Raw genomic sequence first — 72,089 nt, 5'->3', positions numbered from 1 at the left:
ACATGATCAAAAGTGGATTTTGGAGAAGAATCTTACAGTAGATCTTCTGAAGTGGAGGAGTGTGCCATAGCAACCAATCAGCTTTGAAGTAACCATTTATCAAGTGCAGTCTATAGCATTATGGTGGTCATTCCGAGTTGATCGCAGCAGGAACTTTGTTAGCAGTTGGGCAAAACCATGTGCACTGCAGGGGGGGCCAGATATAACATGTGCAGAGAGATTTAGATTTGGGTGTGGTGTGTTCAATCTGCAATATAAATTGCAGTGTAAAAATAAAGCAGACGGTATTTACCCTGTACAGAAACAAAATAACCCACCCAAATCAAACTCTCTCTGCACATGTTATATCTGCCTCCCCTGCAGTGCACATGGTTTTACCCAACTCCTAACAAAGTTCCTGCTGCGATCAACTCAGAATTTCCCCCTATATGTAGTACCTGATTGGTTGCCATGGCACACTTCTCCACTGGCAGACTTCTTCACTCTTATCACTGCTTCATACATCTACCTCATTGTGTATTGTGGCACTGTAAATGCTCTGTAGCTGGCCACATGCACTGGCCAAGTACAGTACACAGCTCAGCCACTTTCAGTTGACTGGGTGTGACTGGGGGATAACATTTTTGCAGATTTCAGCAGAAGTGTAATTATGTCTGTTTACAGATGGAAAGTATACTGTAGGGCTTGCAAGCACAGTACTTACTGACTATGATGACAGCATTGAAACCAAGTATATGAATAGGAGTGGTCTGACTACAGATATCAGTAAATCTCGGGTAAATACTGTACATACAGTTTTCCTGTTCATGTTGGAAGCAAATACTGCCGACCTGCGTTAATCTTTGCATCAGCCCCACGGTTTAGATGGAAATGTTTTACCTACTGTGAATGTACTTATGCTTGGATAATAATACCACTTTTACACTCGCACTCCCGGGTCACTCCCGGGATGCTTCCCGGGATGCGTCCCGGGATGCCTTCCCGGGACTGACCCCTTTCACACTGCACTAAGACCTGGGATCGACCCGGGACAGCCCCATTTACACTGATCCCGGGATATCCCTGCAAATGCACATGTATGTCATTAGAAATGGCCTTTTCTGGCTCACATTGATGAGGTCACACTAGTCAACAAAGGGAGGGGTGGTGCCTGCTCACACCATTGCTGCAGTCATGGCCGACAGAGTACCAGTGTGTATGCCTGAGCTCATGATTCTTTCTGCTTTGCAGATGTTTCATACAGCCACTGACAGCATGATGCAGCTTATCACACTGTGCAGTATACTGCACATATATTTTATGAGGAGGAGGAGGGCGCAATTTATGCTGGATAGGGCTGCTAGTCGCCGCCAATATTTGCGCAGGAGGAGAGCCTTCATATCATCCAGGATGAGTATCATACTGAGCGTGAGTATGGGCCCTAACCGCTCATTTTGGTCCAGAGATCGCCGGCACGGAGAAGCCTTTATGAGGACCGTGGAAGCTTACCAGGATGAGGAGTGGATGGCTAACTTCCGTGTGTCTCGTGCAACCTTTAACTACATCCTGGAATTACTTACCCCAGCACTTGACATGCAGACCACCAGGCTTAGGAGACCCATCGAGGCACGCAGGAGATTAGCTATTGCATTGTGGTGGTATGCTACCCCAGGAGAGTACCGCTCAGTCTCATGCTTGTTCGGTGTTGCAATCTCCACCTGCTGTGTCATAGTCCACCAGGTGACTAAAGCAATTGTATCTACCTTATACAAGCGCTTCATATCTCTACCACAAGGACAGCGCTTACAGGATACCATCATTGGATTTGTGAAGCGAGGCTATCCGCAGTGTGGAGGAGCGATTGATGGGACACACATCCCCATTATTGCCCCACGTGACAACCATGCTGACTATTTTAATAGGAAGGGCTGGCACTCCATCATATTACAGGCTGTTGTGGACCACAAATATTGGTAAGTGTTTATTTTTGGGGTGGTGGGATGAGTTGCATGTGTGAGTTTTACATTCTAATTGTTTTCAATTTTACTGTTCTTTAGTTTCCTAGATGTGTTTATTGGCTGGCCAGGCCGATCTCATGACTCCCGAGTTCTTGCCAATTCTGACCTGTACAACATCGTAGAGGAGAAGCAGGGAGGCTGGCTGTACCCCAAAGAGTGTGCAAAGATTGTGAATGGGGTGGAGATCCCTGTCCACATCATCGGGGATGCTGCATACCCTTTACGCCCCTGGATTATGAAAGGCTACACCCAACAGGTCCAGTTAACCCCAGAGCAACAAACCTATACTCACACCCTGAGTTCAGCAAGGATGGTGGTTGAGAACGCCTTTGGCAGGTTAAAAGGAAGATGGCGTTGTTTGATGAAGCGCAATGATGTGGACCTTATGAATATGCCTAATGTAGTAGCTGCGTGCTGTATACTGCACAACATCTGTGAACTGCAAAATGAGCTATTCCTTCCTGAGTGGACTGTGCAGGACCCTGAGGTTATAAACCCACATGTGGAAGGTGCTTTGTTTGGGACTGCCTCAAACTCCGCTGCAGAACAAATACGCCACACTATTACGTCCAACCTTGCAGCACTGGTACAATAGTGTTTAAGAATCAGCACAACATGTTTGGTGAATGAAAATGTTTTTATTTTGTATTCCACCTTTGATCTTTGGGTTCATTATTTATGTTTTTCCAAAAAAAACACATTGCCAGCAACTGTGTATATATGCATAAACAATGTAGAAAACACTGTAAACATGGTCTACTTTACGCACAAATGGGAATGTTATGCCTAGATTTGCAAACAAGTTTTTATTGGCATAAAAAAAAAAAAAACACTGGTAGGTTTGTAGATACAACACCATAAACCACAGTGTCCCTGCAGTATATTATCACTGTGTAAAAAATAAATAAAAAGTGCTTTAATGTAGACACTATACAAAACAGAACATAGAAAAAAATGAAAGAAGGCACAAACAGTTGTGCATAAACAATGACCACACTGTGGTTATTTAACAACAAATAACAACCAAAAAAAGCAATTCACTGTGATTCACGGCAAATTGCGCAATACAGTAAACTCTGGGCTTGGCGCACTAGATGGTGCAGTATTTGGGGCATAGTATGGACCAGGATTAAATGATGAAAAACCCTGCTCAGGGGGGTATTGTGAGTTGTGGTGTTGGTTTGGTGCTCTTGAGGTATTGGTCATACGCTCATAGAACGCCATGTTCATTTGGTGCAATTCCCTGTGGCGGTCATACTGCTCTCTACTCATGCGTTCCTGCATTGTCATGACTTGGGAAAGGAATGCATCATGCATTTGGCGTTCTGCCTCTAGAAACCTGTCGAGCCTTGCATCCTCCTGTGCGGACATTGTAGCGTCCATCTCTCGGAGTTGGTCGACAAGGACATTTGACATGGCTTTAGCCACTTGCTCCGCTCTGTTCAATTTCTTCCTTCTAGGCGGTACGGTGTAAACTGTGAAGAGAAGAAATACAAAATGAGCGTATATAAAAATAGCAGCGTTAGCAAACATGTGTTTGTGGCATTAATCCACCTATACACTAGCTACTCTGCAACATTGAACTTTTTTTAAAAATGCAAAGCCCCCCTGCGTGGGGGCAGAAAATGCAAAGTGTGCCACCGTGCCAGCAGCGTGTTGAGCGCAGTGATCCTGCAAGGGGCTCATTAGCGCTCGCCACGCTGCCGCCACACTGGCCACTCATACTACGCACATAACCGGATGATTAACAATTGTGGATTTGTGCTATGAGTGTTAATTTCTAAACATGTACTTACTGTTTTTCTGTAAAGTTGGGGTGACGGCACTTTGTACAGTCCCACTGTCACTGGTCTGAGCATCCACGACGTCTTCAATGGTTGCAGTTATGCTGTCGTCGTTTCTGGATGTGTTTATGGACGGCTGGGATGATGTGTCGCTGTCCTCAGGTGTGTCGTCAATTAACAACGGTGATGATGGACAGACGTCACTGCTTGTCTGTGTCTCTTCTGGAGTGCCTTCTGTAGCAGTGTACTGTGAACTGGAAGACAGACTCACCGGACTGCATATAGCTGTGTTTCCAAAGATATTGGCGCACATGTCATAGTACTGCCAGTCGATACGGCCAACACCGCTCTTTTTCCTGTTGTTGTCATGCACCTTAAGGAAATGCTTTTTAAGAGTTTTCATTTTGTTTAACACTTGCTGCTGTGTGCGGATGATTCCCCTGGCTTGCAGCATCTTGGAGATGTTTTTATAAATGACTGCATCTTTGACTGTGCCTGTGATCTGCCTCATAATTTCCTCCTCTCCCCTAATGCTCAGCAACTCTCTCACCTCCTGGTCTGTCCAGGTCGCCATGCTGCCTTCCTCACACGCATCAAGGACGCTCCCCAGGGCTCTGAATGATGACATCATCTTTTCTGAGCCCATGAAAGCTCCAATCGGAGGCCTTTTAACAGTCCCGGGTAGTGAATCCCGGGACGGGCCCTTTCACACTACCCAGCTTCCCGGGACGGTCCCGGGTTCAACCCTGCTTTTGACCTGGGATGAAATCCCGGGATGCTCGTCCCGGGAAATTGTCCCTGTACCCATTTACACTGAGAAGAATCCCGGGATGATGCGCGTTCACGTGCAATATCCCGGGATTTTTCTGCGAGTGTAAAAGGGGTATAATAAGCATATTCGAGAGCATATCCCAGCTCTGGACCACTGTGGATTTTCTCAGCAATAACTGTTCTGCACGCATATACTATTTGTAAATTGAGTGCAATTTCTGCATATTGCCTCATTAGGCACCAGTTAGCAAATATTTTATGAAATGAAAATCTTGCAACTGTCATGTATTTTGCAAGGCAATGTTTATATTTCTCTGTATAGTCCCCAAGCTTTACTTAAACTAAGGTTGAAATAACTGCACAAATGAAATATTAAAACAAGTGAATTAATTAGTATTATCAGTAGTGCACATTTGTAGCAGTCATTTGAAAAAAGCAATATTTAAAAGAAATATTAAAAAAGAGATATCCTAACTACTATTTTATACTGATGCAAAAAAGAAATTGGTCATCTTTTCATATGACAGGTCTGCGTAATGTTTCTATGAATATTTCTTTATTTGGTTGTCAGTGTTTGGAGTAAGAATGCATGAATACATTGATATAGAAGCTTCAGGGTTCAATATACAAAAGCAGCAACACTGCTATCAAATACTACAACAGCTATATTGCAAATAAGAAAACCTCTGTATATCGTCTGAGACTGTAAATCAGACTATGAATGGTGAATCAAGCAGAACAGGAGAAGGGCCTCCTTTGATGCAGAAATTACTGCACCACTCTTAGGAAGACGTTTCAGCAGGAATAATCTCTGAGGTGTTTCTCAAAGGCAATAAGATCACTGAAGTTTTTTCTCTGAACATCACTTGTCTTCTATCAAAAGAGAAAAGCAAACAAACAAAAATATCCAAAGGACAAGAGAAGGAAAAAGCAGAAAGCTATCATGTTGTATGCTGTTCAAATTCCAAGTCATTTCATATATTACAAAAAGGGTTATTTTGATTGATTTAAGATAAAATGCAGCAACAAAAAATGTCAACTATGTAATTTTTTTTATGATTTACAGTATAACAGGATTTTAATTGATTTTAAGCTGTATGTTATAACATAAACGTCATTCTGGTCACTAGGGAGAACAGATAAATATCTGCTTTGTATAACAGTATCAGTGTAAAACAGAATACTATAAGAAACAAAGATACTATTATGAAATGGACAATACGAGTAGCAGTAATATTATTTTATGACTTCCTGAACTTTGGAAAGTCAGTAGTATTGTAAGTATTAGATAAATATACTGTTGAGGAAAGTATGGACTTCGGGAGTAGAAAATTATGGGGGGTCTATTCATGAAACAGTGAAAAGCCCTTTATCAGTGATAACAGGGCTTTCACTGCTTCCTCCTATTCACCGAAGGGGTTACCATGGAGAAATCTCAGCGATGCCTCACTTCCGTGTCAGGATCACCTCCCCATACAGTACTATGGGGAAAGCGATTCATAGACGCACAAAAAGCTTGGCTTTCCATTTCACTTTTATAAAAGAATTTGCCATCTCAGGATGGCATAAGGAGCCAGTGGAGAGGAGAACTGCCTGTACTATCTGCCCCCTTCCTTGAGTCCAGCCAATAAGGTGCACCAGGAAGAAGTAGCAGGTGAAAAAAAAAATACAGCAAAGCTTGCCTGCAGGGTGCTGAGAGAAGCATGTGCTAATGTCGGGGTCCAATTGCAAGTGCAGAGTGGGTGAGCTATGTTCATGCACATAAAGATGTGTCCTCATACATCTAGCCTCAATATGCCATGTAGCGCTAGATGCTTAGCGTGAGTGTGCTGCCATGTACCGTGCAGCTGTGCTAACATCGGGCATCTATTTGCTGAAAATGCATCTTAGTCACATCACAAAGTGACTAGGAAGCACAAAGAGACTGTGCTGATTAATTTGATTTATGACTCTTGTACATTGTGTGCGACTCAGGGCCAGTTCTAGACCTTGCGGTGCCCAAGGCGAAAGTTTCCTTTGCCCCCCCCGCCCCCCCCCCCCCACACACACAATAGGAAAAAAAGGGTTAGTGCACACAATAGGTGCATGGAAAAAAATAGGGGCATGGCTTCATAGGGAAGGGGCGTGATCACAGTTATGCCCCCTGTAGCTGTGCCTGTGCCCCCTGTAGAGCTGTGCCCCCCAGTAGATTTGCCCCCTGTAGTTTTTCCCCCTGTAGCTGTGCCCTCAGTAGTTTTGCCCACTGTAGCTGTGCCCTCAGTACATATGCCCCCAGTAGTTTTGCCCCCTGTAGCTGTAACCTCAGTAGCTGTGCCCCAGTAGTTTTGCCCCCTGTAGATGTGCTCCTAGGAGATGCTTCCATAAAAAATAAAAAAATACTCACCAGCCCAGCTCCTGCTTCCCGACCGCTGCTGCTGCTGTCCTCCATCACCGCCTGCCACTCCTCAGATCTATGGGAGAGACGTCATGACATCTCTCCCATAGCGCCATACACAGCACAGACACTAGAGGTCAATTATGACCTCTATAATCTGCAGCCGCTCCCACAATGCCGTGCGATCACAATGCATTGGTGATTACAGGGTAGGACCTACTTTTGCACTGGACTTCTTCCACTGTTGAGACTCTCTTGAACATTACAGTACAAGGTCTGGACTGTCCTAAACTGGAATTGTTCTCTACATGTACTGTATCTATCCAGTGTTATTGGCACTTACTAAGTTTGTGGAAAATGTTTTATCGTGTGTATCAATAAATGTTGATTCTTGCAGCTGACGGCTCCAGTGGTCCATGAGATATATACAGACTGGTTGGACGGAGAATACAGAAGGAAAATAAGATACACGTTAAGGCAGGGGTGGGCAATTATTTCAGCTGAGGGGCCACTTGACATTTCCTGTCAGTATCCGAGGGCCACATACAAAATAGCAGCTCCCCCTACTTGCCAATAATATAGGGACGTGCTTCATGTGGAAGGGGTGTGGGCAAAAAATAATACAGATTCATATTAGGCTGCACAATAGTCTCCATTATTCAAATTGCGCCACACAGCGCCACTTACACACATTACACCAGATAGAGCCCCTTTTACACAGTATGGAAGGTAGAGCCCCTTTTACACATTACAGCAGGTAGAGCCCCCTTTTACACATTAACATTTTATTTAGGATAATTATTGTGCAGCAAGCAAATTATCCAGTGTCTTATGGCCCCTGGGGAAAGGTGTGACACAGTGACAGAACACGGGGAGGGGGGGTGATGGTGACAGAACACGGGGTGCGTGACACAGTGACAGAACACGGTGGGGGTGACACGGTGACAGAACATGGGGTGTGTGACACAGTGACAGAACACGGTGGGTGTGACACGGTGACAGAACACGGTGAGGGTGACACGGTGACAGAACACAGGGGGTGTGACAGTGACAGAACACGGGGGGGTTATACGTGACAGAACATGGGGGTGACACAGTGACAGAACACGGGGGGTGTGACAGTGACAGAACACGGAGGGGGTTATACGTGACAGAACACGGGGGGTGTGACAGTGACAGAACACGGGGGGTGTGACAGTGACAGAACACGGGGGTGTGGCACGGTGACAGAACACGGGGGGTGTGACAGTGACAGAACACGGGGGTGTGACAGTGACAGAACACTGGGGGTGTGACACGGTGACAGAACACGGGGGGGTGACAGTGACAGAACACGGGGGGGTTATACGTGACAGAACACGGGGGGGGTGACAGTGACAGAACACGGGGGGGTTATACGTGACAGAACACTGGGGGGGGGGGTGACAGTGACAGAACACGGGGGGTTATACGTGACAGAACACGGGGGGGGTGATAGTGACAGAACACGGGGGGGGTTATACGTGACAGAACACGGGGGGTGTGACAGTGACAGAACACGGGGGGGTTATACGTGACAGAACACGGGGGGGTGACAGTGACAGAACATGGGGGGGTTATACGTGACAGAACACGGGGGTGACATGGTGACAGAACACGGGAGGGGTTGGTACAGTGAGAGCTAAAGATCTCTCCCCCAAACCTAAAAACAGACTGATGCCACTGCCCGCACACACAAAGATACGCACACTCACACACACACACACACACACACACACACACACACTTTTCTTTCTCTCACTCACTTTTCCCATTAACTTACTGATCTGGCTGGCTGGCAGTGGCAGGAAGGATGGATCTATTCTGTACAAGTCTGGCTCTTGTCCCGTGTAGCTCCGCCCCCTGAGGTCCTGTGTAGGCCCCCCCCCCTCGCCACGTAGCTCCGCCCCTTTTCGGCTGAACCCAGCCGTTGTCACTGGGGACTCTGGAGGAGGGAGGAGGCTGCTACAACGCAGCAGGGGAGAGAGGCGCCGCTGGCAGCTTGGAGGTACTGCAGTACAGAGCAATGACAAGCAGCTCAGCCGTTCGGGCCGCTTGTCATTGCTCGCTGGTGGGAGGCAGTGGGCCGGACAGGATCGGTTTGCAGGCCGCATCCGGCCCGCGGGCCGTATTTTGCCCACCCCTACGTTAAGGCCTGTTTAACCCTTTGAAAGGGTGAGTGTGATACAGTACATATGTATCTAACAGATTTTTTTTTTATACAGTTCTATGCTTTTTATAGAAGGCTAAAGAACATTTTATGAGTTTGAGTACACCCTTTTGTGATGCCTCACAGTGAGCTACACCAGGATGTTTAATAAAGGTGTATTTATTTAATGTGTGTCTCTTATAATGGTACCCCTCAGTGTTATACTCCCATGTCATCGCAATGTACAGTTCAGGGTCTGAGAGAGAGAGCGGGCCGGCACGTGGGGGGTTACTGCAGCAGCACTTTTCAAGTGTCCGCTCAGGGTGGCTCGTGTCCCCGGCGGGAAAGATCCGGGGAATTGGAAAAGGACAGTTAAAAACCTGCAGGCGCGGGCGGCGGTTAGAGCCGCTGAGGAGAGTGAAGAAGAAGCTGAGTGCGGCGGAGCGGAGAGAACCAGGTACCTGACATGAGTGATCAACGGCCGGTGATTCCCTCAGTTGACTCCTTGGATCGAGCTGCACCCCGCCGCGGTAGTCAGGAAGCAGCGGGGATGCTGCGCAGGTGGCCCGCCGGACTGAGTGACACAGGGCCAGTGACGTGCCGGAGGAGGAGACCCCAGAAGGAGAAAGGGGAGGCGGCAGCATTCGAGGATCAACGCCCCAGGAGAGAAAGACAGGTTAGAGGGCGGAGAGGTGACCACCAGGTGGCGCCCGGACCTGTGAAGCCGATTAAAGCAGAAAGCTATAAAGACTCTGCAGGGGAGGTAGGCTTGTATCCTCACAGGTTATGCACCCTGAATCTGACAGCAGCCTAACACCTCACAGTTATTAAAAAGCACCTGGAGTAAGCAGCTTCTTAAATAGCACTCAGCTGTTCTACTACATGATACTGTCTCAGTCACTCACATAACACCTCCATTATTAAGAGAGAGCATCCAGAGTCGAATCGTTTTATTATTTCTCCGCTGCCTCTCGTTTTGATATACTGAATCCTCTAATCTAATGACCCCGCTAAGCTAGAAAGTGAAACACCTAACCTGGCTTGGTGAAAAGAGTGAGAAAGAGATAGAGATAGAGAGAGAGAGAGAGAGAGAGAGAGAGAGAGAACTCATAACATTGTGTCAGTGGAGTGGAGTATTCTTAATAATAAGAACCCGCTACCTAGAATTGACTTACCTCTGCAGATACTCCTTTCTTAAAGCAGCATAGCCTCATATAAGTCTTCAAGCTGTTTCTACATCACCACGAGCACGCTAAAAAGGAAAAAGATAATATACTGCAATTAACTTATATGGTAGTACACCCAGACAAAGCTCGCAGCATAGACAGTTCTGTTGGTCATTGACCCTATCATAGAGAATTAGCCTAAACTGGTGGATTTCAGGAGAATATTAACTCCCCCTGTAACCTGAAGCCTCTCTATAGTACTTTGTATGTCTCTATATTGAAATCCTGTTGGGATCTCACTTCTTGAAACTCCCACTGCAAAACTGCCGCCTCCGGTTGTTAGTATCACATTCAACTAAGGTACCCAACGTGCACCAACGTTTATGTAATCAGCTGAACTTAGAAAGAGACAACACAGCCGAGGGTAGTTGCGCTGGCGGGACGGAAAGTCCGGGATTGTGGGTTAACCGAGACTATTGATCGGGAAGCTGAAATAAGACCGTATATTGTTATAATTTCCATTATCTGAGAATATTGGGAAGTCTAGAGTATTGTTGTTACTATTAACTCTAATGATTAAAGAGTTCTGAATATTTTCATAAGTTGTATTCGAGTGATATAACATTGAGTTGTATTAGAGTCTTATAACATTAAGTTGTATTACCGTCATGCGTAGTTACCAGTATGACATAATATCTGCAACTACAGTTCCAGTGAAATAAACCTAAGTTTAATTGAAATCCAGGACTAAATTCTTGACTCTAATAGCCATATTGACCAATTGAAGGATATTGTATTTAATCCGTGCAAAGCGAGATAAAGGACATTGACTCCCCTTCCGTCTGTGGATTCCCGAAGTAACCAGCGAATAACATAAGGTAACCATATAGTATTTCACATTATTTGGCGTCACGAACAGGATCCACAGGCCGGAGCAGGAGAAATGTCCCGTGAACAGGAATTGGGGCCGGACACCTCCAATAGTGATACTGATAGTGCACCAAGAATGGCACAAATGAATCCAATCACTCTACCTTATTATTTTGGAGCCCCGTGGCTTCCCACGTATGTGGGAGATGCACAGGGGTTGGAAGGAAATACACTGGCTGAATTTAAACATCGCATGAATTCCATGTTTCGCCTCTACCCACTTAGTGAACAACAGAAAGTAGAAATATTGATGGGACAACTAAAGGAGTCTGCCCTTAGGGAAGTCAGATCCTGGCCCGAGGAGGAAAGAAAGAAAACTGACCAGATTCTACAAAGATTAGCCACTACCTTCGGGGTCCAAACGATGTCTGAATTAAAAATGAGATTTTATGCCCGTAAGCAATTCCCCACTGAAACTTTACAGGATTTCGCTCTGAGTTTACAGGAATATTTGAAAGCTATTCAAGTTGTTGATGCTCAGGAGATACGAAATGTAGATGAAACGCTGGTCACGCAGCTTATTGAAGGGGCCGGCGGTGAAAGCATACGAGCACAGTTACGATTGCTGCGACTGCAACAACCTGCACAATCTTTTCTTGATTTCAAAGAAGCGGCCATTAAAGTAGTTGGAACAAGGCCAACGCCGGATGCAAGTTTCCCAGAGATGCCTGGATTTCAGGAGGCGCCATTGTCAGGTGGAAATACCGCCACCCCTCTACCAAAGTTATTCAAAAATATGGATTCTGCCATTCAAAATCTTCAAACTCCCATACCAGATCACATGCAGACTCTCCGATGTCAAATGGAAGAATTAATGGTAGGGATGACGGAAGTTTGCAAAGAGGTGCGGAATTTAACCAATACCAATAGACCAAATGACACTCCTGTGGTGACCCGATGGTCAAGAGAAAGGCGAAGAACCTCTAGTGAGTGGAGGGCCCCGCCTCCGAGAGGAGGGAGACGATCCACAGATAGGTTCGACAGCCAGGGACGACCCATTTGCCGTCAATGTCAAAGACCAGGACATGTTGAGCGTCAATGCAACCTACGGGAGCCTTTAAACTCCAATGCCCCGAGGTTGGAGACCGAGCCTCGGGGGGACTCCACAGAATAGATCCAAGGGGGTAATTCCAAGTTGATCGCAGCAGGACATTTTTTAGCAGTTGGGCAAAACCATGTGCACTGCAGGGGGGGGCAGATGTAACATGTGCAGAGAGAGAGATTTGGGTGTGGTGAGTTCAATCTGAAATCTAAATTGCAGTGTAAAAATAAAGCAGCCAGTATTTACCCTGCACAGAAACAAAATAACCTACCCATATCGAACTCTCTCTGCAAATGTTATATCTGCCCCCCCTGCAGTGCACATGGTTTTGCCCAATTGCTATCAAAAATCCTGCTGCGATCAACTTGGAATTACCCCCCAAATCCGGATGAATGGTAGCCTCAGTATGTTGGTCGGTGTCCCAATATTCCCATTTCAATCAATGGTGTAGAAACGACTGCCATGTTAGAGACCGGATCACAAATAACCACTATTCAGCTTTCCACGTTTCGGCAACATTGGGGCAGAGATCAATTGATGATGCCTCCTCCCTCTTGGCTTCAATTGATGGCCAGTAATGGACTACGCATCATTTGTGTTGGTTACTGGGAGGCAGATGTACAGATAGGAGAAGTATTTCTTCCACAGCAAGGGTGCCTTATTACACATACCAACGACCTAGATGCCACGCCCATCATTCTTGGAATGAACATTCTACAACGATGCCCCAATGAATCCATCACTATATTGCAAAAAGAGTTATCGAAGATGGAATTAACTGAGCAAAGTACACTTCAGAAAACTATTAAGACCCTACAAAGCCAGCAAAAATTCTTAAACTGTGCCGGATATCTGGGAAAGGTGTGCATCACAGATGGCAAACCGTTGAAGATACCACCAAATTCTGAAATGATTGTGTGGGGTAAGAGTAGGTGTGTACCACAAGGAAGGACCTATGAAGCATTGGTATAACCGTATGATTCAAATCAAGGAAATAATCTCATCGTTGCTCACGCATTGGTCCAAGTGAAGAGTGGACGAGTCCCTGTGCGGATCATGAATCCCCACAATCATCCAATTAAGTTGTATCGACAGCAGGCTATTGCTAAATTAACCTGGACCACTTTCCAAGATATTATTGATCCAAAACGAGAGGCAAGCCAACATACTACCCTCGCTCATAGGGAAAGTGATAAAAATTGGTGGGAAGAAATCCAAATTGGCAAAAAAGATACCCCGTTAGAACAGAAACAAGGAACGCTCCAGGTGGTGAGAGAAAACTCTGAAGCGTTTAGTCAAAACCCCACGGACTTCGGTACAGTTGCCACGGTGAAACATCGCATTATAACAGGGGCCGCGCTACCCATTAATGAAAGGCATCGACCATTGGCGCCAGCCCTATACCAACCTGTCCGGAAGATGCTAGAAGATATGAAAGCTACGGGCGTAATACAAGAGAGCCATAGCCCCTGGGTGGCACCGATGGTGTTGGTGAAAAAGAAAAACGGACAATTGCGCTTCTGCGTCGACTATCGAAAATTAAACAAAATCACTCATAAAGATGCATACCCATTGCCCAGAATTGAAGAGTCCCTTACCGCTCTGAAGTCTGCAAAGTATTTTTCAACGTTAGATCTAACCAGCGGCTATTGGCAAATTCTGATGGACCCTCAGGATAAAGAGAAGACCGCATTTACAACACCTATGGGTTTGCATGAATTTAATAGGATGCCTTTCGGGTTATGCAATGCTCCGGTGACTTTTCAAAGAGTTATGGAGCATTGCCTGGGTCATCGAAACTATGAAATGGTCTTATTGTATCTGGATGATATAATTATCTTTTCCCAGTCGTACTCAGAACATCTGCAGCATCTGCATGAAGTGTTCCGACAATTAGCTAAGTATGGGCTTAAATTAAATCCTATCAAATGTCATCTATTGAAACCTAAAGTTCATTACTTGGGCCATCTTGTCAGTGCGGACGGGGTGGCTCCTGATCCAGACAAAGTCGAAGCAGTTCGAGAGTGGCCAGTCCCTCGAACTATCAAAGAGGTCCGGCGATTTCTGGGATTCGTAGGATACTATCGCCGATTTATGAAGGATTTTGCCAAAGTGGCGTCTCCGCTACATGAACTGTTAAGAGATGTATCAAAAAACGATCGGGGAATGGTAACCTGGACAACTCGGCATCAGACAGCCTTCGAACATCTGAAGCAGTTTCTTATGGAAGCCCCTCTGTTAGCCTACCCGGACTGTCAACAACCCTTCATTCTCTACACCGACGCAAGCAAGCAGGGTTTGGGTGCAGTGTTGGCGCAAGTACAAGATGGTAAGGAGAGAGTAATTGCGTATGCTAGTCGCGGACTTAGGAAAACGGAACGCAACGACGCCAACTATAGCGCTTTTAAGCTGGAGTTTTTAGCATTAGTATGGGCTGTCACAGAAAAATTCAGGGATTATCTGGCAGTCACCCCATTTATAGCCTACACTGACTGCAACCCGTTAGCCCATCTGGCTACGGCCCGCTTCGGAGCTTTAGAACAACGATGGCATTCTCGGTTAGCCAACTACCAATTCAGTATCCGCTATCGACCAGGATGAAGTAACAGTAACGCTGACGCTTTGTCGCGCCTCCCAACTCAGACCGAACCAGAAACATCGGATCAGTGGGAAACGGTTGAACTGCCTCCATTCCAACCGGGAAAGCAACAGATCACTCAATACTCGACGGTATCAAAGATTGAAACAAGTGAGAAGCTCCTGGAAACGGCATCCGCCAATGAATGGAAACGCTGGCAAGAGAAATGCCTCATTCTACAGCAATTAAAGAGTTTACTGTGGCAAGACCGAATGTTGACCAAGCGGGAGAGACAGACGAATGCACCAGAATTGGTGAAGTTGTGGCGGCAACGAGAGCATCTGAGACTATGACAGGGTCTACTGGTCCGGATAAGCGTCGACCCAAAGACACATCAAACTGTAACCCAAGTGGTTATTCCCCTCTCCAAAATATCAATAGTGTTACAAGCTTACCATGACCGGTCCGGTCATTTCGGCCTAAAGAAAACTGAGGATAATCTGAGGCAACGGGTGTACTGGATCGGTATGCATCAGGATGTAGACACTTGGTGTAAAAATTGCACGGCCTGCAATTTGAGGAAACCACCCCGATCAACAGAAAAGGCGTTGCTTCATCCCATCGTTAGTAATCAACCTCTAGAACTGGTTACAATAGACCATGTGAAATTAAGAAAAAGTAAGGCTGGCTACGAATATGCCATAACTATTGTGGATCATTATACCAAATTTGCTGTCGCCTTACCAGTAAGAGATCTAACTGCTAGAACCACTGCAGAAATTTTCTGGCAGGCTTTTGTACGGCCTTATGGGTATCCCACGAAGGTGTTAACTGATCAAGGACCTGCCTTCACTTCTAAACTCTTTCACGAACTGTGTGTACTGTATGGATGTAAGAAACTTCAGACCACCGCTTATCATCCTCAAGGAAACGGCTTGTGTGAACGAACCAATCAGACTCTTATACACATGTTAAGAGCCGTTCCGGTCCAGCAACAAGTGGAGTGGCCCTTACTGCTAGCCGAGCTGGTGTTCTTATATAATAATACCCCCCACAGCTCCACCGGATACACGCCATACTATCTATTATTCGGTAGACAAGGGAAGTTACCTGCAGATGTTGAATTCAATTTGGAAGCAAACCCAGAACCATTCCTAGAAACGACCTGGGTGAAGGAACATCAGCGCCGCTTGCATTTGGCTCAAAGTTCAGTGAATAAAACAATGGAGATAGTCCGGCGTCGGCAAGAAGAACAATATAATTCCTCGGCACAAGCTAGTTTGTTGAGGGTAGGAAGTAAGGTGTGGAAGAAAAATAATCAGCGACATAGTAAGTTGGATTATCAATGGGAACCTCGTCCATATACCGTCATCGAACAACCTAACCAGGACGTACCCGTGTACCGCCTAGTACGGGACGATGGGTTTCAACCTAGTTTAGTGCATCGAAATCAATTAAAATTGTGTCCCCATGGGCCATATTACGCAAACCAAACCGGAGAAATTATGGAGTCTCCTGGGCCCCCAATCTACACTATCACAGTTACTCCAAAGTCAGATTTACAGATGGATTTTCTTATGAGTCTATATTGCCCGATTCTTTATTTTGCTCCAAGTACAGAAGGGCAAGAAGCCGTAAAGGTGGGGGATGGGGGCATTCCGGCCCTCTTTGAGTTTGAATCCGAAATACTTCCTCCAAGACGCTCTGAGAGGAGTACAAGAGGGAAACTGCCTCTTAGATATCAATCATAAATAATAGAGATGGTAACTTGCTAGTTGTAAAATATCGATTGTAATAATTTAATGATTTATAATAGAAAATGTTGAGTAACATAGTATAGATTGTGATTCACAATATTCCATGCGATGTAAACTATTGTTCAACTGATAGAAGTGGTTTATAAGAGACCGAATTAACGAGAAACATGAGGACATGTATTGTTCCAGCGGGGAAGTGTGTGATGCCTCACAGTGAGCTACACCAGGATGTTTAATAAAGGTGTATTTATTTAATGTGTGTCTCTTATAATGGTACCCCTCAGTGTTATACTCCCATGTCATCGCAATGTACAGTTCAGGGGCTGAGAGAGAGAGCGGGCCGGCACGTGGGGGGTTACTGCAGCAGCACTTTTCAAGTGTCCGCTCAGGGTGGCTCGTGTCCCCGGCGGGAAATATCCGGGGAATTGGAAAAGGACAGTTAAAAACCTGCAGGCGCGGGCGGCGGCGGTTAGAGCCGCTGAGGAGAGTGAAGAAAAAGCTGAGTGCGGCGGAGCGGAGAGAACCAGGTACCTGGCGTGAGTGATCAACGGCCGGTGATTCCCTCAGTTGACTCCTTGGATCGAGCTGCACCCCGCCGCGGTAGTCAGGAAGCAGCGGGGAAGCTGCGCAGGTGGCCCGCCGGACTGAGTGACACAGGGCCGGTGATGTGCCGGAGGAGGAGACCCCAGAAGGAGAAAGGGGAGGCGGCACCTCTCCGCCCCAAGAGAGAAAGACAGGTTAGAGGGCGGAGAGGTGACCACCAGGTGGCGCCCGGACCTGTGAAGCCGATTAAAGCAGAAAGCTATAAAGACTCTGCAGGGGAGGTAGGCTTGTATCCTCACAGGTTATGCACCCTGAATCAGACAGCAGCCTAACACCTCACAGTTATTAAAAAGCACCTGGAGTAAGCAGCTTCTTAAATAGCACTCAGCTGTTCTACTACATGATACTGTCTCAGTCACTCACATAACACCTCCATTATTAAGAGAGAGCATCCAGAGTCGAATCGTTTCATTATTTCTCCGCTGCCTCTCGTTTTGATATACTGAATCCTCTAATCTAATGACCCCGCTAAGCTAGAAAGTGAAACACCTAACCTGGCTTGGTGAATAGAGTGAGAAAGAGAGAGAGATAGAGAGAGAGAGAGAACTCATAACATTGTGTCAGTGGAGTGGAGTATTCTTAATAATAAGAACCCGCTACCTAGAATTGACTTACCTCTGCAGATACTCCTTTCTTAAAGCAGCATAGCCTCATATAAGTCTTCAAGCTGTTTCTACATCACCACGAGCACGCTAAAAAGGAAAAAGATAATATACTGCAATTAACTTATATGGTAGTACACCCAGACAAAGCTCGCAGCATAGACAGTTCTGTTGGTCATTGACCCTATCATAGAGAATTAGCCTAAACTGGTGGATTTCAGGAGAATATTAACTCCCCCTGTAACCTGAAGCCTCTCTATAGTACTTTGTACGTCTCTATATTGAAATCCTGTTGGGATCTCACTTCTTGAAACTCCCACTGCAAAACTGCCGCCTCCGGTTGTTAGTATCACATTCAACTAAGGTACCCAACGTGCACCAACGTTTATGTAATCAGCTGAACTTAGAGAGAGACAACACAGCCGAGGGTAGTTGCGCTGGCGGGACGGAAAGTCCGGGATTGTGGGTTAACCGAGACTATTGATCGGGAAGCTGAAATAAGACCGTATATTGTTATAATTTCCATTATCTGAGAATATTGGGAAGTCTAGAGTATTGTTGTTACTATTAACTCTAATGATTAAAGAGTTCTGAATATTTTCATAAGTTGTATTCGAGTGATATAACATTGAGTTGTATTAGAGTCTTATAACATTAAGTTGTATTACCGTCATGCGTAGTTACCAGTATGACATAATATCTGCAACTACAGTTCCAGTGAAATAAACCTAAGTTTAATTGAAATCCAGGATTAAATTCTTGACTCTAATAGCCATATTGACCAATTGAAGGATATTGTATTCAATCCGTGCAAAGCGAGATAAAGGACATTGACTCCCCTTCCGTCTGTGGATTCCCGAAGTAACCAGCGAATAACATAAGGTAACCATATAGTATTTCACACTTTTATCCTTTGGGTGGTGTGACGCAATGGCAGATTATCACATATCCATAATGGTGTGGTTTTTAATGGATGCATGCTGCATGTAGCCACAGAGTGATTCATATTGGCTAAAATCAATGAGGTCCTTCACAGAGAGAGCACCATAAAGGGTTTTGTCTATGTATTTATGGTTCATGTTAATATGATGTGTACAGTATGTTGACACAGTTCTGATAATTCCTCTTGTGGCTGCTTCTGAATGCGCAGTGGTTTCTAGTCATTTCCTTTGTAATTCTTTTATCTCTCTCCCCCTCACATATCTCTAATTTCTGTCCCCCTCACCCTATTCTCCCTCTTATCTCTGTTCTCCTTCCCTTATTTCCCTCTCACTCTGATCTCTGTCGCCCGACCCTCCATTGGATGGTGGAGCCACTGGGGGTGTTGTGGTTGGGGAATCCAACTCCAAGCACTGATTGGTGTCCACTCCACCTGTCTCTCATCTCTGTCTGTCTCTCTCTTTCTCTTTCATATCTTTCCCCCTTCACCCTCTCTTTAACTCCTCTCTCTCTCTCTGTCTCTTTCATCTCTGCCTTCCTCCCTATCTTTCATCTCTGTACACCTTCCACTCTCTCTATAGTTTCATTTCTGGTTCCCTCCACTCTATCACCTTCATTTCTATCCCCTCACTGTCCCCTGTCTATCCCGTCCATCCCCCCCCCCTCCCACACACACACACACACACACACACACACACACACACACACACACACACACACACTTTCTCTCATTTAATCTGTCTCCACCTGTCTCTCTTTAATATCTGCCCCGGGCTCTATCATTTATGTCTCCCTCTCTTTCTCTCTTTCATATCTGTCCCCTTCACCAGTTCTCTTTATCTGTGTCCTAATGGAGAAAAATGTTTCTCCAAATAAACATAAACAAAATATTTTGTGATTATTGGGCTCTGATGATAGTAAAACATCCACACAGAAGATGTATATACAGTAGTAAAGACAATATTTTAATATTCAGTCATCACACAAAAAAATTCAAATATCCACATCAAAAACAATAACAGTAGTAAGGGATTCGGTATTTAAAACTGGATGTTGGACTGCCGGTGTCACATGACCGGCACCGGCATCTCGACACTGAAGATCCTGACTGCTGTTAGGGTGTCTACACACGGTGAGATATTTTCTTTCAATTTTGACTATATAGTCAAAATAGCAAGAAAAGTTAGTGCAGATCGCAAGATGAAAGTCACCTTGCGATCCCAATTTAATCCCGATGCGTGGTCCCGCCAGGTCGGCATCGCAAGAAAAGATAGACTGTGCAGGCAAGTCAATCCTTGCTAGATCGGTGTACTATCTAGTTCATCTCACATGTCAATGACATCTCACATAAGCCAAAATCTCACATAAGCCAAAATCGTAAGCACACATAGTCCATATCTCAAGAAAAGTTAGTCAAAATCTGTGCTATCTGGGCTCCAGGGAGTTCAAGGGAAATTGCAAGTGAAAATCGGGCATAGCAAGGATCTCACCATGTGTACACACCCTTAGGTAAGTATTTTTACCATCTCCTACCCTAACCCTCCAGGGGTGGCGGCTCTGGCTAACCCTTGGGGGATGTGGCTATGGTTAACCACCCCCTTAGTGCCTAACCCTAACCCCCCCTAGTGCCTAACAATAAACACCACCTCACTGGGCCGAAACATGCACCCCGCTACTCACCTTTGGGATATATGCTGTTGGTGTACTGGCATCAGTCTCCTGAGTGGTGTCTGGCATCGGTCACATGACCGCCAGCCTCCCGACCGCTGGGATGCTAAACATATCCCATAGTGAGATATATACAGAGAGAGTCGCACTCACGTGTAATACTGGAACAACAGCTGGGGTGTCTTCCACGAAAACCCTCCAGGGGATCCACTTGTAGATACAAAAAAATGGAGCACTCACCAGTCTTTTCTGTGGCTGTTAAATGATGTTTATGTCTCCTGATGACGGTCTGCTATGACCGAAAACGTTTGAGCTTACCTCTGGATAACTATAATGGACTGTGTTACACAGTCATGTATGCTGTCTGGGCAATAAACTTTTGCTAAATATCTCATTAAGAAAAGACTGGTGAGTGCTCCATTTTTTTGTATCCCCATAGTGAGATATATTCATTAATTATAAGAAAGCGTATATCATACTGTATAAATATGTTTGCATCTGCTATTCAGGGATACAGTCAGTATCCAACTTGTACTTGGAACCAAAATGACAACTGTAATTTGTATGATGAGTAAGCAACACTTGACTTAGAGCAAATAGACACAAATGGTGGAATTTTATTATTTTTTGATGATCGTAAGTAATGGGTGCCCAAAGGTAGATATCCAGTTGTTTTGCTGATGGGTGCAAGTGCACTCATTATTTCTGCTCAACCCTCCTGAGGTGCCGCGCAGGAATCCATTCATACTTGGGCTTTGGGCACCCAAACACAGAGTGACCAGTACTTTGCATATGTTTAGCCAAAAAGTGTCTTGCTACTGGTTTGTCAGAGGTACCAGTGCTGAGAGCTGTTCAAATTGATGATTCACCATTTTTTCTCTGAATAGTCTTACAGTTTTTCCAACATAGCTCAATGATCAAAGAAATGTTAATATATATACTATATATTAAAAAATCTGCTTGTGGTACAATGTAGTTTAATACTTGAATTGATGGTTATATATGGGCACATAAGAATGTCATTTAAGTTAGACTCCCTTATGTAAGTAATAATAGGCTTCTGTGGTAAACGTATCTTATGGATAAGGTAAGTTGTGGTTCCAATGTTGTTTGATGGCTGCTCATGTGACAACAGTAGTAGTGTCATGTATGGTAAGATGGAAAAAAAAATACCATTTCATACAGTACCTCCTTTTTCCTCCAGTTAGTGCATTTATTGTCATAGAACTGGCGCATTCCGGGAAAGGCATTTGTAGTGACAGAGGGATCATAACCATTATCAATGAACCTACATTCCATCATACACAGCTGTACTTCTGGGAGGCACTCTATATGCCGGCTGTCGGGATCCCAGCGCTCTGCATACCAGCGCCAGAATCCCAACCGCAGGGATACTGACAATTAGTCTCCCTCTTGGGGTGTCAACGACACCCCTGGAGGGAGAATAATTAGCATGGTGCGCATAGCGTGCCACCATGCCCACAGAGCGGTGAGCGCAGTGAGCCCGCAAGGGGCTCATTTGCATTCGGCCCGCTGCCGGCAATCCGGCGGTCGGGATCCTGTCACCAGGATGCTGGGTGCCGGGATCCCGAGCGTATCACTGGATCTAAGTTATTGCCCTTAACTGTAATAAAGTGGGCTATTGGCAAGTTTTCCTTCTTGGATGATAACAATCAAACTGGAGTAATGCATTTTGGTCCATAGATTTCCTATACAGTTTGTACCCAATTAATTAAAAAAATTTAACATGTCATAAATGTAACATTTATAGCATGTAACACTAACTCCAAAATGGGTGCAATGTGTTCTTGCTCATAACAACATGTATAAAGCGGCATATGCAGAGGCATTATTGCTACCCATTGTCGTACCTTAGATTTGAAGATACTGTTGTATTGACCACTAAATTTAAAAGACATTTTAAACAGTTCAATCATGTAATATATTGGTTAATCTTGCTGTTGTTCAATTGAGGATTTTTTCACTGGTTTGATGCCAGCACTGTGAGTAACAACCTTGTAGAATGAGTACACGTCCATAATTGTCAGTATGTTTGTTCCTGTTGTGGTAGAAATATTAGAAAGACCTTAAGTGTCTCTTAAGTAGCTGTTAATGCTATTCATACATGGCTGTAGAGAGCTAAGTATTTTGCCAATTTCATAAACCTCCGCAACATCTGAGCCAGTGCTTTTTTTTAAACCTGGAAATGAGTCAGCAATAATGATTCTGGCCCTCTGATGTGCTGTGTATAATTAAAGATAAAGCTACATTGCTAGTGACCACCTCATGCATGTGAAACAAAGTTCCATTTCCTAGAGGGGCCTACTATTCCACATGCACATCACAATTTCTTAATATGCGGGACTAATATGTTAAAAAGCATCATTGCAAAAGAGGTCAGATGGTAATTATCTGTAGTAAACTTTCTTAAAATATGTGAAAGACACAAAATGATCGCAAAAGTATTAAATATTTTAGTATTAACATACTGTATCATTATACAAAGGGATTGTTTAAGGAGATAAATTAAAAGTAATGCGCAAGCCTAGATAGTTCTCATTTTCTTTATTTTAACAAACAGTCCAAAGTGAAACCTCTAGTAGCAGATAATCCTATCAAGAATCCAAAATAAAAAAACTTTGGGGAATTATTAACAACAGCATGGCAATTTTTGAGATTTTGTTTCAAAATGTAAAAGTTGGCTTTTTGAGATAATCAAACTTTAGATTTTGAAAATGTTTAATTTTTATTTTTTATTGAAACATGCTGTTATTTATAACAAGAGGATTAAAATGAGACCTTGCCCAACTATCTAGCTCAATTAGATGAGCTGAAATGCATTTTTTTTAAAAAGTTAATAGCTCATTTTTCATTAAACAATTGAAGATTTAAAGGCATATAACTTCAAAACCTGTTTACTTATCTGCCTAAGATTCAAAAGTTATCTTCACTCCCAAGGCTTCAATTATTATACCAAATTTCATCACAATCTGAAATGGTAAGTTTGAAACCCTGTGTTGATATGGTGTGGAATAACCCTTGTTTGTTATACTGTAGTGCTCCCTCTTCTTTCCTAACAGTGTTACATCCTGATGATGCAGACACCTGTAGTGTGAACAGGATTAAAGGAGTCAAAACCATTGTCAGGCTACAGTGTTGCACAAACAGTTGCCTATGTCAGATACAGCAATACTTGAAGCAGCAAACAGGAAGTCACAAGTAGCAGAGCCAAGTCAACCCCTCATTAAAAAAACAAGGAGGATACACATTTAAAAAAAAAATTGTCTCTCTCCTTTTCAAATTATTTGTATTGTTACATTATTTTCCTTCCTCTATCTTTGTTTATTTCGGCTAACTTCTGTCTCCAACATGGTAACTGACCCTAATGATATTAATTTCTACAATACATCGTGATCAGCAATTGAAGGACTAAGGCAGGAATCTGGATCCTACAAATTCTACTGTGTTATCAGTTAAAACTTCTGCAGCTAAAAGCAGAACATAATGAAATGTACCTGAAATTTTACTTATACAGTAACTCAGTAGTTTCCTTATTGTACAATATCTTTAATATACAGTATGTAATATGAATATTATTATATTAATGTAATGATTACAATTCCAAATGACTGTAGGGTGACATATCTTAGACAGTGAATTTTAGACTTAACTGTGAATAGAAACTAATTATTTTATATTTATTTTTTCCTGTGGACACTGTTTGTGGTCCTAAGACAAATGCATGCAAAAAAAAAAAAAAAAGGATAGAATAGAAAACCTATATAATATAGGTACACAGCCTACTCAACCTCAGTAGCATTAACATGCCAAAAATGTTAATGAGGAAAAGAACATAATTTACAAATGTCTGAAACACATTTTATTATAACATGATTAGTACAAGTGAACATAGAATTTGTACGTGTTTGCCCTAAACACACTGACACACTTGGGTTAATGTTTTTAGTTAACTTACCAGTATATTTTTTGGATTGTAGATGGAAACTGGATGCCCTGGAGGAAACCCACGCAAGCACAAGAATAATATACCAGCTCCACACACTTCAGGGTCATGGTGGGAATTAAACCCAAGACCTCAGTGCTGTGAGGCAGTAATGCTAACCATTACACCATGCGTACTGTTAAAAAAAATACAAAAAGCAACCACCTAAGCATGGATCACAGATTTCATTGATACGCAAACTGCCTGTCTACTAAATTAATATAAAACCATTAAACGTATAGCAAAGTGTACAAACGACTCTCATTCTCTGTCAAGGGAGCAAACCGAGGCTCATAGTCAAACTGCCCTGAATGCCTTGGAGTCCTTCTCTCATGTTTCAGCTCTTTTTGTCATTGCTCCACCATTTGTAGTCTTACTTAACATTCTGGGCCGGGTGTAATGACGCCCAAGTTGAGCTGCTGTGTGGGATACCGGCTGACCTGAGGCATTTTTCTAAGGGGGCAATCACTTACAAGGCAAAACCATGCCTTGTAAGTGATTGCTCCTTTAAAAAACGTCCGAGGTCAGCCGGCATCCAGCATGGCTGCCAAACTCGGGCATCATTACATTCGGCCCTCTGTATCAATGTTAATCGCAATGATACAGACTGTTGTACCACCAAAATATATCAAAATAGAGACCCCCTTTGCAATGTTTTGCAAAATTAGGGGTCTATGTGAAACCATTATTTTGCCTTTGCCAGTACTATAATGATCTATGGCAATCATACTGTAATTCTTTATTGTGCATGCACACTAGCATACTGTCGTTCAGAGGCTGGCGAATGGCTGCTGTAATCACTGGGCTGGGGACATAATGATGCACTTGATAAATAGACTGCTGGGGAGAGCTATTGTAAGTCTTCTATCCTGTTTCTCTACTTGGAAGGTTACAGTACCTTGTGATCATAACACCAGTCCGTTTGTTATGAACTGTTATTTTTTTATGTTATTTTTTTAACTAAATTAGCAACAAAATTTTCCACCTAGGCTTGAATACATATACGCCTTACAATTAAAAAGAGCAATGCATGTTGATGACGTAATATATTTCCGGATTTAGATTTCATACCCTGCTTATATAAATAAACTGCGTATGAAAATGATAGACTAAACTAAACTCCATTGTCACTTAGGCAGACAATTAGCCCATAATGGCACAGAAAATTACATAATTATCTTTTGAGCTGTCCAAAATACATGTCAGATTTCGTTTTAGTTTTCATCTTTATTTATAACAAACACGTAGTCCATTTCTATTCATACTTAAGCAAATTGTTGAAAAATTTTAAATATTAAATGAATTAACATTGAACAATTTTTTCAATATCAGGTGCAGTAACTAATGAGAAATTAGCTTTTATTTTCACTTACACTAGACTGTTAAAAGCTGATTTCTGGCTATTTATTATAGATATTTGTGTCATGCTACTGTATTAAATAGTTGTCCCATGTAAGCAGGGCTGTTTTTAGACAATTTGGCTCCCAGTGCGAGCATTAAAAAAATGCCACCCTCCTCCATACTTCAAAATTGCACCCCCCTAGACATTAAAAAAAACTATTTTCTGTGCGCCAAAGGAATGCATGCTCCAGGTGAGGGGGCATGGCCTCACTAAAATGGGCATGGTCTCACTGAAATAGGTGTAGCCTCGCAGAGAAAGACGACCTTACACCACAGTTTTTGACCCTGCAACTACAGACTTTGGCCACCACTGGAAAAAATAAACATACCACCATATTAAGCCCCACACAGTAATGCCCATTGCACCATATTATGCCATACACTGCAATGCCCGTGATACATATGCCCTTCAGTAAAGCTTTTAATCACTTTTAAATTATCTGCTTGTTGTCAGGGGTTCCATGCATTGGGTCTCATGCTCGTTGCCATGGGTTTCATGTGTTGGGTGTCATGATCGTTTCCATGGGTTTCATGCTCTGGCATCCATATTTGTTGCCAAGGGGAATGCTCATTGCCAAGAGGGTGTTACATATTGGCTAGCAGGCACCTAGCATAGATTTCCCGTTCCACCACCTCCCTACTTCCCTCGGGAGCCGGAGTTTCGCAAAATGATGCAGTTGCGTTGTGATGTTATGACGCAACCATGTCATTCCACAAAACTCCTTCCCCCCCACCCCCGAGTGGAGTTCTATGCTAAAGGGAGGAGGGCGAGCAAAAGGAGCCACAAAGGCTCACCCCCCCGCCGCAAGAAATGGCACTGCCTGTACGGATTATCATAACATATCAAAAAGCAAACAAAAATAGGATTTTAATACCTACCGGTAAATCCTTTTCTCATAGTCCGTAGAGGATGCTGGGTATGCTTAAAGAACCATGGGGTATAGACGGGATCCGCAGGAGACATGGGCACACTTTAAGACTTTGAATGGGTGTGAACTGGCTCCTCCCTCTATGCCCCTCCTCCAGACTCCAGTTTAAGTAACTGTGCCCCGGGAGACGGACATTTTGAGGAAAGAATTTATTGATAAACCACAGTGAGCATTTTACCAGCTCACACCTCCAGTATGCCGCAGAACGTGGCATTCAATAGAAAACCAGCCGACGGCATGAAGAATATGCAGCAAAACGCTGACATAAAGCGTAACACAACCTGTGTGTGTAAACACAACCTATGACAGCATAACGCATGCCATGGCATGAATATCGTCAGCAACAGGCTGACTTAAATGCAACACACCATGTGTGTAAACCTACCCAATAACTGCAGATACAGTACGCACTGGGACGGGCTCCCAGCATCCTCTACGGACTAAGAGAAAAGGATTTACCGGTAGGTATTAAAATCCTATTTTCTCATACGTCCTTGGAGATGCTGGGGATGCTTCAAGAACCATGGGGTTTATACCAAAGCTCTAGAATGGGCGGGTGAGTGCGGATGACTCTGCAGCACCGATTGACCAAACAAGAGGTCCTCCTCAACCAGGGTATCAAACTTGTGAAACTTCGCAAAGGTGTTTGATCCCGACCAAGTAGCAGCTCGGCAAAGCTGTAATGCCGAGACCCCTTGGCCAGCCGCCCAAGATGAGCCCACCTTTCTGGTGGAATGGGCCTTCACCGATTTCAGTAATGGCAATCCTGCCGCAGAATGAGCCTGCTGAATCGTATTACAGATCCAGCGTGCAATAGACTGCTTGGAAGCAGGATCTCCAATCTTGTTGGGAACCCATAGGACAAACAGAGCCTCTGTTTTCCAAATTTGAGCCGTTCTGGTGACATAGATTTTCAAAGCTCTGACCACATCGAGAGACTTCGAATCCGCCAAGGCGTCAGTAGCCACTGACACCACAATAGGCTGGTTTACGTGAAACGATGAAACCACTTTTGGCAGAAGTTGCTGACGAGTTCTCAACTCAGTTCTATCAGCATGGAATATTAAATAGGGGCTTTTGTCAGACAAAGCCGCCAATTCAGATACCCGCCTTGCGGATGCCAAAGCCAACAACATGACTACTTTCCAAGTAAGGAATTTTAACTCAACCTCACGTAAAAGTTCAAACCAATGAGATTGTAGGAATTGCAACACCACATTAAGATCCCATGGTGCCACTGGGGGCACAACGGGAGGTTGGATGGGCAGTACGCCTTTCACGAAGGTCTGTACTTCTGGAAGGGAGACCAATTCTTTCTGAAAGAAAATTGATAAGGCCGAAATTTGTACTTTAATGGAGCCTAACTTTAGGCCCACATCCACACCTGCTTGCAAAAAATGGAGCAAACGCCCCAGCTGAAAGTCCTCCATAGTAGCCTTCTTGGATTCACACCAAGACACATATTTTCTCCAAATACGGTGGTAATGCTTTGCCGTTACTTCTTTTCTAGCCTGAAGAAATGTGGGAATGACTTCACTGGGAATACCCTTTCGGGCTAGGATTTGGCGTTCAACCGCCATGCCGTCAAATGCTGCCGCGGTAAGTCTTGATACACGCACGGTCCTTGCTGTAACAGGTCCTCTCGTAGAGGAAGAGGCCAGGGATCTTCTATGAGTAATTCTTGAAGATCTGGATACCAAGCCCTCCTTTGCCAGTTGGGAACAATGAGGATCGCCTGAACCTTTGTTCTTCTTATGATCTTTATCACCTTCGGAATGAGTGGAAGTGGAGGGAACACATAGACCGACTGAAACACCCACGGTGTCACCAGGGCATCCACCTCTATTGCTTGAGGGTCCCTTGACCTGGAACAATATCTCTGAAGGTTTTTGTTGAGGCGAGACGCCAGCAAGTTTATTTGAGGAATTCCCCAATGACCTGTCACTTCTGCAAAGACCTCTTGATGAAGACCCCAATCTCCTGGATGGAGATCGTGTCTGCTGAGGAAGTCTACTTCCCAGTTGTCTACACCCGGAATGAAGACCGCTGACAGAGCGCTAACATGTCTTTCCGCTCAGCGGGAAAACTTTTGTGGCTTCTGTCATTGCCGCTCTGCTCTTTGTTCCGCCCTGGCGGTTTATGTACGCCACTGCTGTTAAGTTTTCTGACTGAATTAAGACGGGTAAATCGCGAAGAAGATGTTCCGCTTGCAGAAGGCCATTGTAAATAGCCCTTAATTCCAGAATGTTTATTGCAGACAAGCTTCCTGGCTTGACCATTTTCCCTGGAAATTCTTCCCCCTGAAAGACTGCTCCCTAACCTCGGAGACTTGCATCCATGGACACCAGGATCCAATCCTGGTTCCCGAACCTTCGTCCCTCTAGGAGGTGAGAACTATGCAGCCACCACAGGAGAGAGATTCTGGTCCTGGTAGATAGGATTATTTTCCGGTGCATGTGCAGGAAAATACCCTGCTCACTGAATGGCCTCGTAGGCCGCAACCATCTTCTTCATCAACGGAACGTATTGATGGATTGACACTGTTGCAGATCTTATCCGAATCTGGATCTTCAGAGCTCTTTCCACTGGAAGAAACAAACTCTCAACAGTTCTGTATCTAACATTATTCCCAACTCCGACCACTGCGTCTTTGGGATCAACAGTGATTCTGGCAAGTTCAGGAGCCAACCACTTTGTTGAAGAACAGTCAGGGAGAAAACAACATTTTGCACCACTTGTTTCTTTACCTCGCCGTACTTAGGAGAGCGTCCCAGTACAGAATAATAATGACTCTTACTATTGAAGGAAAACCATCATACCCCCATCACTCTGGTGAATTGGCAATGACAATCCTGAATAGCAAACCCAAGTAAGCCTAATGCGGAAGAAACCATACTTAGACCCTCTTTCTCCTTTTACAGATTGGAGATCCCTGCCCTGAGAGATTCTATCTTGTAGTTCAACTTCTTAAGTAGAAATTTTTGGGATTGTTCTGACCGAGCCGACCGGCCTCAGAAGCACGAAAAAGCTTGAATTACAGCTTCTTCTTTTTTTTTTTGTTCTTTGTGACCGGGACAGCAGGACAATGACCTGATCCTGACCCAACTCCTGTATGGCGTCGCATACTACCTTCCCGACCGGAGTAGAATCGGTAAGGTCTATTTGAAAAATCAGTGAGGGGAATCGTCTGGAAACTCCAGTATGTCCCCCTTGGGACTCTATTCTTAAACTCACTGGTCCATGTCCATTCTAGGGCTGACTGAAGAGTATTAGACGTGGTCCCACCGGTGTGGGCTCCCGCAAAATAGACCCAGCGACCTGCAGTGGATGTGGTAGAAACAAAGGATGATTTCTGCTTCTGCAAACTTGAAAAGGCAGCTGACCTCTTACCTTTTCACCTTCCTCTACCTGCAAAGAAATGACTGCATCCTCCAAAAATGCATCACCAACCGTTTTGAGGGAACATAGGTCAAGAAGGTAGACTTATCAGTGGTAGCTGCCGAGATCAACTTAACAAAGCCATCCCCAAACCAGGTTTCACCTTCATAGGGAAGATACTCCAGTACTTCTCGGAGTCAGCCTCAGCATTCCATTGGTGAATCCACAACGTCCTCCTAGTCGAGACCGCCATGGAAGTGGCTCGCGACCTCAAGAGTCCTATATCCCTTGTAGTCGCACGGCAGTATGCTGCAACGATATAGACATGACTCAACTTCAGGAGTACCCTGCATACAACTACTCGCCCATGCGCATATAATGCTAGTATAATCAACGTACATGCGGACACATAATTAGAGTATCACATATCTTCCTGCATACGATCCTTTGTGACAGGGCCCCGTGCAGAACAGGGGTGACTCTCACATTATTCTATCCATGAGAAGGAACAACTTTACCTCAGCATTCATTATAAATATTTATATATATATTTTCAAATGCACCTATACACACATATATATATATATATATATATATATATATATATATATATATAATACGTATACATATATCCTTTTGTCAGGAACAGCGGGGTCCCTAGTGATGTTAATACGTTCCAATGTGTTTGAACAGGTACTAAATGCCGATTTTGTGGATCTGATCAGGAAACATTATGGTCGACATAAGAAATATTATTCGAGTTGATCTCAGGGAGTAGTAAGTGGGCAAAATAAAATTTTTGCTATCCTGAGGGGTCTGAGAGAAATCTATTCTATGAATATGACTCCCTCCATAAATATTATTGCGTCTGTGATCGTGCCACAGACCAATGTAACCTTACTATACATACATATACATATAGCTATAGCTCTTTCTGATATGCATCACATTATCATGTCAATATCCACCCAGTCAGATATTGTTGGTGCCGACAGGGTCACCCCCCACATCTGTGTCTCCCATATAGTTTTCTCTTGGGAAAAATATACCTCTACTGACATGTTGACATTCATTTACATGTACCAAGTACTATTAGAAGTTGAAAGTGCCGACATAGTCATTCCCTTTGTGGCAGAGCACTCAGCCTCAGATATGACGACACAAGTGTACCAAACACCCACCGACATTACATTGGCTATAAGGGATATACCCCAGTACATTCTGTTATGGAAACACAGAAGGAGTTTACCAGCTCATTTCCACAGCGCTCATTATATAGTGTGCTTTATTTTTAACTTATATTGCCCCAAACAACTGTGCCCCCCTCGTTTTTCACTCTGATCTGTACAGCAGTGCTTTGAAAGGACCAGCGTCTCTGTGAGGAGAAAATGGCGCTGAATTGAGCTGTGAGGGGGAAGCCCCGCCCCCTTAATGGCGCACTACAGCCCCGCTATTACTTACAAATATTTATACTGGCGGGGGTTAAATATAGTACCCAGGCACTTATATAGTCTATTGCCAGTCTATGTTGAGGATTTATATGCTGCCCAGGGTGTGTCCACCCCCCGCGCCCTGCACCCGACAGTGCCTGTCTGTGTGTGGGAGCATGGCGCACAGCGCGGCCACTGTGCGGTACCTCAAAGCCATCACTGAAGTCTTCTGATCTTCTTTTACTCCCCTGTCTTCTGACTTCTGGCTCTGCAAGGGGGGTGATGGTGCGGCTCCGGGAACGAGCATCTAGGCGTACCTAGCGATCAGACCCTCTGGAGCTAATGGTGTCCAGTAGCCTAAGAAGCAGAGCCTTGAAACTCACAGAAGTAGGTCTGCTTCTCTCCCCTCAGTCCCACGATGCAGGGAGACTGTTGCCAGCAGTGCTACCTGAAAATAATAAACCTAACATAAAGTCTTTTCAGAGAAACTCAGTAGAGCTCCCCTGTGTGTGACCAGTCTCACTGGGCACAGAATCTAAACTGGAGTCTGGAGGAGGGGCATAGAGGGAGGAGCCAGTTCATACCCATTCAAAGTCTTATAGTGTGCCCATGTCTCCTGCGGATCCCGTCTATACCCCATGGTTCTTGAAGCATCCCCATCATCCTGTAGGACATATGAGAAAAGTAGTTTAACATATTTGAGCTATTCTCCATCATAGTATAACTTCATAGTAGAAACTTCATAGTAGAAAAAAACAAAAACACTTGACTGCCAAAAAAATATCAATAGATAATATGCCAGATAAAAATCTATTTTTTTTTTTCATATTTGAAAGCCAATACTGATGTTGAGACTACACATTTACTAATCTTTCAATGATACAGTTTGTAGATTTGAGTTTAGAAGCTAGATACTGTATAAATGTACTACTCGACAAACATATACTTTTGCAAAGATGTTTATAACTGTGAATTATGGCTTTGCTCACAAGAAATAATTAACGTCTGAATTGTACCTGTGCTATTATCCCAGTGCTACAGTAAATGCCTAATTTAATTGGTTTATAATGTTGTATTCTACTTGTGTGTCCCACAAAGCTAAAAAAATATTGATCCTCAGTTACTCATAAAAAAATACAGTGTGTGAATTGACTTTTCCAACATCAGTTCCCAGTAGTTCTGCCAATAAAATCAGAAACAAATTCAGGATATAGAATGAACTGAAAGTACTGCTGGAAGGACAGGACTTGCTGTTTGTTACAGTTACTGAACTGCATCAAATAAGGAGAATTTATCAAAATGTGACCTTTGAGCTTAATTGAGTGTGGGGGCCATAGGGATTCACGTGCAATCTGTTTCATTAACTGTTGACTTTAATTGAATACTTACAGTTTATATGTGCGACAATCTGAGGCTCTGATAAAGCTGTGAATCAGAAGTTTCAGGCTATCTTTTTCAGTTGAAACTAACTGTTAAAGTTTTATATACCTGTTCTTATAAATAAAATTTTATGGGCCTAATTCAGATCTGATCGCAGCAGCAAATCAGTCGGATGTTATTTTCCTACAATTTTTATACAATACAGAAGATCAATATTTTTTATTTATCAATACTACAAGTCTTAAGGTGCATGCATACACACTTAGCGAGAAAATGAATGACGTTGCTCATTTTCACCCTTCCTGAGTGACGTTGTTCGCTTTCTCGGCAAGTGTGTATGTCGCCGCCACCGAGCGATGCGCGGCCCTGTGGGTCTTTAACGACCCTCACTTTTGGCTGTGCATGCAGCTCAATTTGGACTGTCGTCCAAGAGCTGCATGCACGACCCAGCCCCTGCGTGACATCACTGAGCGATATGGTCGTCATATCGCTCAGTGTGTACACACTGCTGTCGACCGCCCAGCCCGAGAGGGGAAAACACTAGGTGATGTCGCTCATAGAGCATGTCGCTTAGTGTGTACCCACCTTTACACAGATACAGTAGATACTGTACAGTAGATGAAGATTGCTGGGTGAACATATGCCAGTTTGCACCAGTTTGGAGAGCATTTCCTACTGAATGTCTTTGCATTGCTTATGCTCCGGAACGGAGGGCCTGGTTCTGATTTGGGAAGAAAGGAAGAAAGAGCAAATACTGCAACGGTACACCTGGGCAAAACCATGTTGTTCTGCAGGTGGGACAAGTTTAAAATGTGCAGAGAGATTAGATTTAAGAGAGGCATGTCCAAACTGAAATTTCAATTGCAGTGTAAAAATAAAGCTGTTCAACCCCAGTATTTGGGGGCTACAAATAAAATAATAAAAGCATCCTGTATTTGCCCTACATGCACAAAAAAGTATGTATTTACACCCAGGGCTGTAACTAGCTGTGTGCGGAGTGTGCACCGCACATAGCATTGCAGGGTAAAGGGTGCTTTTGGCATCACTTGTCAATTATCTGTTTTAATTACTTTCACTTGCAGCTTCCTCCCTTTTTAAAGACCTACATCTTCTGTCCGCCCCTGTCTCCTACCCCCACCCCTTCCGTTGCTAAATCCTATACAACATTCATGAACTTAACTTGATAGCTCTTTATTATTCAGTCACACTGTCCTTCATTACATTTCAAGATGCTGATATACCTGGCATTCAAACCCATTGCCTGTGGCATTGCAGTCAGACACCCTATTCTTTGAGCTATCTGCCCTTGCATAGAAAGCTAGAGAATTCTAAGCTAGAGAATTCTAACTATTTAAAGCTTACCTTGTACTTTGTAAAAATATGGGTGTTTGACTGGAACGGTTATAGGTTTGAATCCTAGGTATGGTAGTATATCGAAATGTGTTATGTAATGAAGGGTATTGTAACTAAACAACTGCGAACTCTCAAGTTAAGGGCACAAAATGTGGTATAAAGAGAATTTGTGTCCAAATCCAATGTTCTGTAAATGTGTGTGTATAATATATATATATATATATATATATATATATATAGAGAGAGAGAGAGAGAGAGAGAGAGAAGAGAAGGCGGCACCCTGAGGCTTGCAAGGTAAGGTGAATCAAACCATCATGTGTTTAATCGAATTTCAAAGTTTTGGGCTCACATCCCGTTCTTCAGGAAAACAACAACCATGTGTTAACAGTGACATACAAACATTTAAATAACTTATCACCCCATGGAGCGCCAACTTCTGCCGCGGCAATGCCGACTAGAGCCACGGACCCCGCAATTCCGGTCACGTCCGGCTCCTGAACCCGGAAGTGATGTCATCACTCGGCCAAATGTCATCCCCGCAGCGGCTGTGGGCACAGAAACATACACCGTAACCATGGGAACAGTGTCATCATCACAATAACAATAACAACAGTGTCAAAACATGCAATCCCTGATTCAAAGAGTACATGTACACAATAAGTGAAGAGCAGCAGTACAAAGGACCCTCTCTGTCTCCGCCCTCACTGCAGCTCTAGGGCTAGTTCTGCAGCATATACTACAATTCTCCCCCTTAGCAGAGTGTGGCTCTCGTCCCTGGGTACCATCACCAGTACACAGGCATTATACATGAGGTCAGTGAAACGCCATATGTGCTAGCTAATATACTGTAAGGACTTATGCATGTGTCCGGCAATACAGACATCTCCTCACCACTCCTGTCCCCAAAAAAGAACACCCTCCCTCACAACTCACCCTCTTCCATCTTCAGTACACCACCCCACCAACATAACTCTCCTCTGCTTCCACATACCCTGCTTCCAGGCACTAGCCATCCCTCCGCTGCATGGCTCCAGACACTCCCTTCCCTCCCTCCCTGCCTCTAGAACAACCATCCTCCCCCTCCTGTCGCCAGTACCACCGCCAGTACCACTCCTTGTTTCCAAACACCGCCTTTCCCTGCTGCCAGACACCTCCCATCTTGCTGATAACCATACTACTGCCATGCCACACTTCTCTCACTTACTGATGTACTTCCACCCTTTACTGCCATACTCCACTCCATGGTGCCATGCCCCCCTCTCTGTCAGTCCCTCCCTTATTGCCAGTCCTCCCATCCTGCCATGCTTCTCCCCCTAACTGCCAGTCTCCCCTATGCTGCAATACTTCTCCCTTTTTCTGTGCCATACCAACCCCCTTACTGCCAGTACTCCCCATGCAGCCATACTTCTTTCCCTAACTGCCATATTCCCCTCCATTGTGCCATCACCCCCCTCCCACCCCCTCATACTGCCAGTCCCTACTATGCTGCCATACTCACCTCCATGGTGCCATACCTCCCTGTCACACTCTCCCTGTCACCACTGCCCTTCACTCTCTCCCTAGTGTCACGCACTGCCTCTCCCTGGCATCATCCACTGCCTCTCTATGCTTCCACTATCTATCCCCGTCACCCACTGACTCACCACCTACTTCTCCCTTGCATCACTATCTACCCATCATTCTCTCCCTCCAAGGCATCACCCTCTCCCTGTCACTTACTACCTCTCCCATCACCACTTGCCTGTCACCCTCTCCCTGGTATCTACCACTGCCTCTCCCTGTCACCCTCTTCCCATCGAGGCTACACCCTTTGTTACGAGGCCACACCCACTTTTTGTGGAGCACGTGCCAAAGGCACAGAAGATCCTCCCTCACAGAAGATCCCCCCTCTTTGTCATGGTGCTCCCTTGTCATTTTGTTCCGAATCCGCCCCTGGCACTCAGTATAAACTCAGGTTAAGAGGCAACAAAGAAGGAAATAATCAATTGCCCAAGGCGCAAACACACCTGTGCAGCCACCTGGGGATGAAAGGGCCACTCAACCCTTATATACAAATGCAATATCGGAAAAAATCCACAGGTATATAGCGCTCAATGTTCTAATCTAACAATAAGCAATAAATACTTAGAGTCCAAATATAGAACAAATCAGTCCCGCAGATAGGAAAATCCTGTCTTATGATCCTCTGATTACGTTCTCACAGGAAAGACCTCTGTTTCCAGTAGTCGCTCAAGATGACATAAAAAGAAAACAATGAAAGATCATGGTGCAATACGTCCCAAACTTCTTTCAAGCAACAACAGATACAAATGTTAGGGATCCAATGCGTACCCCACTCACTCATAAGATGTTTTTCCATACATAAAGGTATCTTTAACGCGATAGTGATGTAATAAATCTCTGTCAGATATTGTGTACTATACTCACTTCTCCACAAGCAAGGACCCTCGCATCAAGGTTTCTTTAGACGCTCCAAACCGTATTCCTCCTCAATAATGGAAAAATATATACTGATAAAAAAGGATTTTATTTAAAATAGGGCAATTTCCATTCATGAATATCCAAAACTGAAAATGATGCTTTTTGAACAGGTAAAGCCGGTGGCCAATAACAGCAATACCCTGCCTGGTGTTAATGACATCAATGACAGAATGGGAAACAATGATGGATGAGCCACAAACACTCTTCCTACGCGTTTCTACCCTCTGGGGGTCTTTGTCAAGGAACAAGAGTGCTCGTAGAATAACCTTATTTAAAACAACACACAGGAAATTTAAACAATTAAAATTCCCCATTCAGAAAACGGGTTGCCATAGCAACGCGTTTCCACGTGTACCCAGCATTCCCCGCATCAACCATTACTACTTCCGCCTCTGGATACAGACTCCTGGTAACCACACCAGTGAGTCTATCCGCCCTTAGTTGCCGTCACTTCCGCTCCGTGTAACCATGGAAACCACCCTTACTAGCCGTCGCTTCCGCTAAGCGTTGCCATGGGATCCGCCCTCCGGGATGTGACCGCTCGTCCGTCTCTGACGAGTGTCACTCCCGCCCTCCATTTCCATGGAGATCCGTTACCACGGCAACGCATGCGGCCGATTACCTAAAAGCACCGCCGCACATCACCGGCAAACAGCTTCAAATGAGCGGCTAGCCTGTAATGGATAGATCTATTTATAACACAGGATTCCCTGGGTTAGAAGTATAATTTCCATGGCAACCCGTTCTCTTTAACAACATTTGTTAAAAACAAACCCTTAAAATAAACATATGAAATGAACATTAAAATAAAAAACCTAAGTAATATCTACAAGAACCACCTTAACTCAAACTCGTGGTTTAAACCATCTGGTGCCATGGTTTGTAAGTTAAAAATCCATTGCATCTCGTTTTTAGCCAACCTATTATCCTTATTATTATTGCGCCACTGATCTTTCGTTAATTCAATGCCCCAAAAAGCTAGAATATGATCAGTGGAGCATCCATGGGTTTCCTTAAAATGGAGTGACAAGGGATGAGTGATTAAACCCTTCTGGATATTCCGCACATGTTCACTCCACCTAATTTTTAATGTCCTGCTCGTTTTGCCTATGTAGAGTTTATCACAAGAACATTGTATAGCATATACTGCATACTTACTGTTACAAGTGATAAATTGTTGGATACGGAATTCTTTCCCATTTCTGTTAAACTGTACAAGTTTTCGTGTTTTTGAGGGGCAACTCTTACACATACTGCATTCACCGCATCTGTGGAAACCCTGGTTTCTCACAATACCTCCTAGTGGTCTCTCCATAAATGCACTGGTGGTTAATTTATCCTTCAGATTCCGAGCTCTTGTATATATAAACTTGGGTTTATCTGATATGATGGTTTTTAACACTGGATCTTTTTTTAACAAGTACCAATTTTTACAGAATACCTTCTCTATTAGTTTGTGGTGTCCCGTAAATTCAGTAATGAAGGCTAAATTTGGTTGCTCATCTTATATTCCACTGTCCTGTCTAGTACATAGCAACTTTTCTCTATCAGTTTCTGTGATTTTCTCCAAAGATTTCTGCAGGGACAAAGGTTTATAACCCTTCTGAATGAATTTCTTCTTTAAAACCTCAGCCTTTTTGATATACTCCTCTTTATCGGTGCAATTGCGCCTAATGCGGGTGAATTGTCCTTCAGGGACATTCCTCAACCACTGGGGTAAATGGTTACTACGTGTACTTATGTAAGTATTTGAATCCGTAGGTTTAATATATACTGTGGATTCAACTCTATCATCCACCGGATATATACTCAAATCCAAAAAATTAACACTCAATTTGCTCTGATCAAAATTCAGATTGATGCCCAAACTGTTGCTGTTAAGATATGTGCAGAAACAATTTAAGGCATCTGAGTCCCCCTTCCATATGAAGAGGACATCGTCAATATACCGCCACCAGGAGACCAGGTTAGCCCGCCAGTCATGCTCAATCCAGACAGTGGCGTCTTCCCATCTGGACATGAAGATGTTTGCATAACTGGGGGCAAACCTGGTTCCCATGGCGGTGCTAACCTCCTGATTATAGAAGTCCCCATCGAAGTTGAAATAATTGTGGTGTAAAATAAAAGATATCCCTTTTAACAAAAAATCACAAAGATTCTCTTGCATATTGGCAGCTGCAAAGGTATGTTTCACTGCCTCTATGCCATCTGTATGTTGGATGATCGTGTACAAGGACGTGACATCACCAGTCACCAAAATCATATCCGAATCCCATTTAATTTCTTTTAACTTATTCAGAACATCCCTTGTATCTTTAAGGTACGATCGGCCCTCTATGACCAAAGGTTGAAGTTTAGAATCGATAAAATGCGACATGTTGGCTGTAATTGAATTAGTCCCCACCACTATAGGGCGGCCCGGGGGGTTATGCTCATCCTCATGGATCTTTGGCAGAAGGTACAGAACAGGAACAGTGTATTCCTCATTAATCAGGAATTCAGCTACAGATTTGTCCAAAGTTCCATTTGATGTGTACTCCTCTACCAATGTCCTGAGGCTATTAAGACAGGATTTTCCTATCTGCGGGACTGATTTGTTCTATATTTGGACTCTAAGTATTTATTGCTTATTGTTAGATGTGAAACAACATTGAGCGCTATATACCTGTGGATTTTTTCCGATATTGCATTTGTATATAAGGGTTGAGTGGCCCTTTCATGCCAAGGTGGCTGCACAGGTGTGTTTGCGCCTTGGGCAATTGATTATTTCCTTCTTTGTTTACTCGATTCACTTATATCAATTACCTAGGCTGCAGCATGTTTCACAACAGAACTAAACGTAATGGTTTGGTTAATTCTGTGTTTGAAGGTAACCCCGCGTTAGATCTAGAGGATGAAACCCAATTATCTTGTGGGACACCACAATATGGAGGGAGGGGACAATTAAACTTTTTATGGACAGTGGAATATAGAGCAATATTGGATATTTGGCGAAAAGGGGGCTCATGACAAAAGGGTGAGGGACCATGCCCCCTTTCAGTGAGACCACACCACTTACAGGAGCACTCGCAGTGTCTCAGCCTTCAGTACCTTGGGGGGACACACCATGACTTGGTGACACCAACCCTAGTGATGCCACTGCTCGTAAGAGCTTATGTTTTAAAGGGGATGGGCAAACAGACAGGAGTGACACAGATGGGGTTATGTAGAGACATGGAAAGGTACAGTATATATTTATTAAAGTGTGAGTTTACAGAAGTAGAGATGTTTCCCATAGCAACCAACCAGATTCTATATTACAGTTCCAACTGGTGCTTAACTCAGTAGGTTAATAAAACATATTTTAATAAAAAATTTGAAACAACAATATATTAACATAAAATATATATCATGCACACATAGCTCTATACAGGTTGAGTATCCCTTATCCAAAATGCTTGGGACCAGAAGTATTTTAGATATTGTATTTTTCCGTATTTTGGAATAATTGCATACCATAATGAGATATCATGGTGATGGGACCCAAGTCTAAGCACAGAATGCATTTATGTTACATATACACCTTATACACACAGCCTGATGGTCATTTTAGCCAATATTTTTAATAACTTTGTGCATTAAACAAAGTGTGTGTATATTCACACAATTCATTTATGTTTCATATACACCTTATACACACAGCCTGAAGGTCATTTAATACAATATTTTTTATAACTTTGTGTATCAAACAAAGTTTGTGTACTTTGAGCCATCAGAAAACAAAGGTTTAACTATCTCAGTCTCATTCAAAAAATTCCATATTTCGGAATATTCCGTATTTCAGAATATTTGGATATGGGATACTCAACCTGTATATCCACAGGTGTGTGTATTTTTCCTTTTGCACTTATATTTGAATAGATACCTTAAAATGTATTACCATCCATTGATGTATATTATTAGATGGTCAACCTTTGCCATTTGAAAAACCTGCCCGAGTGCAGGGAAACGCGTTGAGGATACAGATTATTTTCTCCACACATCAAAATTCCATAAGTGGATTGCGCTTCACTTGCTGTACATTTCATCTATAACACCATCTGTGTAGTGAGGAGAACCAGCCTTCCTGACGTTATACTAACCACAGCATTGCAGCACCCTATACCAAGGGGCTGGAAAAGACCGGTGCCGCGCTGATCGTAAGAACGTGGTGAGCCGAGACAGGACACGCTGCAGCTGGTAAGAGCTTAACACTCCACACGCTGGTGAGCAGTGTATGGACATATTGTGGGTGGTAAGAGCTCAACGTTCAATGCACTGTCCCTGGAGATGGACCTACATTTAAATATTGAGCTTAATAAATTTTATCTTACATTTTAAACCAATTTAGTCTTACTTCCTGGGTATTATATATTAACATCTATTTGTGTATTTGAATTGCAAAAAATAAATATTGTAGTTAACATCAGCATACATGTCATTGTAGTGCTTCGAAAATCTGCCTCGGTATATCATGTGTCACATAGTTAAATACATCAGTTCAGCAGCTAAATATTCCTGGGCACATGCGAGACGCCATATCATTAGAGACAGATACAGTGTTTCCTGTTATCAAATTGTGCTGGCTCTGGACTGGAGTAAAACAGAATGTATAATTAAGCTTCTTCTATATTTAAGCCTAAGGGACCTACTTATTGGACTTGTGTATATTGCACCTCTTGTGGTCTGTTAAACTCTCAATGCCACAAATGAGGATAAAATCTCTTTTAGAGTCCTGATTTTCTAAAGTAACATGTTTTGTAATATTAGAACACCATTCTCAATTCTCTGTCTGTATTGTAAAATTGCTCCCTAATTCTGTCTTTTAATGTCTTGTTGTTCTTCCAGTGCATTGCTTTGCTCATTTGCAGTAGACTAAATAGATAACAATTCTAGATGAACAATTAATGTAATGTTTATTCTGAATCTGAATGTTTTTTTTTTCTTTGTACATCATCTTTAGGGATCATATTTTCATTGTTAGAGCAGTTACTATCTGTATAGGATAATGTGTTGTTTTTTGGAAAAAAAATCATAGTTTAGTATACAGTACATATTACAGTTTCAGATCACGAGGTACCAAAAGCTAGTATATTCAATTCCTTTTTGGACATTTTATAGGATTTAATATTCATAAAGAGGCATCTACCTGTACTTTTAAGACAGACCACAATAACTGACCAGTGCCATCACAGTGGACTGATCAACGATCAAAAAAAAAAAAAAAATGTAGTCTTTATTTTAATGACTATTTACTAATTCTCTATATCAAAAAATATCCAAAGTCTTTGTTTATTTTTGAAAAACTTTGCTTTTGTCCCATTTACAATGATCAATAAGTATTAATGTTTTTGAATGAGAAGCGTGTTTTAGTAAGTAAGGGAGAAGAAGAGTGGGAGGGGGGGAGCAATTGGTATTCTGACCCTCATTACACGTAAGCAGTGTGTAATTATTCAGATAGCTAAACCATGTCCATCTCTCAATGCACAGACAATGAGATTTCTGGAACTGTATACCTTTTATTAATACAGACTGGAATGATTGTCCATATAATATAGCTGTAGTTCTGCAGAATAGATCACTGTACATGTAACAAATAAGAGAAAAACAGTGCACAGAAATAAGATATAAGTATCTGGGGTAGAGGAGCCTTTACACAGCCTGTCAGCAACTCATGCACAGATAACTGAGTAGTAACAAAAATGGAGTATGAGGGGGATTATATTTGGGGGCTAAAATGAGAAAGTCCATCCAATCACAGAAGAAACATGAAAAATATTCATTTCTAAACCTTTTTTAATATATTCTGTTACAGTACTTGTTTGTTTTAATTTTTTTGTGTAAATAAAAGTAGTTCAAATTAATAACAAAAGTTTGTTTTATTTTTACATAAAAATTATGAAAATAGGGAAATTTACTTAAAATACGTAATTTAATTCTGATAGCTACTAAAGCAAACTTTTTCGGGTAAAACTATTTTTTCTTTAATTAGTAATGTTGAAGAAATAAAAATCAGATATACAGAACCCAGACTCAAAAGTCGTGTTGACCGGTGAATAATATGTAACCTACAGTAATCAGCAAGAGACCGCTGATGTCAGTGCAAAGTCACAGCTGGAAGTATACCAGGCAAGTGGTGTAAAAGGCTTCAGCTTTGTGTTATGTAATAAAGGGTATTGTAACTAAACAACAGTGAGCTGTTTGAAGTACTGTTCCTGATTCATATCACAGAACATTTAATCTATGGTGGGGCTGATTTATTGTTTAATTAAAAAATAAAATAAAAAAGAGAGCTGTTGATAGTGTATAGAAAGACTCTTCTTGCCCAGTCAGTCATCCCAATGATTCTTCAGATAGAGGAATTACAGACTCCAAAAAATGATTTTGTAAGTATTGCTAATTTTCTAGCACAAAGAAAAAAGTTCCTGATATTAAATGTCACTGTCCAAACTAGTGATGAGCGGGTTCGGTTCCTCGGAAACCGAACCCCCCCCGAACTTCACCCATTTTACACGGGTCCGAGGCATACTCGGATTCTCCCATATGGCTCGGTTAACCCGAGCGTGCCCGAACGTCATCATCCCGCTGTCGGATTCTCGCGAGATTCGGATTCTATATAAGGAACCGCGCGTCGCCGCCATTTTCACTCGTGCATTGGAAATGTTAGGGAGAGGACGTGGCTGGCGTCCTCTCCGTTTGTGCTTATTGCTTAATTATGGGGACTGGGGAGCAGCTGTATTATATAGGCGGAGTACAGTGCAGAGTTTTGCTGATCAGTGACCACCAGTTTTATCCGTTCTCTGCCTGAAAAACGCTCCATATCTGTGCTCAGTGTGCTGCATATATCTGTGCTCACACTGCTTTATTGTGGGGACTGGGGACCAGCAGTATTATATAGGAGGAGTACAGTGCAGAGTTTTGCTGACCAGTGACCACCAGTTTTATCCGTTCTCTGCCTGAAAAACGCTCCATATCTGTGCTCAGTGTGCTGCATATATCTGTGCTCACACTGCTTTATTGTGGGTACTGGGGACCACCAGTATATTATATAGGAGGAGTACAGTGCAGAGTTTTGCTGACAGTGACCACCAGTATACTGTACATATCAGTAGTATACGGAAGGCCACTGCTCTACCTACCTCTGTGTCGTCAAGTATACTATCCATCTAGATTATATACCTGTGGTGCATTTTAGTTTTGCAGTTTGCTGACAGTGAACACCAGTATATATAGCAGTACGGTACGGAAGGCCACTGCTCTACCTACCTCTGTGTCGTCAAGTATACTATCCATCTAGATTCTATACCTGTGGTGCATTTTAGTTTTGCAGTTTGCTGACAGTGACCACCAGTATATATAGCAGTACGGTACGGAAGGTCACTGCTCTACCTACCTCTGTGTCGTCAAGTTTACTATCCATCTAGATTCTATACCTGTGGTGCATTTTAGTTTTGCAGTTTGCTGACAGTGACCACCAGTATATATAGCAGTACGGTACGGAAGGCCACTGCTCTACCTACCTCTGTGTCGTCAACTATACTATCCATCCATACCTGTGGTGCATTTCAGTTGTGCGCAGTATATATAGTAGTAGGCCATTGCTATTGATACTGGCATATAATTCCACACATTAAAAAATGGAGAACAAAAATGTGGAGGTTAAAATGGGGAAAGATCAAGATCCACTTCCACCTCGTGCTGAAGCTGCTGCCACTAGTCATGGCCGAGACGATGAAATGCCATCAACGTCGTCTGCTAAGGCCGATGCCCAATGTCATAGTAGAGAGCATGTAATATCCAAAAAACAAAAGTTCAGTTAAATGACCCAAAAATCTAAATTAAAAGCGTCTGATGAGAAGCGTAAACTTGCCAATATGCCATTAACGACACGGAGTGGCAAGGAACGGCTGAGGCCTTGGCCTATGTTCATGGCTAGTGGTTCAGATTCACATGAGGATGGAAGCACTCACCCTCTCGCTAGAAAACTGCAGTGCCACTCCTAGATGGGCCTGGTGTTTGTGTCGGCCACTTGGGTCGCTTAGCTTAGTCACACAGCTACCTCATTGCACCTCTTTTTTTCTTTGCATCATGTGCTGTTTGGGGACTATTTTTTAAATCTGCCATCCTGTCTGACACTGCAGTGCCACTTCTAGATGGGCCAGGTGTTTGTGTCGGCCACTTGTGTCGCTTAGCATAGACACACAGCGACCTTGGTGCGCCTCTTTTTTTCTTTGCATCAGGTGCTGTTTGGGGACTATTTTTTTGAAGTGCCATCCTGTCTGACACTGCAGTGCAACTCCTAGATGGGCCCGGTGTTTGTGTCGGCCATTTGTGTCGCTTAGCTTAGTCACACAGCGACCTTGGTGCACCTCTTTTTTTTCTTTGCATCATGTGCTGTTTGGGGACTATTTTTTTGAAGTGCCATCCTGCCTGACACTGCAGTGCCACTCCTAGATGGGCCAGGTGTTTGTGTCGGCCACTTGTGTCGCTTAGCTTAGTCACACAGTGACCTTGGTGCGCCTCTTTTTTTCTTTGCATCATGTGCTGTTTGGGGACTATTTTTTTGAAGTGCCATCCTGTCTGACACTGCAGTGCCACTCCTAGATTGGCCAGGTGTTTGTGTCGGCCACTTGTGTAGCTTAGCTTAGTCACACAGCGACCTTGGTGCACCTCTTTTTTTCTTTGCATCATGTGCTGTTTGGGGACTATTTTTTTGAAGTGCCATCCTGTCTGACACTGCAGTGCCACTCCTAGATGGGCCAGGTGTTTGTGTTGGCCACTTGTGTCGCTTAGCTTAGCCATCCTGCGACCTCGGTACAAATTTTAGGACTAAAAATAATATTGTGAGGTGTGAGGTGTTCAGAATAGACTGAAAATGAGTGTAAATTATGGTTACTGAGGTTAATAATACTATGGGATCAAAATGACCCCCAAATTCTATGATTTAAGCTGTTTTTGAGGGTTTTTTGTAAAAAGACACCCGAATCCAAAACACACCCGAATCTGACAAAAAAAATTCAGGGAGGTTTTGGCAAAACGCGTCCGAATCCAAAACACGGCCGCGGAACCGAATCCAAAACCAAAACACAAAACCCGAAAAATTTCCGGTGCACATCTCTAGTCTAAACCCATTAGGATGTGATCAGAACCTATTAGTATAGAGGTCTCCACTTTCCTTACTTGGACTTAACCATATGACTAAGGACCTAATTGAGATATGAAAGTAAAGCAATAAAAGGAAGTGACTGTGCACCTGAGCAAAACCATGTTGCGCTGCAGGTGGGGCAGATGTAACGTGCAGACTGAGAGATTTAGATTTGGGTGGGCTGTGTACAAACTGAAATGTAAATTGCAGTGTAAAAATAAAGCTGTCTAACATTTGTGGGCTACACGCAAAAGCAGCTAGTACAGTATTTACCTTGCACAGAAAAAATATAAATGTATTTGCTCCCGTTGAATTGCAGCATGGTTTGTTCCAGATACAAAGTTACAGTACTTGCTTTTTTTGTGCTTTACTCTCAAATCAGAATCAGTCCCTAATAAGGAGTACCTTGGAAGTTATACAAGTTCTCTATGTGATAACCCTTAGGAGCTTCATGTTATGTTATAGATATACAGTATAACCTAGTTCAAATAATCAATATACTCTATTGATACTATTTAGTGTAAACACTAGTGCTAACATTACTTAGTGTAGGTAGATTCTTTGGGAGTGATATTCTGAGTAAAATGTGAAAATAGAACTCAAGCCTATACAAAAGATTCTTTTTGAATAAAGTCAATTTTAGTCAAGATCTTAGGGCCAGTTTAAAACCCCTTGAGTGGTATGCCCAGAAATCTTCCGGGATGGCCAGCGCTGGCAACAGAAAGTCAATCACTAAAAACCTAATGTCGATTCTGCATGTTCATAGTACCGAACATCAGTAATTTGCGGCATGCGCTGCTACTTCGTCTGTATCTGGTTTAGGTTCATGGTCTGTCACTCATCATCTTAGCCATCACATTGTACATATAATGGATTTGTCTTTCTTATTAGAGTAACTCAGTGTAGGGGCATAGTCAGAGCTTCTTACTGGTGGTATAAGCAGTGGTGAATTTCCCATTAGGCATATGATGCATGTGCCTAGGGCTGGCACTTGTTGGGGTCGGCACTTGGATAGATGTGTTTGTACTGTCAGACTGAAATATGCCAGTAACTGCAAAATATTTTCCATATGCCATCTTGAATGGAGTGTAAATGGGTAAGACATGCACATATTGCCCCATGTAAGCTGTCCTACTTAGTAAATATGTAAACATAATTAAAACTACAAAAATAGTCACAATTAATGGCTTTTTTTTATTATTCTATTAAATTGGCTATGATCAAGTGAGGGCTTATAACCAATCAATGAAAATAACTGTTACTGTTGTTCCAAGTGGCACATTCACCCCTAAATCCACCACTTTGTATAAATAAGGGAAGGAAAAGTGCAAGAGTAATGAGGTCCCTGCTTGATAGAGCTTATGCATCCTATTGCCCTAGTTCTTTTAATATCCCACAGAAGTGCCCACAGTAGTTCACATTATACGACACAGTGCCACCAGTTACTGTATATTATGTCACATTGTGTTTCCCGCATTTCCCAATACGCCACATTATAGTGCTGCCAGTACAAATTATGGAAGAAGAAGGAGGAGGAGAAGGAGTAGAAGAAGAAGAAGAAGGAAAAGAAGGAGAAGAAGGAAAAGGAAAAGGGAGAAGGAAAAGGGAGAAGGAGAATTATTTAATTTATATAGCATTCTTTCTCCAACCAGGACTCAAGGTGCTTTGTATACATCAAAAACAATGCACATAATACAGAAGATCAATACAGCAATACACAAGCCCCACAGACATAAAAAAAAACTGCATAGAGTAAGCATAATGCATAATTGGTGTAGGCATATTAGGTAATACCTTGCATGGGTTGTGTATTCCACCCTCACAAGATATCAGGGGAGGCAGCCATCTTTGGCGCACAATGTGGAATTATCCTGGGTGGAATAATCTACTCCTGGAAGTAGGATTACCCTGGGTGGAATAGTTTACCCCTGGAAGAGATTATACAAAATGGGGGTGATTACAGCAGCCTAACACTCAGAGTAGGGTCCCAAAAAAACTGTCAGGCCCATGTATTTGTCATCCCATAATCCACAAGGGTACTAGATGAGGCAGCCATGTTGCGTGCACTACGAAGGTTACACTGTGGGAGGTGAGCCATATAATGACCAAATGCATATATGGGAAAACTGACACTTGTGTAGTAGTATAATATAACCTGTATGGAAAGATCCACTTGAAGATCATCCTGCCCGTGGAGGAACCATCTGGGGCAGCCATCTAGGGTGCACTGCGAGGTTGTTGCTGGCAGGGTGCGCAATCATTGGAGGTACACATTACAGCTATACCACACGGTGGGGTGGAAATATGAAGTAAGAATATGCAAAAAAAAAGGCACATGGTAAGAACATCTTTGCAGGTAGCTAATGGAAGGAGGAAAGTTGTCCTGGTCATATAAGAGCAGTACTGGTGTGAGAATGTGGGGAATGTCCCTGCTGAGTCTGGTCCCGGTGCTCTCCCCACAGTGATCTCGGCACACCTTGAGGGGTAGGCCTAGGGGCAGTCCTGATGTGTGATCATGTGCTGCTGTCTCTCTCAGTCTCTCCTGTCAGGGGTTTCCACAAGGTGGGATAATGAGAGTTGTAGTAGTTCACTGTTCTTGCAAATAATCTCCTTAGTGTCACCCATGACAGAATCTGAAGAATCCTGGAGATTTGACCTTGTCCCACTACAGTTCCAGCTTTCAAGAACTTGGGCACAGAGAATTGATAATTACTGTCCATAAACTCAACCATGCAAAAAAAAAATGCCATTCCGCCAGCCCTCCAGCAATCTGCAGGAGGAGAAGCAGCAACACAGTTTCCTGGTGCTCCAGGTGATGGTTTCTGGCTGTGCGGCTGCCCGATCAGTGTGACTGTCCCAGCGGTGGCTCCAATTTACATTATGCCAGCTTGTAGCTTTGTGCTCTACAGAGCAGTATCATAGGGGACATACCTCTCCATAGACAATGTACTGGCTGTGTTGGATAGCAGTACCAAATGCAACCTTGTAATTAATTTCCCACCCTCCCTCACACTTCTTGACATACAAAGGCAGTTACAATGTATTTACTTAAAAATCATAATATGTTTAGATTTCCTGTCTTGATAATACAGTTACACTGGTATGTTTCTAGAATGGGCTGATTTGAGGTCTGATTAATGGGGCTGCAGTTAGCACAGCTATGAAAAGAAAGCCATTTGTATCTGTAATACTTTACCATTGTGCTTTACAACATCCTCATTGTCCTGAGCAGATGTATTATGTATGCCGTTCTTGACTATTTGCAGTGATTTCATTGTGCATGACTATACATTATTTTTCACTGTTATAAAAGCTCATAAATAGTTTATTAATTCCTGCCAGGGATTTTTTTGTTTGATTTGGAGAGAGGTTGCTTTATAGAGAGGAAGAATGCAGTCTTTATGAAAATTAGTCTCATTTTAATAGGCAAGCATGTCAGAATAACATAAAGTAGAAAAAATATTACCCTTAGAGAGACTATGTGAGACTACCAGAGACAGATTCCAATGAAAGTATTTGTGATGTTGAATAACACATTTCTGTTTAAAGTAGAGATGAGCGGGTTCGGTTCCTCGGAATCCGAACCCGCCCGAACTTCAGTTTTTTTTACACGGGGCCGAGCGACTCGGATCTTCCCGCCTTGCTCGGTTAACCCGAGCGCGCCCGAACGTCATCATCCCGCTGTCGGATTCTCGCGAGGCTCGGATTCTATCGCGTGACTCGGATTCTATATAAGGAGCCGCGCGTCACCGCCATTTTCACACGTGCATTGAGATTGATAGGGAGAGGACGTGGCTGGCGTCCTCTCCGTTTATAGAGATTCGAGAAGAGAGTGAGACAGAGAGAGACACAGTAGTAATTTGGGGAGCATTAGGAGGAGTACTACTAGTACTTGCTGAAGTGATAGAGAGAGATAGTGTGACTGTATTATCTGACTTGTGGGGGAGACACTGACAGTGGGGAGCAGTTAGAGTCTGAGAGCAGGACTCAGGACTCAGGAGTACATATAACGTACAGTGCACACTTTTGCTGCCAGAGTGCCAGCCACACTGCCATTGTTTGTGACCACACTGTGACCACCAGTATAATATATATTGTGATTGTCTGCTTAGGACTCAGGAGTACTACTTGCAAGTTGCTGATAGTGTGACCAGTGACCTGACCACCAGTTTAATAATCACCACCAGTTTATGAGTTTAATATATATTATATATATATATATATATAATTGTATATAATATATATATAATATTGTATACCACCTAGCACCTACCCGTGTTTTTTTTTTTCTTTCTTCTTTATACATACTACTATAGTAGCTTACTGTAGCAGTCTGCGGTGCTGCTGAGCTGACAGTGTCCAGCAGGTCCGTCATCAGTCATTACATAATAAATATATAATATATACCTGTCCGGCTGCAGTACTAGTGATATTATATATACATATATATTGATTTCATCTCATTATCATCCAGTCTATATTATCAGCAGACACAGTACGTTAGTCCACGGCTGTAGCTACCTCTGTGTCGGCACTCGGCAGTCCATCCATAATTGTATACCACCTACCCGTGGTTGTTTTTTTTTTCTTTCTTCTTTATACATACTACTATAGTAGCTTACTGTAGCAGTCTGCAGTGCTGCTGAGCTGACAGTGTCCAGCAGGTCCGTCATCAGTCATTACATAATAAATATATAATATATACCTGTCCGGCTGCAGTACTAGTGATATTATATATACATATATATTGATTTCATCTCATTATCATCCAGTCTATATTATCAGCAGACACAGTACGTTAGTCCACGGCTGTAGCTACCTCTGTGTCGGCACTCGGCAGTCCATCCATAATTGTATACCACCTACCCGTGGTTGTTTTTTTTTTCTTTCTTCTTTATACATACTACTATAGTAGCTTACTGTAGCAGTCTGCGGTGCTGCTGAGCTGACAGTGTCCAGCAGGTCCGTCATCAGTCATTACATAATAAATATATAATATATACCTGTCCGGCTGCAGTACTAGTGATATTATATATACATATATATTGATTTCATCTCATTATCATCCAGTCTATATTATCAGCAGACACAGTACGTTAGTCCACGGCTGTAGCTACCTCTGTGTCGGCACTCGGCAGTCCATCCATAATTGTATACCACCTACCCGTGGTTGTTTTTTTTCTTTCTTTCTTCTTTATACATACTACTATAGTAGCTTACTGTAGCAGTCTGCGGTGCTGCTGAGCTGACAGTGTCCAGCAGGTCCGTCATCAGTCATTACATAATAAATATAAAATATATACCTGTCCGGCTGCAGTACTAGTGATATTATATATACATATATATTGATTTCATCTCATTATCATCCAGTCTATATTATCAGCAGACACAGTACGGTAGTCCACGGCTGTAGCTACCTCTGTGTCGGCAGTCGCTCGTCCATCCATAAGTATACTAGTATCCATCCATCTCCATTGTTTACCTGAGGTGCCTTTTAGTTGTGCCTATTAAAATATGGAGAACAAAAATGTTGAGGTTCCAAAATTAGGGAAAGATCAAGATCGACTTCCACCTCGTGCTGAAGCTGCTGCCACTAGTCATGGCCGAGACGATGAAATGCCAGCAACGTCGTCTGCCAAGGCCGATGCCCAATGTCAAAGTACAGAGCATGTAAAATCCAAAACACCAAATATCAGTAAAAAAAGGACTCCAAAATCTAAAATAAAATTGTCGGAGGAGAAGCGTAAACTTGCCAATATGCCATTTACCACACGGAGTGGCAAGGAACGGCTGAGGCCCTGGCCTATGTTCATGGCTAGTGGTTCAGCTTCACATGAGGATGGAAGCACTCAGCCTCTCGCTAGAAAAATGAAAAGACTCAAGCTGGCAAAAGCATCGCAAAGAACTGTGCGTTCTTCGAAATCCCAAATCCACAAGGAGAGTCCAATTGTGTCGGTTGCGATGCCTGACCTTCCCAACACTGGACGTGAAGAGCATGCGCCTTCCACCATTTGCACGCCCCCTGCAAGTGCTGGAAGGAGCACCCGCAGTCCAGTTCCTGATAGTCAGATTGAAGATGTCAGTGTTGAAGTACACCAGGATGAGGAGGATATGGGTGTTGCTGGCGCTGGGGAGGAAATTGACAAGGAGGATTCTGATGGTGAGGTGGTTTGTTTAAGTCAGGCACCCGGGGAGACACCTGTTGTCCGTGGGAGGAATATGGCCGTTGACATGCCTGGTGAAAATACCAAAAAAATCAGCTCTTCGGTGTGGAAGTATTTCAACAGAAATGCGGACAACATTTGTCAAGCCGTGTGTTGCCTTTGTCAAGCTGTAATAAGTAGGGGTAAGGACGTTAACCACCTCGGAACATCCTCCCTTATACGTCACCTGCAGCGCATTCATAATAAGTCAGTGACAAGTTCAAAAACTTTGGGCGACAGCGGAAGCAGTCCACTGACCAGTAAATCCCTTCCTCTTGTAACCAAGCTCACGCAAACCACCCCACCAACTCCCTCAGTGTCAATTTCCTCCTTCCCCAGGAATTCCAATAGTCCTGCAGGCCATGTCACTGGCAATTCTGACGATTCCTCTCCTGCCTGGGATTTCTCCGATGCATCCTTGCGTGTAACGCCTACTGCTGCTGGCGCTGCTGTTGTTGCTGCTGGGAGTCGATGGTCATCCCAGAGGGGAAATCGTAAGACCACTTTTACTACTTCCACCAAGCAATTGACTGTCCAACAGTCCTTTGCGAGGAAGATGAAATATCACAGCAGTCATCCTGCTGCAAAGCGGATAACTGAGGCCTTGGCATCCTGGGTGGTGAGAAACGTGGTTCCGGTATCCATCATTACTGCAGAGCCATCTAGAGACTTGTTGGAGGTACTGTGTCCCCGGTACCAAATACCATCTAGGTTCCATTTCTCTAGGCAGGCGATACCAAAAATGTACACAGACCTCAGAAAAAGAGTCACCAGTGTCCTAAAAAATGCAGCTGTACACAATGTCCACTTAACCACGGACATGTGGACAAGTGGAGCAGGGCAGGGTCAGGACTATATGACTGTGACAGCCCACTGGGTAGATGTATGGACTCCCGCCGAAAGAACAGCAGCGGCGGCACCAGTAGCAGCATCTCGCAAATGCCAACTCTTTCCTAGGCAGGCTACGCTTTGTATCACCGGTTTCCAGAATACGCACACAGCTGAAAACCTCTTACGGCAACTGAGGAAGATCATCGCGGAATGGCTTACCCCAATTGGACTCTCCTGTGGATTTGTGGCATCGGACAACGCCAGCAATATTGTGTGTGCATTAAATCTGGGCAAATTCCAGCACGTCCCATGTTTTGCACATACCTTGAATTTGGTGGTGCAGAATTTTTTAAAAAACGACAGGGGCGTGCAAGAGATGCTGTCGGTGGCCAGAAGAATTACGGGACACTTTCGGCGTACAGGCACCACGTACAGAAGACTGGAGCAACACCAAAAATGCCTGAACCTGCCCTGCCATCATCTGAAGCAAGAAGTGGTAACGAGGTGGAATTCAACCCTATATATGCTTCAGAGGTTGGAGGAGCAGCAAAAGGCCATTCAAGCCTATACAATTCAGCACGATATAGGAGGTGGAATGCACCTGTCTCAAGCGCAGTGGAGAATGATTTCAACGTTGTGCAAGGTTCTGCTGCCCTTTGAACTTGCCACACGTGAAGTCAGTTCAGACACTGCCAGCCTGAGTCAGGTCATTCCCCTCATCAGGCTTTTGCAGAAGAAGCTGGAGACATTGAAGGAGGAGATAACACGGAGCGATTCCGCTAGGCATGTGGGACTTGTGGATGGAGCCCTTAATTCGCTTAACAAGGATTCACGGGTGGTCAATCTGTTGAAATCAGAGCACTTCATTTTGGCCACCGTGCTCGATCCTAGATTTAAAACCTACCTTGGATCTCTCTTTCCGGCAGACACAAGTCTGCTGGGGTTCAAAGACCTGCTGGTGAGAAAATTGTCAAGTCAAGCGGAACGCGACCTGTCAACATCTCCTCCTTCACATTCTCCCGCAACTGGGGGTGCGAGGAAAAGGCTCAGAATTCCGAGCCCACCCGCTGGCGGTGATGCAGGGCAGTCTGGAGCGACTGCTGATGCTGACATCTGGTCCGGACTGAAGGACCTGTCAACGATTACGGACATGTCGTCTACTGTCACTGCATATGATTCTCTCCCCATTGAAAGAATGGTGGAGGATTATATGAGTGACCGCATCCAAGTAGGCACGTCACACAGTCCGTACTTATACTGGCAGGAAAAAGAGGCAATTTGGAGGCCCTTGCACAAACTGGCTTTATTCTACCTAAGTTGCCCTCCCACAAGTGTGTACTTCGAAAGAGTGTTTAGTGCCGCCGCTCACCTTGTCAGCAATCGGCGTACGAGGTTACTTCCAGAAAATGTGGAGAAGATGATGTTCATTAAAATGAATTATAATCAATTCCTCCGTGGAGACATTGACCAGCAGCAATTGCCTCCACAAAGTACACAGGGAGCTGAGATGGTGGATTCCAGTGGGGACGAATTGATAATCTGTGAGGAGGGGGATGTACACGGTGATATATCGGAGGATGATTATGAGGTGGACATCTTGCCTCTGTAGAGCCAGTTTGTGCAAGGAGAGATTAATTGCTTCTTTTTTGGTGGGGGTCCAAACCAACCCGTCATTTCAGTCACAGTCGTGTGGCAGACCCTGTCACTGAAATGATGGGTTGGTTAAAGTGTGCATGTCCTGTTTATACAACATAAGGGTGGGTGGGAGGGCCCAAGGACAATTCCATCTTGCACCTCTTTTTTCTTTAATTTTTCTTTGCGTCATGTGCTGTTTGGGGAGGGTTTTTTGGAAGGGACATCCTGCGTGACACTGCAGTGCCACTCCTAGATGGGCCCGGTGTTTGTGTCGGCCACTAGGGTCGCTTATCTTACTCACACAGCTACCTCATTGCGCCTCTTTTTTTCTTTGCGTCATGTGCTGTTTGGGGAGGTTTTTTTGGAAGGGCCATCCTGCGTGACACTGCAGTGCCACTCCTAGATGGGCCAGGTGTTTGTGTCGGCCACTAGGGTCGCTTATCTTACTCACACAGCTACCTCATTGCGCCTCTTTTTTTCTTTGCGTCATGTGCTGTTTGGGGAGGGTTTTTTGGAAGGGACATCCTGCGTGACACTGCAGTGCCACTCCTAGATGGGCCAGGTGTTTGTGTCGGCCACTAGGGTCGCTTATCTTACTCACACAGCTACCTCATTGCGCCTCTTTTTTTCTTTGCGTCATGTGCTGTTTGGGGAGGGTTTTTTGGAAGGGACATCCTGCGTGACACTGCAGTGCCACTCCTAGATGGGCCAGGTGTTTGTGTCGGCCACTAGGGTCGCTTATCTTACTCACACAGCTACCTCATTGCGCCTCTTTTTTTCTTTGCGTCATGTGCTGTTTGGGGAGGGTTTTTTGGAAGGGACATCCTGCGTGACACTGCAGTGCCACTCCTAGATGGGCCAGGTGTTTGTGTCGGCCACTAGGGTCGCTTATCTTACTCACACAGCTACCTCATTGCGCCTCTTTTTTTCTTTGCGTCATGTGCTGTTTGGGGAGGGTTTTTTGGAAGGGACATCCTGCGTGACACTGCAGTGCCACTCCTAGATGGGCCCGGTGTTTGTGTCGGCCACTAGGGTCGCTTATCTTACTCACACAGCTACCTCATTGCGCCTCTTTTTTTCTTTGCGTCATGTGCTGTTTGGGGAGGGTTTTTTGGAAGGGCCATCCTGCGTGACACTGCAGTGTTACTCCTAGTTGGGCCAGGTGTTTGTGTCGGCCACTAGGGTCGCTTATCTTACTCACACAGCTACCTCATTGCGCCTCTTTTTTTCTTTGCGTCATGTGCTGTTTGGGGAGGGTTTTTTGGAAGGGACATCCTGCGTGACACTGCAGTGCCACTCCTAGATGGGCCAGGTGTTTGTGTCGGCCACTAGGGTCGCTTAGCTTAGTCATCCAGCGACCTCGGTGCAAATTTTAGGACTAAAAATAATATTGTGAGGTGTGAGGTATTTAGAATAGACTGAAAATGAGTGGAAATTATGGTTTTTGAGGTTAATAATTCTTTGGGATCAAAATGACCCCCAAATTCTATGATTTAAGCTGTTTTTTAGTGTTTTTTGAAAAAAAACACCCGAATCCAAAACACACCCGAATCCGACAAAAAAAATTCGGTGAGGTTTTGCCAAAACGCGGTCGAACCCAAAACACGGCCGCGGAACCGAACCCAAAACCAAAACACAAAACCCGAAAAATTTCAAGTGCACATCTCTAGTTTAAAGTCTTTAAGAAAAACAACATCAAGAAGAAGATTGTAAATACTGTGGAGCCTATTCAGAGATGAATGCAAGTTGCGTCTGATGTAAAATGCACTCTAATAAACCCCTTCAGAACTACCTGATAACAGGACATGCCGGTTCTCAGGGCCGGCTCTAGGCATGTTCGAATAGAGCGGCCGCGCAGGGCGCCACCCTTAATGGGCGCCACGCGCTGGCGCCACCATATTCGATGCTGGAGCCGGCCCTGTGTGTGTGCTGCTGCAGCATTTGGCGGTCGCGCTGTGTGTGCGCGCTGCGCGGCGCCGGTATCTAACGTCAGACGCCGGCGCCGCGCATAGCCCGCCAGCCCGGACCCAGGCTCAGGCTCACTCGCCCGGCCTCCCGCCCGCCCGCCAGCGCTCCCACACAGGCGGACAGCAGTACTCCTCCCCAGCGCCGCAGGTATTTTTTTGGGGGGGGGGGAGATCCGCACTGTGGGGGCATTTCTGGCACACAGGGGGCATTTTTGGTTATGTGGGGGCATTTCTGGCACTGTGGGGGCATTTCTGGCTCTGTGGGGGGCATTTCTGGCACTGTGGGGGGCATTTCTGGCACTGTGGGGGCATTTCTGGCACTGTGGGGGCATTGCATATCTGGCTCTGTGGGGGCATATTTGGCACTGTGGGGGCATATCAGGCACTGTGGGGACATATCTGGCCCTGTGGGGGCATATCAGGCACTGTGGGGACATTTCTGGCACTGTGGGGGCATTTCTGGCACTGTGTGGGCATTTCTGGCACTGTGTGGGCATTTCTGGCACTGTGGGAGCATTTCTGGCACTGTGGGGGCATTTATCTGGCTCTGTGGGGGCATTTATCTGGCTCTGTGGGGGCATTTCTGGCACTGTGGGGGCATTTCTGGCACTGTGGGGACATATCAGGCACTGTGGGGACATATCAGGCACTGTGGGGGCATATCTGGCACTGTGGGGGCATATCTGGCACTGTGGGGGCATATCTGGCACTGTGGGGGCATTTCTGGCACTGTGGGGGCATTTATCTGGCACTGTGGGGGCATTTCTGGCACTGTGGGGGCATTTATCTGGCACTGTGGGGGCATTTATCTGGCACTGTGGGGGCATATCTGGCACTGTGGGGGCATATCTGGCACTGTGGGGACATATCTGGCACTGTGGGGGCATTTATCTGGCTCTGTGGGGGCATTTATGTATCAGGCACCGTGGGGGCATTTATGTATCAGGCACCGTGGGGGCATTTATGTATCATGCACCGTGGGGGCATTTATGTATCATGCACCGTGGGGGCATTTATGTATCATGCACCGTGGGGGCATTTATGTATCATGCACCGTGGGGGCATTTATGTATCAGGCACCGTGGGGACATTTATGTATCTGGCACCGTGGGGGCATTTATGTATCTGGCACCGTGGGGGCATTTATGTATCTGGCACCGTGGGGGCATTTATGTATCTGGCACCGTGGGGGCATTTATGTATCTGGCACCGTGGGGGCATTTATGTATCTGGCACCGTGGGGGCATTTATGTATCTGGCACCGTGGGGGCATTTATGTATCTGGCACCGTGGGGGCATTTCTTGCACTGTGGGGGCATTTCTTGCACTGTGGGGACATTTCTTGCACTGTGGGGGCATATCTTGCACTGTGAGGGCATTAATGTATGTGGCACTGTGGGGGCATATCTGCGCTGTGGGGGCATTTATCCATCTGGAACTGTGTGGCCATTTATGTAGCTGGCACTGCTGGGGGGCATGTCACGTGTAGCTGGCACTGCTGGGGGGCATGTCATGTGTAGCTGGCACTGCTGGGGGGCATATCATGTAGTGTTCCCACTAGGCGTCTGTGGCTGGGCAGTGTGTCTCAGTGCTCTACCTGGCGCAATGTGTCTAACGTGCTCTTATAGGAGGTTCTACCTGGTGCAATGTGTATTAGCTGCACTACTGTGTGGTGTAATGTGAATTGCCACTATAATGTGGCTACGCACCTTCCCCACGAAGTAACTCCCCTAAATTTTTGCTGCGCGCCTTCGGCGCGCACTGTCCATGCTTTAGCGTGTGGAAATGGGAACAACAAGCATTACAGTATGTACATCATTTTGCCCACCTAACTTAAAAATGTGCCCTCCCTGTGATCAGCAACCTGCCCTAAAAAGTGAACACTAGCACGTGTAGCTGGCACTGCTGGAGGGCATGTCATGTGTAGCTGGCACTGCTGGGGGACGAGACCACGCCCACTTTTTCAAGAGGCCACGCCCACTTTTCCAAGAGCGCGCGCGCCTTTGGCGCGCGCATGGGGGGGGGGGGGCACTTTTACATTTTCTCGCTCAGGGTGCTAGTAGGCCTGGAGCCGGCCCTGCCGGTTCTATATGCAGTGCAAAATGCACCTGCTTTTCCCAAGAGATAATAGGAGCAGATTGCGCCTGGAGAGGTGGCTTAACAGTGACTAAAAAAATACTTAAAATTCAGTGTGCAGTGTTCAAGCCTTCTAGTACATGTAAAATTAATAGGTGCATGAAAAAAGAAAATTGAACAAACACATTTTGGCCGTTATCCTATTAGCCACGATGCCGTTTCTGGCGATCAAACCTGCTGGATATCGCGCTGTATTGCCCAATGGTCATTATCGGTGATTCCAATTAGAGGCCGTTTTTATCGGATGAAATTGGACCTGTTATCGCACAAAAACACATGGTATAAGTCCCCGTTCCCTTGTGTTATCGCAGCTCTGGCTGGCCCAAGGCCTGAGGTACCGGTAGCATAAGCCCCGATAAGTACCAGCATCAGGAGAAAATGATGCCGGCATCAGAGTTAATAGGCTAGCCCCTGGCTAACCTAGTTAGCTGCTAATAGAATACCGCCCTTTATTTATTATAGAGCAGGGTACTGGTGGAGCACGTACAGCATGCTGTAATACAATAAGCATACTGAGCATAATTTGCAAGCAGGACCATTGGCATTTCTATAATTGGTGCAATGGGTGCGGTGCACATGGGCCCCTGGGTCCAGGGGGTGCCCACACCACACCCTTTGCACACATTTTAATACTTACCTTTCCAGAGTCCAGCGCCGGGAGCTGTGATCACGCCAGAAATCGCAGCCAAAATGGCCACCGCGCATGCACAGTAGCCAAATTGGTCTCCGGATCATGGCGGGTGCCATGTTTCTGGAGACCTGCACATGCGCAGTAGACTCCGGCACAGTGCCAGAGTCTACAGCACTGTGCAGAGGAGGTGGTCCACCTGGAGGAGCACACAGGCCGCCTCCTCTGTAGAAACGCCCCTGAGCAGGACCCTCTTACTTTGTCGTCTTTTATTACCCAGTCTTATCTTATTAATATTATGTTCCTAAATGTAAAGCGCAATGGAATATCCTTGCTCTTTATAAATAATAATACTGCTGCTACTACTACTACTACTACAACTACTACTACTACTAATAATAATAATAATAATAATAATAATATGACATTGACTGAAGTATACCAATATTTACTGTAACCTATATTTCTCAATATGACAAAACAGATTTGCTTTCACAAGAAGCCTAGTACTGCAGGACCAGAACTCAGCAACACAACTAACATTTTTGCAAATGCTGCAAGACAATAAAGCAGAACAAGAAGTTACTTTCTTCTACAAGCAGTATGGTGCTGCAAGACTACATTGAATAGAGGTGAAATTACATTTCTTTTCCTCCCTAACATTGCAGCAGTTAATTTCAACTCTGGAAGGAACTACAGTACAGGATCTTCTTAGCCTGCAGAGAAAGCAAGATACATATCATGCTTGGGGAACAGAGGGATTGTCAAGCTTCCCCCTCTCCCAGTACATGCACATGTAACAAATAAATAGAGTCATAGCGGACTACAACTTTTTTGAAGCCTAGTGCTGAAAGATTAAAAAGGACAAAGGGACATTGAAGACCTTTCTCCTTCCCCTGGCCATCAGACTATGAAAAAGACATTACAGAGTAGCATTACACTATTGATTAGAAATAACAGAGGAAATGTCCCCACTCCCAAGATAGAGGCAGCATTCTCTATAGCAAATAAAGGAAGAATATAAACATAGACCCCATTGTTTTCCAATATGAAAAGCCATAACAGCATTACACCAAGAAGAGACCAGTGTGCTGAGGAAGTAGGGATGGACATCGGGAGCCGATTGTCCTCAACCATCTAGCACAGTGATGGCTAACCTTGACACTCCAGCTGTTGTTGAACTACACATCCCAGCATGCCCTGCTACAGTTTTGCTATTTGGCCATGCTAAAACTGATGCAGGGCATGCTGGGATGTGTAGTTCAACAACAGCTGGAGTGTCAAGGTTAGCCATCACTGATCTAGCATAATGGAATTTGCTGCACTATGTAAGAAGCTGTTAATAAATAAATAAATGTTCCCCATTTAATGGAAGTACTTTTCCCTTCAAATTTTTGGATTACAAACTATAGGATGCAGTTTCTTAATGTCAGTCTTTTTTTCAGCAGGTATCCGCAGCTTAGCTAATGTGTGCATGCACAAAGCTCTGCCTTTTCTGGGCAGAGTATAGCCATCAATGGTTATTCCATTGAATGGTTTTGATGTGATGGCTAGTAGCCATCACATCTCAAGATTTGGTGTCGGAAGCCTGGGCATCCAATGTCGATCCCTATGGGGAAGACAGCTCTTTTCCCAAATAAATAATAGCTGGAACCTAGAAATCAGCTGTGTTCTCTCTGCAATTTCACCTAATTTCTCTATAACAGAAGTAATAAAATTAATTCACTGCACTTTATTTTTAAGGATTACAATAATAAGGACGGTATGTAATGGAGTCCTAGTTAGCCTGATGTGCAGGATGGCGGTTGAACTCAGACTTTTTGTCTTGTAAATGATTGCCCCTTTAAAAGCGCCCAAGTTTGGTCGGCATCCTGCTCGTAGTGAGAACTCAAGACTCCATTAAATCCCGCCCTAGGTCTGGATTACTTCTGAGCATGTACACAGACTAGGAGGTATATTTACTAAAGTACAGGTTTTTAAAAGAGGTGATGTTGTCTGCAACCAATCAGATTCTACCTATTGTCTTGTGGGCAACATCTCAACTTTTAAAAACCTACACTTTAGTGAATACAATATACTGTAGCTCTAACTCTTGAAACGCAATACACGGAAATTACCATCTACTGTATATTTTATTATATAGTTTTTAATGACAGCTCTGTTATATTTATGTGCATCTAGGACTGTCACAGTCACTGATAAGTATTGCACTACCTAAGAGTGGGATGTAATCAAAAGGTCGAGTGACAGTGAAGACATTCCTAAAGTTGACACCACAATATCAACAGCTTGTCAACATTATAATATAATGTCGACAGGAAACACATTTACATTCTCAGAATGTCAACAGGTGAAACTTTGAAATTGTCAGAATGTGAACGTTAGGGTTAGACTTTGGGCACGTTATGGTTAGGCTGCAGGGGGAAGAATTTTGCCTATAGTATGTGTCTGGTATATTCAAAAGTATTTATTACATTATCTAAAGTAGATCTAGAAATCCTCTTCTCCACAAAATGTAAGTATGATGTATCAAATGAATGGAATTAAAAGTATAGGAAATAGTCCATTATATATATATATATATATATATATATATATATCTTATTAAAGGATGTAGAAAAATCAAGTCAGTTTACAATTAATACAGGGATATGTGCTCTCTAAGTGTGTCCTCTTCCCCTCTTTGTCGGCTCCCAATGGTTTTGTGTACCAAATGAGACAGTGTCCAGATGGGAAGCAACAGCTATTTGCCTGTCCAGTCAACCTACCTTTGCATACCCTCCAACATTTTAAACATAAAAATCGATACAAATTATGGAAGGGGGCATGGCCACGGGTAAAAGGGCATGGTCACGCCCCTTTTCATATACTTTCAATGGACGTTTGGAGAGCCAAAAATTGGTACAGACCATAAAAAAAGGTACTGTACCTGCCAAAAAGGTACAGCTGGAGGGTATGGATTTGCAATACAAGGGTGTATAGGACTAAACTCTTGGGCCTCTACTATTCTGCCATTATAATTTGACAGTGTTGTTGATCTCCAGATCACCCTGTGTCCTTGCACTGTGCATCTGTCTAGCCTCCCTTAATACCCCTAATATAAACAGATCCATTTGTAGACCCGTGATATCACAAAAAAAGTAACTGGGCTTTGCCTTTGCACTTTCAAATTAAGGGGTCAATTCAATTAGATACCTAGTGGTCTATGGGGTTGCGAACAGCTATCAATGTGTCTGGCGGTGCCACAAGTACAGCATACAGTATAACTGCACTTACTTGTGGGATGTGACTATGTCACGTCTAATTGAATTGACCCATATATAAGTTTTACTAACTAGCAAATCTACTTTACATATAAAAATAACCAAAACTTTTTGTTTAGAACTTGTAACAGAAAGTTTTATTTTATTTTTCTCATTAAAAAAAAAAACTATCTTTAGTACTCAGTGGTAACAGTTTAATAAGCTTATTTCACAATCCTTGTTATTTCAATAATTGCCTTAATTTAAGCATAATTATTTGACAAACTATTATTATTTTAATATTAATTAACAATTGTAAGAGGTATTTCTTATTAATAGCCATAACTGAAAGCTAATTAACCTTTTTCAAATTTCTAATTATATCTCAGTTTTATAATTTACATGTTTTTGCTTGAGGCTGCCTTACTTATTTATAGCAAGTTCTCACAACAACATGTGTGTATTTGTGTAAAGGGAAAGCGAGAGAAAGAGAGAATGATGTCACCCTCATTATACAACTTCTCTCCATAAAACTCCAGTTTTGACCTGTGCTTTAATCTAGCATTACAAAAAGTGCGCTCTGATTTTGATTGTGGAATTGCTTACCTTCTGTGTATGCATGCAACAAACATGCTTAAAAACCATGAGAACAGCATCTTGATTAGGAAAACACAAACTAGTATAACCATGCCTTGTTATCACTAGTAGCAGTATTATAATGCCATGATCTACCTTCACTCACCTTGGTGTACACAGCAAATTTCATTAGATTGTGTATCAAGTGAAATCTAGGGAGTGATGTTCTGTGCTGATGGGTATTTCTCAGCACCCTGGGGCATTTCTAGTACTGTTACTTTCATGACACTAAGACTCACTCTCATCATCATGTACCATCAATGTTGCCCCACCCAATGCCCCCTCATATCCTCGTATCTCCATCAAACTCTCAACTCCATAACGACACTTACCTTTAACTGTATTATGCCACACAGCAGTGCCCTCAATAAACATGATGCCAAACAGAACTAGATTATGTATATTATATACCACATGTACAACACTCTGCACTGCTCCACCTCAGCTCCTCCGCTGAGGAGGATAATTAGGATGAGCAGTGAAGAGGAGGTTCTACTGCACTGCTATGTCTTGTGACTCAATGAAGGACTCACAGACTGACACTGTCATCAGCACCTGTAAATTTGATGGCAAACACAGACACATAGGGCCTATTTCAGGCCTGAATGCAGCAGTAAATTTGTTATCAGTTGGGCAAAACCATGTGCACTGCAGGGGGGGAGGGGCAGATATAACGTGCAGAGAGAGTTAGATTTGGTTATGGTGTGTTTAAACTGAAATCTAAATTGCAGTGTAAAAATAAATCAGCCAGTATTTACCCTGCACAGAAACAAAATAACCCACCCAAATCTAACTCTCTCTGCACATATTATATCTGCCTCCCCCGCAGTGCACATGGTTTTGCCCAACTGCTAGCAAATTTGATGCCGCGATCAACTCTGAATTAACCCCATAGTCTGATATTAGGGTGTGCACTCGCCTTAACTCCCTCACAACTCAGAGATCTACGTCTGCTTGGTGCCTCCTCTCCTCTTTGACCACCACCTTCCTATCTGCAATATCTCTCCTGTGCTGCTACCAATCTATAGAATTCCCTACCATTCCCTGATCAGGGTCTGTCCAGCATTTAAACTCTCTCAGAAAACCCACCTCTTTACTAGAGTCTATATTACTCACATACATACTACAGAGCTCAGTGGCAAATTTTCCATTAGGCATGTGAGGCAAGTGCCTATGGACAGCACGTTTGGGGGCGGCACTTGGATGCTTGTGTTGGCACTGTCATTCCAAAAAGTACTAGTAACTGCAAAATATTTCCACTGCACAGTACCATATGCCATCTTGAGTGGAGTGTAAACGGTTAAGACACGCACATATTATCTGTCCACTTACTGTAGTAAATATACATAACTAAATATAAAAAATATAATAGTTAATGTTTTTGTTCTGTATTTTTCTATTAAATTGGCTATCATCAAATGAGAGCTTTTAACCAATCAATGAAAATAATAAAATTAGGCATACGAGGGGTGTCCTTTACATTTGTGCCTAGGCGCGGCCTCACACCTGAATCTGCCCCTGAAGCAGCTGATACCCCTTGCTGCTGTAGCAATCTCCACTCTGACTCCCACTACCATTTTCCCATTAGATTGTAAGGTCTCTCACAAACAAGGTTTTAACTACTCTTTATTTCACTTCTACTTATTTTGCTTATCTTATATTTCCAAGTTTTATTTATGCACTGTGACACCTTAAAAATAACTAACAATAAAATATATCTGATGACAATACTTTTCGGAGCCTGAGTCTGCGACAGGCTTTGCAAGGCAGGTTTAAAAGTAAATGCCTTGTAAAGCCTCATGCTTGTGTTTTCTACAACTATTATTATTATCCACTATTTCTAAAACTATGTACACAGCGCTGTTCAAATTGAAAAAGTTAACACAAGTCTATACAAAAGGATGACGCTATGGGCCCTGCTCTTAAGACTTATGATCGAAATGTAAAGAATGAACATTTAATGTACAAAGGCGATTATGCCTTGTTGGAGAACTTTTGCACCAAAACTCATCGCAGTAAAATACATTCAATCAATAAACACATCTGAGTGTATATGAAAAGTTGCAAAATACATGCAGGGCTGTACTAGATTACTCCAGTGTTACATTAGATACCCCTAATAGGCCAAACATTTGTATTGATACCAAAATATGCACTAAAGCACAGGTTCTCAAACTCGGTCCTCAGGACCCCACACGGTGCATGTTTTGCAGGTCTCCTCACAGAATCACAAGTGAAATAATTATCTCCACCTGTGGACCTTTTAAAATGTGTCAGTAATTAATACACCGGTGCACCTGCTGGGTTACCTGCAAAACACATACTGTGTGGGGTCCTGAGGACCGAGTTTGAGAACCTATATATTAAAGGATTAAATGAAATTAAAATGTCCCTTGAATATAGCAGGTAGTTCTAAATGCACTGACAGAATCCGTTAATATATTAATGAGCATCGAAAAAAAGCACCAATCAGCTTCAGCTGTGAATCAGCTATCAGCCAATTAAGAGTGGGGTAGCTAGTACTGGTGACAGTTATCACCATCAGGATGTACAGTATTTGCACATACACTCAAACGCCTGTACTTGATACAAGGGGCATATGAAACTCTTTGCCTCTTTTGTACCTTGCTTATGTTAGGAGAGCCGCCGAAAAGGCATGGGGCCCCTACGTATAAGGAACTGACAAGTAATGAACAATGAGTATTAAGTCTTTTCTGTTCTATACTTCTAACAGCGGAATTGGACTTAAAAAATGATGGACAAAAACATTCTTATATTTCTTGTATTTATTGCAGCTATCACATACATTTTAGTATAATTATTAAAGTGTAATAGAAAAAGACACCAACATATGTTCAAAAACATGTTCAAATATAACATACAGATAGAGTCATCTTTATTTTGGCCTTTAATAGGATTAACTGAGCCAGGGCAGTAAGATTTAGGGGTCTATTTACTAAGCCATGGACGGAGATAAAGTCGCTGGAGTCTGGAGATAAAGTACCAACCAATCGGCTCCTAACTGCTATGTCACAGGCTGGGTTTGAAAAATGACAGCAAGGAGCTGATTGGCTGTTACTTTATCTCCAGCGACTTTATCTCCATCCAAGGCTTAGTAAATAGACCCCTTAATCCCCTGATGGAATGTCAGTACATTCTAATTATTTTATTTCAAATAAAGCAAAAATCCCGTTTAAGAAGTTACGTCACAATGGAAAAATATTGGCCCTCATTCCGAGTTGTTCGCTCGCAAGGCGATTTTAGCAGTATTGCACGCGCTAAGCCGCCGCCTACTGGGAGTGAATCTTAGCTTCTTAAAATTGCGAACGAAAGATTCGCAATATTGCGATTACACATCTCGTAGCAGTTTCAGAGTAGCTTCAGACTTACTCGGCATCTGCGATCAGTTCAGTGCTTATCGTTCCTGGTTTGACGTCACAAACACACCCAGCGTTCGCCCAGACACTCCTCCGTTTCTCCAGCCACTCCCGCGTTTTTTCCGGAAACGGTAGCGTTTTTTCCCACACGCCCATAAAACGGCCTGTTTCCGCCCAGTAACACCCATTTCCTGTCAATCACACTACGATCGCCTGAGCGAAGAAGAAGCCGTGAGTAAAAATCCAAACTTCATAGCAAATTTACTTGGCGCAGTCGCAGTGCGGACATTGCGCATGCGCACTAAGTGGAAAAACGCTGCGATGCGAAGAAATTTTCCGAGCGAACGACTCGGAATGACCTCCATTGTACTGACATGCTAATAATAGAGATGTGCACCGGAAATTTTTCGTGTTTTGTGTTTTGGTTTTGGATTCGGTTCCGCGGCTGTGTTTTGGATTCGGACGCGTTTTGGCAAAACCTCCCTGAAAATTTTTTGTCGGATTCGGGTGTGTTTTGGATTCGTGTTTTTTTTTTTCAAAAACCCCTCAAAAACAGCTTAAATCATAGAATTTGGGGGTCATTTTGATCCCATAGTATTATTAACCTCAATAACCATAATTTACACTCATTGTTCAGCCTCTCACTAAGCCCTTTCTGGCAAATTTGAAGCCTACAGTATAACCACCTTTACTTTTCAATAATCTGTTCAGAAGAGGTGTTTGTAGAACGGTGTTTTATTATTCAGTAAAGGGATCACAGATATGATGCGTTGATTTGATGTACAATACGATATGATGATATGTGATAATGAGGTAAAACTGTTAATGAAACAAGAATATGCAATTATGATATGCATGTGAAAAGCAAAATGGATATACACAAGTACATATAACATGGGCTGTGCAAACATGTGATTACATGTGCAAGTATAAACTACAGTGCAGCTAACATTACTCACTGGCTAAACAGGTTGAGATGAGACATTTAATATACAAACTCACCATGCTATATGAGAGTTGGACCCATGTAAAGCATGACTGTCTGGGACCATGAGGGAAGTAGAAAGGCTGATCCCAGCTTCTTCATCCCAGAATGCATTGCAAGACTGGCTACAAGAGGCTATGAGGGTCAAATTAATTGATGGGACTGACCACCAGATGGGGCAATAATACAACTTTCTGTAGTAAAGGTAATCAGATCTACACAAAGCAAATGCTGAAGGCATGACACTCCCCGTCTGGTATCACTGGTACCATATTTTAAACTCTAAACAGATAACAATAAGAATAGTTCAGTCACTGGTCTGAGGAACAACTTAGTCTCTCCTCGCTTACAGATCTTGACCTCAACCTTACGAACTTTCCCATCCTTGCTTGGGAACGTCTTGGTGACAAGACTTAAAGGCCATTCGTTGCGTTGTGACTGGCAATCTCTGACGAGCACAATGTCACCTGGTTTTAAGTTGGGTTTGGCAACTTGCCACTTGCTCCTTGACTGCAGGGTAGAAAGGTATTGTCTTTTCCATCTGTCCCAAAAGGTGTTTGCAAGGCTTTGAACTTGTCTCCATTGACGTTTGAACAGGTCTTTGGTATTGAATTCTCCGGGAGAAGCATAGGTAATCCCGGTCTTCTGTGTAAGAAGAGTGTCCGGAGTAAGTAGAAGTGGGTCTTCTGGGTCATTAGACACTGAAGTCAATGGTCTTCCGTTGACGATAGCTGAGACTTCAGCCATGAAGGTTGTTAAGCTCTCGTGAGTAAGTCTTGCAGTTCCCACTTGCAAGAATATGGAATCAAGGATTCTGCGTATCATGCCGATCATCCTTTCCCAGGCACCTCCCATATGAGAAGAATGAGGCGGGTTGAAGGTCCATGTACAACCTTGCTCACTGAGATATCTCTCTATGCTTTTAGTGTCAATGTTCGAATTAATTTGTAATTCTTTGGCTGCTCCAATGAAGTTGGTACCTCTGTCGGACCGGATGTGTTTTACTGGGCCACGGATAGCAATGAAGCGTCTAAAGGCATTGATGAAGCTTGAAGTGTCCATTGATTCTATAACTTCGATGTGAACAGCTCTGATGCTCATACAAGTGAATACAACCGCCCAGCGCTTGCTGTTCGCATTCGCACCTCTAGTATGTCGTGTGATGACAGTCCATGGACCAAATACATCAAGACCAACATTGGAGAAAGGAGGGTCTGTAAAAAGTCTGTCTGTTGGAAGATTAGCCATCTTCTGAGTTTGGGAAGTACCACGAAGTCTACGGCAAATGATACATTTGAAGATTGTGCTGCTTACACACCTTTTCGCTCCAATAATCTAGAACCCAGCTGATCGTAGAGCTCCTTCGGTAAACAATCGTCCTTGGTGTTTGACTTCGTTGTGATAGTGTTGCACAATTAAAGAAGCTATGTGGTGACTCCCAGGAATGATTAAAGGATTTTTCTCATTTGTCTCCAAGTTTGCTTCTTGAAGACGGCCTCCTACTCTCAATAAATGATTTTCATCAAGAAAAGGGTCTAGCTTTTTTAAGGTGCTGTCTTTGGGAATAGGATTTCCACTGTTAATGCAGTCGATCTCTCCGGAAAAGATTTGGTGCTGCACAACACGGATGATAAGGTTCTTGGATCGTTGTGTTTCTTCTGGTGCGTAAACATTTTGACAGTGGTGCCAACCTTTACATCCATTCACACTTACAGATGCGTTGCGTTTAAATGAATGGACTATGTGAGTTAAGCAGGTAATGGCTCTGACAAGTGATTTCCAAGTTGAAAATCTTTGGAATCTGTGAGGCTGAAGTTGACAATCTGAAGTTACGGTATGGATTGTAGTTATTTGTGGACGAATTTCAACATCTGAGTCTGCGTCTACTAGCTTGAATATGCTACTTTCAGGATTGTTCGAATCTGCCTTGTACAGGAATTCAGGTCCTCTGAGCCATGTAGTGTCTTTGAGGATACTGGCTGGGACAGCTCTTGTAGCGTGATCTGCTGGATTGTGAGCAGTAGATACATAGTGCCACTGTTTTGGATTGGTGGATCTTCTGATTCTTAGCACACGATTGCTGACATAAACATGGAACCGTCTGGTCTCGTTGCATATGTAGCCTAATACTACCTTACTGTCTGTGTAGAAATCTGCTTCAGAGAGTCCAATTGGTAACTCAGATGAAATGAGCTCAGCTAATTCTACAGCTAGTACTGCAGCACAAAGTTCAAGTCTGGGCACTGTGTGTTCTGGACGTGGAGCTAACTTTGCTTTGCCCATGACAAATCCAATATGACATTGTCCCTTGATGTCCATGGTCTTAAGATATGCAACTGCAGCAATTGCTTGGGTTGAGGCATCAGAGAATACACATAGTCTCTGGTTTTGTACTGCTGTAGAAGGCACGGGGGCATATGGACGTGTAATGCGGAGGTTGGTTAAGGTAGATAGAGAATCTTTCCACTCTTGCCACAAGTTTCTTTTCTGGGGAGGCAGTGGGGCATCCCAGTCAATTGACTCACAGGTTAGGTCTCTGAGCAAAGCTTTACCTTGAATAGTGACAGGAGCTGCAAATCCTAAGGGGTCGTACAAGCTGTTTAGAGTAGAGAGAACACCTCTGCGAGTGAAGGGTCTTTCTTCGCTGTTTACTTGGAAGGTAAAGGTGTCAGATTTTAAGTCCCACAAGAGTCCAAGGCTACGTTGAGCTGGTGGGGAATCGGTTCCTAAATCCAAGTCTCTTAAATCGCTGGTATGATCTTGGGAAGGGAAGGCTTCCATCACTACTTTGCTGTTGGAAGCTATTTTGTGAAGCCTCAGGTTTGAACAAGCAAGCATTTCCTGAGCTCTTTTGAGGAGGCTGATTGCTGTCTCGGCTGTTGGCATAGATTTTAGGCAGTCATCCACGTAGAAGTCTTTATCTACAAGTTGTCTAACATCAGAACCATACTCTAGCTCACCCTCTTGAGCTGAACGTCTGAGTCCATAGATGGCAACTGCAGGTGAAGGGCTGTTACCAAAGATGTGTACCTTCATGCGATACTCCGTGATGTCCTTTGAGGGGTCATTGTCTCTGAACCAGAAGAATCTTAGGAAATTCCTGTCTTTTTCTCTCACAAGAAAGCAATGAAACATTTGTTGAATGTCAGCTGTGAAGGCAATAGAGTCTTTTCGGAAACGGATGAGTACTCCTAGGAGTTTGTTGTTAAGGTCTGGTCCTGTCAGGAGTACGTCATTTAAAGAAACACCTTCAAACTGGGCACTGGAATCGAACACCACTCTTATCTGACCTGGTTTCTTCGGGTGATATACTCCGAACATTGGCAGGTACCAGCATTCTTCTGTGTCTTTAAGAATGGGAGCTATCTCGGCGTGACCATTCTCAAATATTTTAGCCATAAAGGAGAAGAAATGATCTTTCATCTCTGGTTTCCTGTGAAAGTTGTGTTTAAGTGAAGAGAAGCGTTTGAGTACTTGTTCTCTGTCATTAGGAAGGCGTTGTCTGGGTGTTCTAAAGGGTAGAGGAGCAACCCAGCTGTTGGCATCATCCTTGACTAGTCCTTTCTCCATTATTTCCAAGAATAGTTTGTCCTCTATGGACATTGCCACCTGGTCATCCTTCTTTGTTCTCTGGAAGACTGCGTGTCCCAGATGATCTTGATAGTTGTCACAGATATGGTTGTCACTAGTTGAGTCTATGAAGGTACAGTGTGGTAATTCCTTTATGAGGAAATGGTTATGACATGGCTGGAATAGAGAAGGGCGTCCATTTTCTAAAGTACAGGTAAGCATGCTGTTGACAGAATCTGGTTTATGCACATCTCCAAGACATACTTCTCCTATTATTACCCATCCCAGATCCAGTCTTTGAGCGTAAGGTGCGTTATGTGGACCATTAATCTGACTTCTGGCTTTGTGGACTTGTAGGATATCCCTCCCAATGAGTAGATTTATTTGGGCATGTGGATCCAGTTCTGGTATCAGATGTGCTATGCGTTTCAAATGTGTATGGTGTTTAGCTACATCTGGTGTAGGAATCTCACTCCTATTGTCTGGAATCTCGTCACACTCTGTGATAGTTGGTAAAGAGAGACATGTCTTCCCATCCAAGGACTCAATTTGATAGCCAGTTGCTCTCCTTCCTGTTGTCTCAAAACTCCCTGCGCAGGATCTTAAGGAGTAAGGAGTGCTGGGTCCTTTAACATTAAAGGTCTCAAAGAAGATTGATCTGGCTAGAGACCTGTTACTTTGGTCATCTAGGATTGCATAAAGTTTAACGGCTTTGTCTGGATGGCCTTTGGGGTAAACTTTGACTAAACATATTTTGGAGCAGGATCTACCGCTAATGGCATCTTTGCAGACTTCGGTACATTGTGAAGTTATTTCTGGTGTGACTGCAACAGTGTCTTTTTGTTCTACACTGTGCTCCCCGCCATGCTCTGTATCGGTATAACTGTGTTGCAAAGCCCATGGGGGAGGACCAGGGTGTAGAGCGGTATTGTGGTCTGTGCTGTGGCATTCTGTGCAGTTAGCACTAACCTTGCAGTCCTTGG

The sequence above is a fragment of the Pseudophryne corroboree genome, chromosome 1 (assembly GCF_028390025.1).
Source record: "Pseudophryne corroboree isolate aPseCor3 chromosome 1, aPseCor3.hap2, whole genome shotgun sequence".
In the NCBI taxonomy this organism is placed as follows: Eukaryota; Metazoa; Chordata; class Amphibia; order Anura; family Myobatrachidae; genus Pseudophryne; species Pseudophryne corroboree.
Note: the sequence above shows the minus strand (reverse complement) of the source record.